This window comes from Castor canadensis, chromosome 2 (assembly GCF_047511655.1).
Source record: "Castor canadensis chromosome 2, mCasCan1.hap1v2, whole genome shotgun sequence".
NCBI classification, from domain to species: domain Eukaryota; kingdom Metazoa; phylum Chordata; class Mammalia; order Rodentia; family Castoridae; genus Castor; species Castor canadensis.
The window spans coordinates 117858142-117930230 of NC_133387.1; the positions used below are offsets into that span (position 1 = coordinate 117858142).

General features: G+C 35.4%; 1 long non-coding RNA gene across 1 annotated transcript; it reads left to right on the forward strand.

The window, feature by feature from the left end:
* Positions 1–1480: 1480 nt before the first annotated feature.
* LOC141417402 (uncharacterized) lies at positions 1481–40361 on the forward strand. The gene is made up of 3 exons (XR_012441945.1): positions 1481–1625; positions 28006–28080; positions 40241–40361. It is a non-coding gene; the product is annotated as an uncharacterized lncRNA (long non-coding RNA).
* Positions 40362–72089: the final 31728 nt, after the last annotated feature.

Here is a 72089-nt window from a genome sequence, read left to right on the forward strand (position 1 = left end):
TTTAGTTGGACTGTTCAACAGCTATCAGTAGGGAAAAATAGTTGGCTGTGTTTTTCAAGAGTGTAATACCTTTGTTGACTTCTATGCCTGCCTGTTGTGTGAATTACTTAAAGCGAGTTTTTGAATTACACGACTACAACTATGGATGTGTTGATTTTTCCTTACAACAATTTTTGCTCATGAAATTGTATTATTAGATATCTTGAATACATAAAAAATACATATCCTGTTAATTAGTTTATCCCATTATCATGAAATGAACTTCTGTATTCCTAGAAATTTATCATATCTAGCATCAAGTGATTCTGTATAACTTCACATAGCGTATGAGCCTTACAATATCTTTCTGAGGCTTTATGTGTTATTATCAATCATTAAAATCTTATATGTGGTACAAGTCTCATAGCAAATCACTATTTTTTTAAAACAATCAATTGGCATTTAAGAAGATTATTCAAATAATGCGATAGGTAGAATAGTGACTTTTAAAAGATTTCCAAATCCTAATTCCCCATTTCTTAGGCAGTACTGGGTTTGAAATCAGGGTCTGGTACATTCTAGGCAGGTAAGCACCCTTTTGTTTTAGATATTTTTGGATAGGGTCTCATGTTTGTGTACCAGTGCATCTGGGCTGAGTTCCTTCTGTTTCTTCTTCCCACTTAGCTAGGATGATAGGTACACTCCACCTCCAGTGCTTGGTTGAGAAGGGATATTGCTAACTTTTTGCTCAGATTGTCCTGGAACTCAGATCTGCTTGAAATCTACCTTCCAAGTAGCTAGGATTAAGGGCATAAGCCACTGTGCTCCACCTCATCCCCAAAATTTATGAATATGTTACTTTGCGTGGTAAAAGGGAAATTGTAGATATTATTAAGTTAAGGATCTCAAAAAAGGAGAAATTATCCTAAGTATCCTAAGTTATCTAGGTGGCCCCAGTGTAAAAACAAGAATCGTGATGAAACACGCTAGAGTACCTAAGTGAGTACAGACGAAGGAAGATGCTATTTTGTTGACTTTCAGCATGGATGCACTCTACCTGCATAACAGAGAGTAACTCTATCCATTCTCAATGAATATGATGGTGCTCATTTGTATTGGTGAACAAGAAGATTTTCACAAGCAAGGCCTTAGGACATGAGAAATTGCTAGTTAAAGCTATAAAAGAAAGTTTGGGCAGAGACAAAGGGCACCATGTAGAGATAATCACCCATTCCCACCTTCCTTTGTCTCCTCTTGTAAAGAAACTTTCCAAAGCAAGTCTCCTGAGCTGTTCTTATCTAAACAACCCCAGGTCTCTAACCCAGCACTGGCTCACCTATTAACCCCAGCACATTCCTTGTAACCTGGTGCCCTGCACTGCCTTTTAAATATCCTATGATCCTTTGTTCAGGGCCAGATCATGAGTGTGAACTCATCTGGGACTGCTAGGGTAAAATAAAATCTGAGTTCTCCACTTCTCCCAGTGTCGCTTGATTTCTCATCTGACAATATTTCTACAACACTGGCAAATACAAATATCTTTGCTCAGTTCACTAAATCAAATGTTAATCTCTTGGTTTGGGCAGGTATCTGAGCTGAGTCAAGTTGACATGTGAAACTACCATTCATTATTATGAGGTCTACAGGTAGGAGTGATTTTCTATTTACACATTTAAAGTTTAATGAGATACTTTTTGTCTGTAATTTGAGTTTTTTTCAACAGGTTTTGAACTTATCTGCCATAATTACCTTAACTATTTTTCTTGTTATTTTTCTTTCTGAGACTTCAGTTATTATTACATGCATCTTGGATCATTTGATCACTTGATATTCTCACCCAGGTCTCTGAGTCTCTGTTCACCTTCATTTTGGTTAATTTCTATGAACATTTCTTTAGGTTTTCTTCTTCCATTTTCAATATGATATTGTCTGTCTAGTAAAGTTCCAATGTGACATTCAGGTTATTTTACAGTCTATATTTATCTTCTGATTTCCCTAGATGTTCATTCACTCCACTCATACTTTCTTACATTAACTATACTTTCAGTGGTTTTTAAATTTTTGTTTTCAACATCTGAATCATCTGGCATTTGGTCTGTATTAACTGCTTATTTTTTTGGCAATTAGTCATATTTTCTAGGTTCTTCACGGCTCTATGATATTTATTATATGCTGAAAATTTTATAGAGACTATGAATTATACCATTTTCTACTGAAAAGTGTTGGGTATTTTTCTAGCAGGGAATAAAGCTGATCCAACTGCAACTCCAAAATCTTTATTTCTGTGATAATCAGTAGCTAAAGTAGCTGAGTCACTTCAGTTTGTTTTTTAATCCTTCAGTTTGGGACTTTATTCCCATGTTGGTGCTATATGGTCATCCACATGTTTGATGGCGTTTATGAACACTTGGGCTCCCCTGTGACAACATTCTTTCAGGAATTTATGATGTCATTTTTCTACCATTCTGACAGTCCTAATATATTTGCTCTCTGACTCTTCATGCCAGTAAGACTGAGGCTGTATAAAACATTGTTTGTTGACCCAACAGGGAAAACTGAGTTGAACACAATTCTCAGAGCCACTTCTTTAAGTTTCTCCTTTTTAGTTTCTACATATATTGGTAGTTTTCCAGTCATCATATGTTCTTTTTCCAGAATGTGTAATTGCTATCTATTAGAGAGAGTTAATCTTCCACCACCAAAACTAAAACCCCATTCTAACAAAATTGAGAAATCCAGGTTCAATTTATAGTGTGTCGATTCTTCGTGGTTTTCTACTGAGTATGTATGAGAGCCATGTCCATGGATTCTTTGGTGCCGTTTATCCTTACCAACCTTGTAGATATCCTGAACTATGCTTCCAATTTTTTAAGACACTGCTTATTTGCTGACTGTTTTTCTTTCCTGAGTGCTGACACTCAAGTGAACAATATAGTCTCAGTAATTTACAAGCCACATTTACAAATAGGATAACTGCTCAGAATTTTATGCATTATATATAAGACTGATAATGCTCATTTTACTCTACTGAATCTAAACTCCCCCATCCTCTACAAACTGCTTTGCACTTTCCAGCAGCCATGTCCAATGTGCAGACCTTCTCACATTAACCCCTCTTAATTAACCCTAATTAACGAAATTGGAACAAGCCTACTACAATAAAAATACATTAAATGCTGTATCGTTCATTTTTTCTAGTATTAATAGTCCATGATGTTTATTGATATATAAATTAATTTCAGGCAGTTTTCATGAGATACAATCTACTACAGGTAGAATGAGTGTAAAATCAATAGTTATTTTTATACCAACAAAATTCATGGCTGTACTATACTTTGTTACAGACGCAGCATATTGACTCAATTATAATTCCAATAATTTAACAGCTCTATGACAACTGTTAATACAGCACCATAAACTTGTCAAGGTGTAGCATGCTCCATTTCATCTTGTAGCATATACCTTATCCTTGTAGGCACTTGAAACTTGGTGTTGACTGTGTTACACTGAACTAACCACCTCCCTGTGTCTTTGCTTCTCATTGTAGGATAAAAACCCTCAGGAATGGGAATCCATTCTGCACTCTGATGGTATCTGAGAAGGTGTTTGACATCAGAGTTATTTCTTTTTTTTGTTCTCTAAGGTAGATTCAGTCATTACCCAAACAAAGTTTTCAGATGCTTTTTCTTCTCTGGAGTTATTTGGAAGTAGTCAATAAGTATGGAAAGAATACATGAGTTCCTCAATGTTAGGACCTTTGCCTCTGTTTCCTGATGCTGTCACACACCCACCAAAGCCTGACTGCACTGTGTGTGGTTACTGCAAAGTCTCAGCTAACAACATCTCCTTCATGTAGTGAAATTGGAAAGTGACCAGACTGTGAAAAATTATAAACCAGCTGTCCATTTATGCTTATGAATTTTATTTCAGCCTTTATGAAAATGGTTAATCTGCTCTGTTTACAAAATGAAGCTTAGAGCATTTAATCCACCCAAAGGCTGAAGCCAGACACCTACCTCCTCCTACCCATAGAAATATAAAGAAACAGTTGGTTATCTTTAATGGCCTTATTTTCTCCAGTCTAGCATAACTAATAACCTTGGTGATTGTTTTTATTCTGGGAAAAATAGTTAATAGTACACAAACACAGTGGGGAACAAGGATTAGTCAGGCAAACCCATCTTCTCAGAGGCTCTTAAGGGAATGAGTTTTCCAGTATCTCTCTAGATATTCCAAAGGTCAAAGTTTTATGTGCACCAACACTTCTGTTAAAATTTCTCTTACTAAAATACTTCTGTTCAGTGTCTGTACTGGTTCTGACCACAGTACAATTGACTACATATTTGTGTATAAACTTTTCAATATGATACTTTAAAGTACAGACATGAATGCTGTGATAACACCTAAGTGTAGTTACTAAAATGTACTGAAATTGTACATGACAAGGTATTCATTTTGAAGGATAATTGTAAATTCTTGTTTATATGGAAAACATCCTTAGATTTTTGTCTTTCGTGATCTTACAGCTTGTAAAATAAATGAACAGACAAAATATGTTTATTTTCCATTTTAATCACCTTCAATTTTTCTTCCTCTTTTTGAACATGTAATACACTATGCCTCAATATGAACCTTAATCTTCACATCTAGGCTAGAATTAAGTCATTCCTTGACTTCTATAAGGTTAGCTGTATTCTGTCTCCTCTTGTTCTCCATTTATTCCCTAGGAAGCCAAATCTGATTCTTTAATTTTCCTGTTGGGGACATTTTAAATCAACTCCTCCTCTATAACTTAGTCTGACTTTCCTCCCTCCTTCCTTCTTTCCCTCCCTCCCTCCTTCTTTCCTCTTTCCTTCCTTTCTTCCTCCCACTCTCTCTTTCTCCTTCCCTTCCTTCTCCCTCTCTCTATTCCTTCATTCCTTTTTTCTGTCTCTCTTTATTTCATGATTCAGGCTATATTTTCTTTTAGAAAAACTATAAATTTAAAGAAAGAATGAAAGCCACCTTCATAGGAATCAAAATAGAAATCATCCCTTTATTCTCTACTTTTATGATAATTTAGATGGTGTGTATTACATATCTGGGCATAATACTGTTTGGTGAGTTTTGAAATTTCATGCAGATGATATGGCACAATGTATTGTGCTAGCACTTTGGAACTTGACAAAGAAAAGTCTATTGTTTGAGATTTCTTCAGCATGAGTCTTGTAACTCCAGGTTTGTCATTTTAGAACCTTTCTGCAGCAGAGGTATTTAAACTGTAGTTCATAGATATTCTTGAAGGAGTATGTTTCCAGGTTATCAGAATCCTACTGTGTTGTCATCCCTAAAAGCAATTCTTCTGGGATAAGACTCTGTTTAAAGGCAGGTGTGCCTTTTTCAATCATATTGCTCCTGTTTTACAAAAGAATCACAAATGATGGTGTAGAAAAGTCATTTACATTTATTTCTTTCTTGAAATGACTTTGAAGAAGAAACTAAGAAAGCCAACAGCTATTACATCACTAAAAGTAATGATTGATAATAAACCACTATGTCATTTTTGGTCATTTTTGACCTAAGACTCAGAAGGAATTCAGAGTTGATGGCACTGGATGGAAATACTCCTGTGTGCTCATGGTTAATGTGTGTGAACACATGTCCTCTGCCTGGCTCTGGAGAAGCTCTGCTGCCGCATCCAAGCAGCAAGTCGTTCTTATTCAGAGGCACAAGGTCATAACTTAAAATAAATCTTGATGCTGTTTATTAGGATATGTAGATAATATGAAATAATGTTTCATTTTTAATGTTTAAAGTTTATTGAAATTGATAATGTGCTTCTATATTTTGGTCAAGTTTTAACACTAATCATCGTAATAAAAAAAATCCAGGCTACTTCTTCACTTAGAAAAAATATAATTATAGAGAATTTTTAAAAATTGAATTTCATACATAACTTTGTAGTAGGTATGATGGAATGCTTAATAAAATAATTTTGAGCACAAAATAAATTAGGATAAAATTCTATAGGAGAAATGAAGTGGAATCACATTAAAGCAAACAAGTAGAACATACAATTTTGGGTGTCTATGTTTTAAAATTTTTGATTTTTTTTTTTTTTGAGAAATAGTCTCACTTTGTGACCCAGGCTGGACTGGAACTGGAGATCCTCCTGCCTCGGTCTCCCGAGTGCTAGGATTATAGGCATGCACCATCATGCTCAGCTCAATTTCTGCTTTAAAAAATACTAACACATCATGGAAAAAAGGAAATCACAATAATATTTAAATCCTTTTGGAAAGATTTCAAAGAACAATGTTACAGTATTTTTGTGTTTGGTTATGATGGAAATTTAATCCTTTGTGACTCAACTTCTTATGAAGTATTTGTCAACTGAAAAACATTCAAAGTTAGTGCATATATTTTCAAGATCTTTTTAATATAAAACAAAAAATTGGAGAAAATGTCTTCTAAAATATTACTTTGTAAATTTTAAATACACTTTGATTACATTTTAATATCTCTTAGAAGGAAATTAACTCTGATGTAAATACAGTTTTTCCTCAGCTCAAATCATTTGCTACACATTTAGCTAATTTATATTTATTAGACTTAGCCTTCAAAATCTTAGTTGTTGGTGGTCATTATAAAAAAGGCATAAAAAATTCAAATTGCCTTCTTAATTTTTATTGATTATTAGAATGTGAATTACTTAATTCTGACTATTTTGAATTATTTTCATTTGAATTATTTTCATTTTAATAGCTTACCATGTTCTTTCTCTAAACAAAAACAGTCTCATTTATAAAAGAAAATTTAATATTTTTACATTCAGACATTTAGAAAAGACTTCAGAGGGTCAGGTCTCTAATTCATTGCTTTCATACTCAAGTTGTCGTATGATACTTGGTCCTATTTTATGAGTTTAAGTAAGCCACATGTAGTTTTCTATATATAGTCTATAGCTGGATTGTAGTAATCAAAATAGAACCCCTTTCAAATACCTAAACCTTGAAGATTTTACAGATATGTGACATGCAGAAGCACAGTAGAGGGTTATTACTCTGAAATTTTCAAATTCTGAATCATTTTCCTATCTAATCCCTATCCCAACCCTTGGGTTTATTTTCATCCAGACACATGGAAGTGTTAACAGCAATTGTGCAGTCTGTGATCAGATTTCCAAAGTTCTTCTGTCCCCTGTGGAAGAATCCATAGCAGGACACATGGGTGTCCTAATAACTTTTATTAAAAGTTAGGGAAGGGAAATACAGTGGAAGCTGGGAAGCAGAGAGCGTGCTTTTCTTCTACAGGCTTTAAAAACCTATGCTAACCTATGGGAAGGGAGGAACAAGGTGATTCCCATTCAAGAATCTATGAATGGGGAAGGCACAGGCAGTCCCTTGGCCAGGTAAAGACGTTCTGAGCCATCCCTGAGCCAAGCTTGGGCAACCTACGCACACATACAGTATTAAGTCATATATTTTCTATGAATCCTTTGCTTTACCTAACACTAGCTGCCTCAGAAGGATCCTTCCATATGTGTACATGCCTGTGATTAGGATTTTAGCTGCCTGGAATGGCTTGTCAAGCTGCAGAGGTGCACAGTGACCACTCTGCTCCAGCTCGCAGACACCGTGGAAAAGTGTGCCATCAGCTAGCTTTCCCAGTTCATTGTACAGTCTGTCTTCAAATCCTGGGCACTTCTCACTAGGTTATGAGGTAGAAGACACCAGAAACTTGGTGATCTAGATGTGACACATTCTTGATGGAAAACTTGACCACCAAATACCAAGACAAAACAAGACCTCTAAGTAAAAGCACGTTAGGAGCCTCTACAGTCTTAGCTAAGATGTCAGACCTCTGAGTTGTACACAACTCTATGTGTACTGCACAAAAGATATAATGTGGCATCAAGAATTTATGCAAAGACCAACTTTATGATTTTCTCAGATAGAGTTAAAGGGTAGAACACTTGAGAGTCACAAAAAGGATGAGTACTAAACCCTGACGATCCCAGAGCATGTAAATAGCATCTAGAAAGCAAAAAAAGAGGAGCATAGAAAAATAATGATCAAAGGATGATTTCACAGTTGGCATAAAAACTTAATTGTGTGATTCACAGGGGTCTACTAACTTGTGGACAAACTGACTGAAAAGGAAAACAGACAGCATACATACATGAAAGTTCTGATTAACACTAATTTAAAAAAAAGTCTTCTTAAGTTTCCTTCCAGAAAAAGGAAAGTATACATCTAAGGAGAGCTGAATCAGATTCACAACAGTCTTTTCATATAAAACAGAATAATTAATACTAAAATTCAATAGGGTAACATTTACAGAAAATAGAATCAGATTCAAAAACTGGAATTATAAAGGTACTTCTATGTTTGAGAGAGAAGAAAATGCATTTTCTCATATGCAAAAACTAAGGGTTGTATCAAATACCTATCATTCCAGCACTTGGGAGGCTGCAGCAGGAGGATCATGAGTTCAAGGTCAGTCGGTGCTACATAGTGAGATCCTGTCTCAGGAAACCAAAGCCAAAATCATACAACTATGACAACCTAAGACTTATCATCATTGTTGTAGCACTTTTTGTAAGTAAACAAATAAAAGGAAAGCAACATTTAAAATTTTAAATAAAAGAGTATACTTAATAATTAATGAGCCATTAAAAGAAATATGCTTAACATCACTACTTAGATTCAGAATTGTTATAGAAGTTTGGTGAGTAAATAAAGCAAGAAAAGAAAGAAGGAAGGAAGGAAAGGAGAAAGAGAAACTTGAGAGATGATGAAAGGTTATTACAAAAAATACATGAAGCTAAATAAAAATGAAATGTGATATAAGATATGTAGGTGTTGTTAAAATAATTCTGAGTAAAAAATTTGTAATATGGAATGCTTACATTAGCAGGTGGAAATACCACAAATACATCATCTGAATTAATACTGCAAGAAACTAGAAAAATATTCAATTCATAATATAAAGTGATATAAGAATAAAAAGAACAGAATCTATATCTGGAACCTAATGGAAAATTAGGAAACAAAATATGAACATTTGAACATATTTTCAAAATTTCATAAGCTTCCACCAAAACTGATAAAAATAAGAAGAAATAAATATTCATCAAAATCTAGAATGAAAGAATGAATAATGAAAATTTAAAGCTAATAAAATTTGTGATCACTACAAAGAATATGAAATATGCAGCTATAACCCTAAGAAAATATATACAGGGTCTGAGTGCTGAGAATTTCAAAAAGTGGATTGAAAAAACAAAAAGATACATGGGAGATGCACTGTGTGTCCATGGATTGGAAGAATCAAAAGAGGAAAGATGGAATTTCTCTCTGAATTGATATTTAGGTTTATTACAGCATCTACAAAAAATGGTTTTCATATGTATTAAGAGGAATGTTCTAAGTCTTTTATGGGAAGCAAAATAGCTACAATAATAAAGCAACTTCTGAAAAATTAAAACAAAGTGAGAGAAGTAAATCTACATGATTTCAGTAACAATGAAATCTATGGAGCTGTAAGCACCGTAGGTAAATAGGCACTGGGCTAGATTCACAGATAAATAGAACAAATAGAAGGAGCCACAGGAGACGCACAAGAACCTTCCAGCTCTTCCACAAAGAGCAAAAGCAACTCAGTTATAAAACCAACCTATGTGCCACAAACAATGCTGGACTTGATGCCTAACTCACATATGTTCGAAAGATTAATTCAGGTGCATTGTGGACTGTGATGCTCCCAGATATTTGATCAAGTATATATTCTAGTTGCTTTTGTGAGGGTATTTTTGAATGAGATTTACATTTAAATTGGTGGAAAAGCAACTTGCTGCCAGTAACTGTGGGTGGGTTTCATTCAATCAGTTGAAGGACCTAATAGAACAAAACTGTGGGTGGGCTTCATTCAATCAGTTGAAGGACCTAATAGAACAAAACTAGCAGACTGTCTTCATTAATGTAACTTTTTAAATTGAAGTTTTTATTTTTGCATAATTGTGACTTCACATGCAGTCATAAAAAATAAGAAAGTGTACCATTCACTTAGCCAGTTCCTCCAAAGATAGCATCTTGCTGCACTGTATCACAACAGTGATCTGGAACACAGAAGATCGAAAACATTTCTATTGCACATGTTCACTTCTAAGGAGCAAAGATTTCACCACATCAATTGTCACCTGTGTTTCTCAGCTAAATATAGCATGAACTTATGGAAAATTTGTTTCATTTTTCTGTTGGCTACTACTTATTTTGCTGTTACGATTTTTTATGCTCTCCCCAATTTTAAGATGATATTAGTAGAAAATTAAGAAAAAAACAAATCAAGGACTATGCTACATTTCTTAAACTGGAATGTATATTTAGTTCAAAATGCAAGGATGAATATAAAAAAGAATCCATTAAATTTATAGTATATTGTTAAATATTTTCAATAGTTTTAATTCAAGAAGGACTTGAAATTATCTTATGTATTACGCTATTAATTTTGTAAAGCATTACAGGCATTTAAAAACCCTCTAAGATAATTATCAGATAGCCATTATTTTTCTTCCCAATGAATGTAACATCTTTGTCTTACTTTTGTGTAAACAACTGAGAGTTAATTACATAGTGGCCCTCATTAAATGCCATCATTATTATCTTTTTATTAATGTATGGCAAAGTGCTCAATTTGCTTATAACAAGGAGTTGAAGTCACAGAGAATTGAACAGTTGGAAGTCCTAAGCTAAACGACTGTGGGGAAAAATAATTCATGTTGCTTAACTAGGTCATGTTGCAAGGTACCCCCATATACAGAGATAAATACCACGCAGATTTGTTTAATTTTCTACAAGTCAGATTTCTGAAGAGAAATGTTTTAAAATGCTCCAGCAGCACCATAGCTGGTGAAGCACAAATTGGATCCCAGAAAACAAGCATATTGTATTAACTGGGAAATTTGCCCAAGCCCACTGCAGGCCAATGGCAATGAGGCAACAGGATTCTGAAAGAGGATCTGTCAAGGCTGGAGGAGGTCATGGTGTGCTCACAAAAGAAATGCATTACATAAACAGCTATCTAATTGAGTAAAGTATCTACAATGGTTTTAACCTTTTCAGTCTTAGAAAAATTCAAATTCTCAGGTAGTTGTAATAAACAGTAGAGAGAGATGCCAAGTCCCATTTTCTTGGTATCTCACAAAGCATCTTATGGTAATGCTTTACAGGAACACATCTAGGATGTTGCTTTTGATGCAGTGAAAATACCAAACACTTCCATCACCCCACATGTCTCATGTTGCTTGTTTACTCCTACTCTGCTCACTATCTACGTTCTATCTCGGACCCCACTAATAGTCTCTATAGTTTGAACACGTTAAGAACATTACATAAATGGAATCATCCCAGTGTGTGACATTTTGTGGTAGGTTTTTTTCCTCCATTGAGCATGACAAAAGGGTGATGTATTTAAATGATGGATGTCAATAATTTTTTCCTTTTATAGCTAATTAGTATTTCATTACATGAATGCACCACAGTCTGTTTAACCATTTTCCAGTTGATGGACACTGTGATTGTTTCTGCTTTTTGGCTAAAAAAAAGTTTCTATGAACAGCTCTGGACAAATTTTTCTGTGAACATGTTTTCATTTCTTTGTAATACTTGCCTATGAGTGCAGTTGCTGGGACATATGGCTATTAGATGTTTAGTTTTTATAAGAAACTGTCAAAATAATTCCCAGAAATGCCAGTGTCATTTTATATTCCTACCAGCAATGAATGAGCCATCCAGTTTCTCCCTGCCAGCATTTTGGTGGTACTGGGTTTTAAACTCAGGGACTTTACCTTGAGTCACATCACCAGCCCTTTTTTGTGAAGGGTTTTTCAAGATAGGGGCTTGTGAACTATTTGCCTGAGGCTGGCTTTGAACCGCGATCCTCCTGAGCAGCTGGATTACAGGTGTGGGCCACTGGCATGAGCCACTAGCGCCCGGCTCTTACGAGCTTTATTAACACCATGATTCTTCATTTCAGCTATCCCAATGGGTGTGTTGCCATGTTGCTTGATGGTTTTAATTTGTATTTTTCTAATAGGAGGATATTGGACAGCTTTCCACGTGTTTTTTGGTCATGCCTATGGCTTCTTTTTCTTTTCAGGGGGCAGCATTGGGAATTGAACTCAGCTTCTACTTTCTAAGCAAGTGTTTTACCAATTAAGCCATGTCACCTGCCGTTTTATTTTTAGTTTGTTTTTGGATAGCTTTTGTCCTGACCAGACTGCGACTGAAATCCTCTTGAATAAGATTGCAGACATGAGCCACCATGCCTGGCTTGTTTTTGAAATAGGGTCTTGTTAAATTTATGCCTGTGCTAGCCTTGAGCCATGATCCTTCTGTCTCTACCTCCTGAGTAGCTGGGATTTTAGGGACGAACCACTACACCTGGCCATCTGTTGTTTCTTTAATAATCCATTCACAGGTCTTACTCTTTTGAAATTTTAATTTCATTTTATTGATAAAATGTTGAGAGTTCTTCATGCATTCTCCTTACTAGTCACGGGAAGTTTGTACTAGTCAAATAGGGAGTTTGTAAATATATTCTCCCAGACAACAGTTTGCCTTTCCATCTTCAAAAGGTATTTCGCAGAGCTAAGGTTTAAAATTTTGATAAGATCCCATTTGCCAGTTTTCCTTTTGTCATTCATATTTTAGTTGAACTCATTGCAGACTCATAGAATCAGAAGATTTTTCTCTAGCATATTTTGTTCCAAGTGTTTTGCAAATTAATATTTCCCTTTAACTGTGTGATACATCTTGAGTTAACTTTTGGACACAATGTGATGTGTAGGTCAAGAGTCTTTCTTCACTATGGCTGTCTAGTTAGTCACTTAGCACCACTGCTGGAAAGGATCCCTCCTTCATCCAACTGCTTTTGTTCTTCAGGCAAAATCAAGATGGGCACAGTTGCATATTTCTTCTTATGGGATCACTGGTCTCTTTAATTTTCCTCTGAATAGCAAGGGTCTTGGTTACATAGTAAATTTAAACCTGGTAGATTGATCCCTCCTACTTTGGTCTTCATTTTCAAAAACAGTCCTAGCTGTTCCTCCTGTGCATTTCCACATGTAGTTTGGAAAGTTTTGTCTATAGGGAAAAATGTTTCTCAGATTATAAAAGGAACTTTTAAAAGCAGTTTATCAATTTAGGGTGAATTGACATCTTGCATATGCTGAATTCCAATACATGAACATGATGTATTTTTATATTTACTTAGATCATCTTTGATTTCTTTCATTTTTTCATAGTTTTCTTTTTTGTTGTTGTTGAGATAGGGTCTTGCTATGTATCTCAGGCTGGCCTCAAAGTTGTGATCATCCTGTTCAGCTTCCCAAGTGCTAGGATTATAGGCATGCACCATCTCACCTGGCTCATGTTTTTAGTTTTCAGTGCGTAAGGCTGAAAACATTTTCTTAGATTTATACCCAAGTGTTTTATTTATTGAGTGATTTGGAAACATATTTTTAAAATTTTTGTGTTCATTGGTTATGTGTAGAAAAGTGATTGATTCTCCTGTGTTTATCATGGATTCTACAAACTTGAATCCAACTTGTTAGTTCTCAGACACCTTATTTTTTATTTGTAGATTCTTTCATTTTCTAAATGGACAAACATGGTAGCTGCCAATTTGCATAAATTTGTTTCTTCCTTTCTAATCTGTGGTTTTTATTTATTTATTTTTCTTCATTGCACTGACTAGAATGTGCTGAGCATAACTGGTAGGGCAGATATACAGCTTTGAGTTTTGTAGATATTCTTTATCAAAATAGGAAAGCTCCCCTTTCTCCCTGATCTTCCAAGGGTTCTTTTTAAAAATTGTGGTATTCTTGCATCAAATTATATGATTACGTGATTTTTCTTCTACAGCTTGCCAGTATGGTGTAAGATTCTAATTAATTGTCCAATGTGATCCAATCTTGCATCCTTGTTTTTGGAAATGAGGTAATTTCTTTTTGTGTGTGTGATTGTTGAATATTTATTTTTTTCCTTTATTGTTGTTCTGGGTTGTGCTTTATTGTGGCATTTACAAAGGTTCTTACAGTGTATCAACTATATCATACTGGAATTCACCCCCTCCTCCACTCCCCTGATTTTTGGAACAGTTTCAACAGGTATAATTTTTGCATTTACATGCATATATACAGAGTTTTTGCACAGTATTCATTTTCCTACACCTTTTCCTTGTCACCTCCCTTCTCCTACTGATGCCAGCCCTCTTCACTTTCTCATCTTGCATCTAAAAGTATACATAATTCATTAAATTCTATTCAGCAATGTTTGTTTAGGATTTTTGCATCTATATTGATGAATGCTGCTAGGAGTTTTACTTTGGGATTGCCTTTCTTTGATTTGCGTATCTGGGTAATCCTTAAGTGAGTTTGCATGTAGTCCCTCCTCTTCTATTTTTGCAGAAGAAATTGTACAGAAGTGGTGTTAATCTTTTTTCAGATAAACTGATGCCAGAATTTATGCCAGAATGCCAGAATAGATTTTAAATTTAAATCTGTTTCCTTAATATTTATAGGTTTACACAAATTATTCCTATTGGGTAAGCTGTTGTAGGTTCCAGTTTTTTGAGGAACTAATCAAGGTTGTGAAAGCCATGTGTATAAGAGTTTTTAGGGTAATATTATCTTATTATTTTTATGTTTGCAAGACTGGGATTGGTATCTTTTCTTTCATCTTGAATTTCACAATTTTGAAATTGTGTTTTTCTGTTTTCTTCATTGACATATTTAAATATTTGACAATTTTTATTGTTCTCAAAGAAATCTCTGTGTTTCACTGACTTTTTTCTAATATTTTACTTGGTTAAACTTCATTGATTAGTGCTCTTTTTTGGCATTGCTATGGTTTTGAACTCAGGACAATGTGCTTGCTAGGCATACACTCTACTGCTTGAGCCATGCCTACAGTCCTTTTTTCTCTGGTTGATTTGAGGTAGGGTTTCTCGTTTTGCCTAGGCCAGCCTCGACTGTGATAAGATGACAGATATGCCCAGTTTTTGCCATTGAAATAAGATCTCCCAAATTGTTTTGCCAAGGCAGGCCTCACCTCTTGATCCTACTGATTTCAGCCTCCTGTGTAGCTAGGATTGCAAGCGGCACCCGAGTGGTTTATACTGTTATTTTTTGTTATTTTCATCCTTCTTGGATTGGGTTTATTTTTTCTTTTTTCTAGCAAGTTTAGGTGAGATCTTAAATTATTGATTACATACTTTCCTTCTATCCTAATGTATGCATCTATTAGTGCTAAAAATTACCCTGCCCAACTTATTTAGCTGTATTCATAAATTTTGGGATATTTCATTTTCATTTTTCATCAGTAGGTATAGTATGGTTTCCCTTGAAACTCTTTGACCCATGCATTATGTGGGAGATCATTGTTTAGTTTCTAAGTGTTAAAATTTTCTCTTTTATATTTCTGCTACTAATTTCTAACCTGAGTTAATTGTGATTAGAGAGCACATTCTCTATTACTTCAATTTTTAAAACTTCGTCCAGGTTTGTTTTATGGCCCAGGACATGTTATAACTTTTTATATTTTCTGAGAGTCCAATGACTTGACTTGTATCCTTTATAACCCCACAGGTCTACTTCTTCTCTCAAGTTCACATTGAATAATTTCAATTCATCTTCTGAGCCACCAATTCTTCATTCTGTCCACTCTGTTTCTGAGCCCATCCATTGAAGTTTTAGTGCAGTTATTACAGCTCCACTAAAATGTCTGTTCTGTTCTTTATGTCTTCTATTTTTTTCTGAAACTTTTTATTTTCTTGTTTATTTAAAAAGCTTCCATAATTTCTTAATGAAGTTTTAATAATGTCCATTTTAAAATATTGAGAAATATTTTCAGCATTTTTATAATTCACCAAAATTATGAAAAGTCTGTGCTTTATTGGCTGTCTGAAATAAGATCTTCTATTCTTGATATGATGTTAAGACTATGCACTTAATACCTTGGTCCTTTCTTGTCAAATACATGAGTGGTGTGAAATTGGCTGGTTATTGCTGTTTGTGCTGGACAAAGCTGAGGGAGAAAAGGATGAGCTCAGAGGAGCACATTCTTAACAATAAGTAACCTGAAAGTTACTGTATAACCCTGAAAGAGAACTTTATCTCCGGTACAACTGACATTGCTGAAAAACAAAGCCAGTTTCTCATCTTAGGAGTAGAAGAATTATAATGGAATAGAACTTCCAGCTTCTCAGGGTATCTTCCCTATAAAATGAGAAGGAATGAGGAGACATTCAGGCAGATCCTAATAGCAGTAGGACTATGATCCTCTAAAGTTTACTGAATCATTTTTGCCAGTGTAATCAACCACACTCCCACTCATGTCTGATAGCCCAAAGGGTTGACTCTCCTCATCACCGACCTCCACCACCTTCTTTTCTTAATGGACCATTAGCAAGACTTAGTTCCCAGTGAAGTCTAAAATATGCCTCATGAAGTATAAGCCAGGAAAAGAGCTATGACCCTCAAGAATGACTGCATTCTTTGTCCAATTCACCCAAGCAGAAATCTAGGAGATCAGTGTGGGAATGGATATGAAGGGTGTGGGATAATGCTGGAAAGAACATAGTGTTCTACCAGATAAAATTTATTAACATATGACCACTAGGCCAAAATTCAGGATTTAATGTTGAGAAGTTAGAAATGCCTCTATCACTTTGTCTGCTTGGTGGACTGAAACATAGGTCAAATGGTGGCCAACGCTAAATGACACCGAGACGCCAGAACTGTCTTGACATAGTATAGAGGAAGACATCTAAAGTCTTAAGGAGACTGAAATGTTGGTTATGACAGTGGGAAGGTCCAGAGAAATGCTGTTTATGTGCTGTGAGGAATGAGGATGTGAAGGCAGCTTTGCGTCCTTAGAGCATTCTGTGGTTGCCATTCTCTGTGTATCAGAATTTTCATTGAACTGCTGTTCACGGAACTGGGATTCATGAATACAATTGGAGTATGGAGTGGCGAGAACAAAGAGGTGACCATAATGGGGAAAGATATGGAGAAGGTGGTTACTGTAGTGGACCTGAGAGTCAAAGCAGTAACCAGAAAAATTGGATTTATAGAAACCTATCGTTTTGGCACAGATGGGAAGTCTACTGAATTCATACTTGATCTATATAAGCAGAAGAGTTATAGATCATGTGGACAGATGTCTAATTTGAATTTTCAAAATAGGGAGTTTGGCCCTTCAGTAAATCCTCATATTTTAGGCAGATTACAGTCACAGAACACCATGAATGAAACAAAGACTGGGTCCTTTCTGAAGACAGTTTCCACTGCACTACCCAAAACTTAATCTTTCTTTCTACTTTCCCTGTAGAGACTTATGCTTTTCTACCATGGTAACTGTGAATTGGGGGAAACTTTAAAAAAAAATGAGTCTTTTTAGGAACCTACAGAGTGACTGACTGACAGTAATTTCAAGAGACCTAAAACATCACTGTGGCCCTCCAGTTAAAGTAGGGTTTATGGAGGTCAAGTGATCAATGGAGAGATTTAGGTCAGAGCTGACTCACTGTGGGACCCTGTGGTCATTTCCTTAGTTTCAGATTGCATAGACTCAGCAGGTGGCTGAATCTACTTACTTATTCCCTGGCCTGTGGAGTGAGGCCTGTTGTGTTGGGAAAAGTGATATGGAACCCATTTGAACTACCTAGAAAACAGTAAACCAAAAACCATCCCAGAGGGCTTGTACTTTCAACATTGTAACTCAGAAATCTATCATATCTAATACTGTTAAGTTTTGCTTTCATGCTTTTCTGAAAGAGTATCATCATTTCAGCTCTTAGGTGCTTGGTTCATTTTGAGTATGTGACTGCTTTTAACAATTGATTTGCAAAATTAACCTGAAAACTTTCAATGACCACAAGTGTGTATAATTGTCTCTCACGGATTATTCAATTTAAAGTCTTGTTAAACATGTGATGATATTTTCAATGAACTAAATGTCAACAGTTATCAAAAGTTTAATTGTGAAAGAACACTTGTAAATTAACTGTTAAAGAAACAATTTATAAAAAGATTATGTAAACATTCAGTAAGCCCATGAATAAGTTGAGTTGAATAAAGAGAGAATGAAAGCAATAAAGCAGGAATGCCACCATATTAATTCACTGATTGTCAAATGTTATACAGTGTCAGTCCAAATGATTCATGGTGGTCATCAAATGGAACAATGTACAATGCACCATGAAGAGTTGTGCCAGTCCTGGCAAGAAATCCTACAGCTGCCTTGCATCTGTGCATGTATGGAATCTAAACCGAGCATTTACAAAATGGCATGGCAAGAGTAGGAATCCAAGATGGCTGAAGGAACGTTAGTGATCGATGCCATTGGCGAAAGGAACAAAAATCCACAGGGCTCTGCAAGAGAGCCTTTGTTTAATTTTGAGTGCCCAGTGGAATATTTTGCAAGATGAAGGAAATAAAGACTTTTAAAAATAAAATTCATCATTGCTTAATATATGAAAAGAGTTTGAGAGCAGTGTCAAGATATAGGGTGATATAATCCCATCTTAGAATGGCATATGGAAAGAAGATATGACCCAGGAAAACATCAGCTCAAATCTTGGAAAAAAACAAACTCAGGATATATTTTTTTGAAATCAGAGTCTCGTTCATGCTTTAAGGCAATCTCCAGCACTGAGCTATACCCCCAGCTCAAGTTAAAGTCTTCTTAAACTCTCTGCATTTAATCACTTACATGATTATGTTTGGTATAGAAAACTAGATTTAGTTCTTAGGTTAAGGGCTGGCTCAGCTATTCAAATAAACCTTTCATTATCTTTATAATATCCAGTATGAGTCATATAAGTAGTTCAGGTAATTCCATAAATAACAAAGATCATTACATTTCATCTTATCCTTACATACATTCTCTACCCTTTCCTCTCCCATTTCCCTTACCTGGATTTTTTTATACACATTGTTTAATCACCAAGTTTCCTAGAAAAAAAGTACAGCTCATGTTCCAGAACAAAATCTCTCACCATATGGTGGTTCATAACACCTGTAATGAAAGGACTTGTAATATTCTAACATCTGACATCTTTGACCTATTTCATTTACATGACCGAAAATCTAATTTAGGTTATGATGGGCTTTCATGAGCACACCTTTTATCATTTCCTCCTAGTAATTGCCTTCACCCAGAAAAGTAATTCCAAAATGTTCACAACTTTTGATATTATTTCTCCTTTTTTCCAGTCTCTTACCCTGATCTTCCTATTTCATGAACACAAATGTTTCTTTTTGTTCACTAAGTACAGTCCTCCAATAGTGACTGTATTTTTACTCTTAAAAACTGTGAACTAATGGCACAATGATCCAAGTGATATCTTTGGGGAAAATGTGATGGCTATACAGCTGTAATCCCAGTAATTTCGAAGTTAGAGGTAGGAGAATCCCTGGTCAAGGCCAACTGGGGCAAAAAATTTTTAGGGAGACCCTATCTCAAGAAATAAGCTAAGTGTGGTGATGCATGTCTATAATATCAGCTAGGTGAATGTTATAGGTTGAAGCCTGAGATTGGCCTGGGTAAAAGCCCTAGACTCAATCTGAAAAACAAACTAACTCAAAAAGGGAACAGGCACAAGGATCAAGTGGTAGAATGTCTGCCTAGCAAGAATGGGAACTTGAGTTCAAACCCATTACCATAAAAAAAAGAAGAAAGAAAGAGAAAAAGAAAAAAAAATCCACCACTCATAGTTGGATACATGTTACCCTACCTTTTTTATTTCTACACCTGGAGTTCTGAGCACTGACAGAGAAAACCACACACCTTACAGCAAGACTCTTTCAAATTCATGCCATTTGGTGTTAGCTGGGATCCAATCCTGAGCTGAAACATTACCATGTCTGCCTAGAAACCCCTTTCCCACACTGCAGAAGCTCATCTTATCCTCCCACTCTCTTCAAATGCACTCCATTCCCACACTTTTTTACTTAGTAAATCACTGAAAAAAGAAAAGAATAAAGAAGCCTCACATACAATCTACTCAAAATAAGTATAAATCTAGGGAAATTAACCTGCATTCAATAGCATAGAAATAGTCGGATAAATTGAGTGTTCACTACAAAGTCCAAACTACAGCACCAAATACATAAAACTGGAAGTTCAAAATACAGGTGGCATTTCCTGCCGTGGGGACAACTAGAGACTCTACAACACGTGCTGTGACCTTGACCAGCTAAACGATTCCATGCCACTTGTGTTCACACCCAAATAAATTTGCTAGAATTTAGATATTTGGATCTACTAACTACATGACCCAGTTCTCTTGGAAAACTGTTCCCCACGTCATCCTCCCAGCCTGCTGAACACTCAGTGCTGTTGCCTCAGCCTCTCTACCTTGAGACAGTGCAAGTCCTTCCTCCTGTGATTTCTTGGATTATTCCTTTAATAAACATGACTGTCCATATCTGAAATCCCTCAGCTGTAAAGACCTTGTTAAAACATATTTACCTTTCTCAGTACACAACTGGGACTAAGCAATGTGCTAATTTTGACTTGGAAAAGGCTCATGCTGTGAACATTTCTTTAGTGTCTACTATAAATGTAGATGGTGGTATGAGTTACGAGGGACAGCAATGGAAAACAAGACCAAGTCTCTGTCCTGGAACCGTTCCATGGCCCAGTGGTTGAGGTGATGTGACCTGCAGGAAAAATTGATTATGAAAAAAAGATCTGTATGCACTTAGCCTGCAAAACAGATCCATTAGGATGAGTTAATAACAGAGTGTGATCACAGAGGTTAGAAAAGGCGAGGCATTAAATGGCTCTCAATCTTCCTGAAGACCTACAAAAGCCATTAAATACCGCACAAAGGATACGATTCTATAAATAGTTGTTAGTAAAAATATAGGTTAACATGAGGTGCACAGTTATTATTTCTGGAGCTATTTCAAAACAATGATAAATCAGCTTGTATATAATTATTTTCCTACCAGGAATTGTAAGGAAAAACTCTTTTCCTCTGCACATTATTTTATGCATGTTTTGTCATTTAAATTTTATTACTGCTTGACAATAAATTCCGAGTGATATTTATCTAGCTTAATCTTGATATTTATGACATCAACTTGAAAGTGAACGATAATACATATTGTAAGGGTTTCTTGTATAAAACATGTGTGGAACTGTAAAGTAGATCTTATGTATTTATAAGTATTCAAATATTCCTGTTCAGTTATTATACGAAAGATAACTGTAAAAAGTCACCCCTCTTCCAGGGGATTATATGCATACTATCTGTGATGCAAAGTCACACTTCAACAAACCAGATGTATTCAGACCTTTAGAAATTGTGACATTTGCATATAAATTTAAATTCTGCCTCTGAGCTGTAAGAATAAATTAACAATTCAATTTAAATATTTGAAAGATGTCTTAAAAGAAATATGGTATTGAAAGATGTAGTAGGAATAAAGTAGGAAAGATGTTATTCCTAATAATTCATTTACTTTCACAAAAATAGGGTGTGTGGAGTCCATTCAATTTGAATAATATGTGTAACATCTGTCTCTAATAAGGAAACCACCCAAGGCAGAAGCCATACTTCATGACAATTAAGGTTAATTTGTGAGTTTAGTGGTAGGGAAGGAGAATTATACTGTTTTTAAAAGGAAAAATCCACAAATAAGCCAAATTAAAAGAAAAAATACTAGTAACAATGTCTCTTTAGGCAGAAAAGTTTAAACATGAACACTTGTCAGTGGAATTTAAATTTGGTAGAGACTTTGATAGATGAGTAAGTTAAAGATGAATTTGAAATTGACTCATTTAGGACAAGAGAGGTACCAAACTTCCAGAATGCAAGTTTTCTGGAGTGTGGCTGGGCCTAGGAAAATAGGATGTTCCTTGTTGCTAGATTCAGACTTATGTCCAGGACTGTGTTGGCGCCACACATTCCAGCACATAGCTCATGCATCATGATGGTGGCAAACCAATCTCTGTGTCAATAAACTGACCCACATTGAATCTTAGTTCACCCAGTTAATGAACCATGGAGGCACCTCAGTTGTATTATTATAATGAAATATAATTGTAATTTATTAGTTTAGTGAGATTTGATTCATATTAAAGTGACAAATCACTGTCCAGCACAAATCCATTACACCTAATTGAGAACAGCAAAGGAAAGGAAAAATTTGCATAAAATGTTTACACGAAATGCTAGAAGATTGTCTGAAATCCTCCTGCATTTTTACATTTATAATTCCTTTATACACCTGCCCTCATGTTTAACTGTGTGCTTTCTCAGCATGACACAACAGAACTTTCCACATTGTTGGGAGGAGGAGACCTGTGTGAAGGTACAGCTGATACTTGGCTGCAGTGTTTGCTCCACGTTTATCTGTGTCTAGGCACACTAGCTGGGAACTTCAAGGCAGGTTTATTGACAGATTCATCCCAGACTGAAGGAAATTAGTAACCACGTGGCTTCTATTCCAGACCTGGGTTAAGACTTTCTTATAAGCAAAGTGAAAGAATAGAACTCACTTTTGCGTTACACATTCTTTTCTACGGAGGAAATCACCCTGAGCATAGTTCATAGCACTTGGTGGATCTCCCAGTGGGAGGTGCAGCTGCAGTGGAATCAGCAGTGACTGTGGCTGAGTCATAGAATTCACAGAGCAGCATGACAGATGCAAGGATGTCATGGGCTGATTTAACACAGCAGGTATTAAAGATTTAATGAAAGAAACACAAACAATTGTATTAAATTTCAGTTAATGTTTACACTTTCTCTTCCTAGTTCTGTTTATATTTTACTGTTATCTATGCATTTGTGGTTTATCTGCTTATCAAACCCAAGTGCTGAAAGTAATGTGTGATAGCAGGCTATCACCTGTCACATTGATAGCCTGAAATTAGTTGCGGCACAGCCGGGAAAACAATCAGCAGAATAAAGAGACACCCACAAAATGAGAGAAAATATTTGCCTACTATTCATCTGATAGAACATTAATATCTAAGAACATATAAGAACTTAAGGATCTAATTTAAAAAGCAATCCAATTAAAAATGGGCAAATATCTGAAGAGATACTTCTCAAAAGAAGAAACAAAAATGGCCAAGAAATTTATGAAAAAATGAACAGTACCCTCAGCCCTCAGGGAAATACAAATCAAAACTATAATGAGATGGCATCTTCACTTCATTGTAACGGCCATCATTATCTTTAAGAAGCTGGTGAGGATGTGGAGAGAAAGAAATCCTTATGTACTGTGAGTGGGAATGTAAATTAGTGTAGCCACGATGGAGAACAGTATGGAGTTTCCGCACAAAAGTAAAAACAGCACTAGATATGATCGTGCTATACCACTTCTGGGCATATATCCAAAGGAAATTAAATCATCATACTGAATAAATACCTGCATGCCATGCTTATCATATCACTGTTCACAATTGTTAAGTTATAGAATTAAACCAGGTGTCCATCAACAGATGAATAGATAAGGAAAATGTGAAGGTTTTATGGAATGGAGTATTATTCAGTCATAAAGAAGAATGAATTTTTGCATTTTCAGCAACATGGGAGGAAATGGAGGCTATTTTGTTAAATGAACAAAGCCATACACACAAAGAGAAGAATTCTATGCTCTCTTTGTGGAAGCTAAAGGAAGTTGAGCTGAAAGTAGAATAGTGATCACTAGAGATTGGGATGGGTATGGAGAAGGTAAGGCCTGGTAAAGGGAGGATGCATGTGTGCATATATGGAAATACCGCACTGAACCCCATTAATGCACTTAATTAATGCACGCTAATACATTAACAAATAAAATAACTATTTGTTATTTACCTCATAGAAAATAAAATAAAAATCAGAGCTTGGCATGTATTATTTTTCAATTCTAAATTTAAGACAGTGATGGAGAACTGTCATAATGCAGATTAAGTTTAAAAGTGCGGTATGTCTTTAGACAATGCATCATGAATAACACAAAAATCTTCATGGAATTATTTAGTATTAGAAAAACAGAATCCAGTTCATTAAAGTCATTCCCATTGATGACCACTTTTGAGCAAAGTGCCTGTGAATATGTCTTTTTTGGTTTAAGTTTACCTTTCTCATTAGTGTATTAAGAAGCTAATGTTTATTTTGACGCTACACTCATGTCAATTTCAGCCGTGATTGAGCTACAAATACAGGAGCTTGGCAAAAATCACTGAAAACAACCTGTGAGAATTAAATAATTAATTCAATTATGAAAAAATATTTTTGTTACTTATAAATTCTGAAATAATTCCTCACTAGTAAAATTTATAATTAATTAAAATAAATGTATAGATCCAATAAGCAATTGTTAAATATTCGCCAGTACGTCATTATATAAAAAGCCACATTTTAGCTATATAACAGTTAAGAAAAGTTATACCCAATATTATTTGCTCAGGCTTCTATCTCCTTGATCCATCCAAGATCTTTCTCAAATATTAATATAGCATTCAATATAGTATTTATCATAAATGCTAATAAAATACTTACCTCAAAGCTCACAAATGAACTACCTAGACAATACCTAGAATACAATTTGAGTTAATTACATGCCTCTGATACATCTTCACAAATCACTCTACTGAAATTCACACATTCAATATAAGAAAAAGAGCATCTGTTGAACTAGCATTGCCATTGCCCAAGGATGTTCAAAATCTCATGAAAAATTACCCAAAATTGCAGAAGATTGGATCCTAAAAATTGATTATTTGTATCCAACTCACACAAAAATGTTTGGGAAAAAAAAGAAATTTGTATAAATGTCTACTATGCCCACCTTTAGGTCTGGTATCAGGGGATCAGGCCTGGTGATAAATCAGAAAGCATGGTGTTGAGTCCATACTGAGTTCCTTGTAAAGAGAATCTAATGGTGTGCCTCGTTTTGTACACCCACTCAGCAAATTGTAGCTCCTGGTAACACAGTAGTGTTGAAGGGGAAAGGAAGCAGGAAGCTCTACATTAAATAGCGTTGAATACAGTGAGATCAGAACCACCAGAAACACATTTTTGCCACTGTTGGCAAAAATGGGCACGCAGTTTATTTAAGGTCAACCCATCATAAACAAATATAACTCTTGATATTTGCTGTACAAATTCTGGTAAAATGGAAAAATAGAGTTCAACGAATGACTTATAAAAGAAATAATTATAACACAAATGGATCTCATTTTGATTTATTCATTTATTTATTTACTTACTTATTTTTGGTACTGGGGTTTGAACTCAGGGCCTACACCATGAGCCACTTATCAGCCCTTTTTTTTTTTTGTGAAGGGTTTTTCTAGATAAGATCTTGTAAAGGAAGGAAGGAAGGAAGGAAGGAAGGAAGGAAGGAAATTTTACTTCTGTAATAGGGTATGTTGTCAATCACAAGCATCATATGAACACTGAAACATTCCAGGTTTTACCAGTAAAAGCTTTAGGAAGACAAAGTTATTCATTTTTACTACTACTCATCAACATTTTTCTAGATGCTAGACATTGAAGAATGTGAACAAAGTAATTAGGCAGAGAAATTGAATAAACACCATTATCATTATTTGCCAGTGGAAAGATTTTGTAACTAAAAATACAGACAAATCTATTGAAACATAATTGAACTCAAAAGAGAATTATGTTGGAAAATAACCAAATGAAATGTGAATGACAATTCATATTCCTTGTAATATATGTGGAAAAACAGTTTAGAGTATTAAGAATTTGTAATGTACAATATTCAAAAAATTGGGACAAGCTATTACTCTGCAGGATTTTCATGACAATGTAACTGAATGCCAGTAGGGAGCATAAGTGACTACTGAACAGAGACTGCCTTGTCTGTGGGAAGAATGGACGTTGAGAATAAGGAAATGCTCCCCAACTAGTGTTTCAATAGAGCAGATTTTCAACCAGAGCACTGGGGGTACTTGTAAGTGATTGAATGATTTTTAAAACTCTTCAAGTAGCATACCCACCATCATTACAGGAGGGCTAAGGAGAAGCTCTTGTCAAAACAAGTGTTGTAAGAGTGTCTAAGTTTACCTTTACCAGAGTTTCCTCAATTTTTCTAGCTATTTTAATGACATTCTGCTGACTGTCAAATAATCCAGTGCATTCTGGTGTGTTTTGGAAGATTTCAAGGGAGCGGTCATGTATTTCTATTATTGTGTGTGACCTTTGGTTTACCCCTTGACTTTTGACTGCTGCCATTTCAGCTGCTTCACTCTTTGGGTATACTTTTTATTATTATTATCCAAGACAGAAATAATAAAAGGCTACTATAGAGTCAATATTGTATTGTATAACACACTTACTTGAAAGAAGGGAGAACATAACAGGGATCTATAACATGGAGCCTACTTCCCACTACCACCCAAATAGCGTGGTGACTTCAGTGAGTACAACACTGGCCAGCCATTGGCTTCCCACAGACCCCTCCTGCCTGCTCCCTTCCTGCTGGGATCCATCTTTCAGCTTGAGTGGATTCTGCACCTTCACCTCTTGTCTGCCTGGTCATTATGGGGCACAAATGCCCTGCCCACTGGAACCAAATTCCAATACCATACAGAGAGAGAGAGCTCTTTTGTTTCATTAAAAATCATTTCTCAGATGACTATGTCTTCCTCAAAGTACTTTTCCAGGCTAGAAGAGCAGTATTACATAAGCAGCAGCTTTCATCCCTTGTCATGTAGCAAAGGTAAAAACAGCATGATGCTTTCCAAATGAATCAAGAAGTAAATGTGTTAAAAATATCCTAGAATAAAACATACATAATATTTTTATAATTTAACAAGTTTAAGGACTTTCTTTTCTCAAAAGTTGAAATATATAAATTAAAATGTTAATAATTTAACAATTTAATATAGTGCACCTCTAGGAAAAAGAAATACAAGGAAAGAAACAAAGAAAAGTTGAGAAAAGGAATTAAAAGGAGTAAGGGAAGGGAACAAGGGAAGAAAGATAAACATATATAAGAAAAAGAAAAAAGAATAGTAACTGTAATAAAAAAATTAAATAAAAACTCTGAAAAATATATAAAATACTTAATATTGTTATCCTGTGCACATAAAGAGACCTTAGAATTTTATTTGAAAAATATAATTTGCATGATGTGAAAACAATTGACAAAAAAGAGCTATGCACCCAAAGAGTATAAAGGAAATTGTGAGAAATACCCAAGACATAAAGATTTTCCCTTTGATCAGATGGATAAGATAAAAAAAAAATGAGTGATAATCCAAGTATTGATTTATGTCTTACTCAAATATTCTAGAAAAAATGTAAATTTTATACTTGTCATGCGAAGCAGTTTTCAGCAAAAAACTTAGATATTTGTGTTAGCTTTGATACACATACCTTATGGAAATAATCTAAAATAATTTTATTTTATCACAAAAATTTCACAACTGTTCAAAAAAGACAAATACAACATAAGCTAAATTTCTTACAATAATAAATAAATAAGTAAATCTCCAATGTAATATCTGAGTTGTGAAGAATTAAATTGTTAATTTATATAGATGTAATTGCAATAGATTTTAAATAAAAAAATCTTTTATAAATATATATGCACAATAATTTATTTGTCCATGTAGATATTTTTGCTTTTTTATTAAAATTTTTATTATTCATTTATTCACATGTGTGTACATTGTTTGGGTCATTTCTCCCCGCCTGCTAAAATTTTTCTATAATTAAAATTATTTTTGAAATTAAAAGTCACTTAAATTATTTTCACTGTGGTCTCTCTATGTCTAATATGTCTATGTTTGATTTATTTGTATATGTTTGAGACTGTTATATATATGTAACAGTCTCATAGTAGCTTATTGCTACTACCTCTGACCTGATTAGTGTTTGTAGATACATGGCACTTTACTTAACAGTCTACGCACAATGCATTTAAGCTGAATCTTCCTTTAGATTCAGACAACCATGTGTATCCTTGATAATGTTGGCTGCAGCTGACTATATGTAATCGCATTCCTCTAGGACATCCTTGTCTGACACAAGATCTTTCAAATGTTACCTAGAAGCCTGAAGAATGAAATATTCCCTTGTAATTTGGTAAGTAACATTGACATGTTTGCTGTCATTTTTACCTACAAAGTTCAGAATATCTTTAAACTTAGCCCAGTATAAATATCATAGCTTTCTGTAAGAAGATTCTGAGACAAAGATTCAAGTGTCAGTAATTTGTGTGGGAGGTGAAGCTAGGAAGAAAGCCAGACAAAGGAAGGCAGCCAACACAGTTGGGTTTACAAGGCAGTTACACTGGAGGCAAAATTTTCTCTCTCTGAGTCAACCCTGGGACCCAGTGTACACATGCTCTTCAGCAATGCCAACTTATGTGAAAGGTGTTTTGGTATTTATATACTGCTGCCAGTAAGGCTCTTGAGGAGATACTGATGTTACCAGATTGAAGTGTGCCAACTCACGAGTACTAGGGACAAGACTTATATATGTAATGGTTTTATATTTTGTGAAGCACAAATAGTCTACACTGTCAAAAGATGTCATCTCCAACCTGGCCTTCTGATGGTCCTCACACACCACAAGGGCAGAACAGCTGCCTTTTGCCCAGTGAAGAAAATGACATGTGAGGAAATTTAATTTTGGGTGTCCCATGTCATAGAAGCTTAAGGACTCCACTTTATTTTGGTTAATAGATTTATTCATCTGTGTTTAATATAACAACTGCAAAAATTTTATCATTGCTTTAAAATGTTGGCTAGAAGACCATTGCACTTGTTTCTTATGTACATGGAGGAGTAGACATTAGTATAGACAAATAGATAAACATGTATGTATATATGCATACATTGTAGACAAACAGGTGGATTATCTGGACTGCATTAGCCCTCTGTGATACTCGCAGTCATGATAGTTCTATACAAAAGAGAAAAAAATCACATAACTAATGTATTTTAGAGAGATGATTTAAATTGTTAAAATATCTAATATTCATACATAATAAGCATCATTAAAACCAAAGGTTTTTTAAATGTAACAATTTTAATAAAATCAAACAAAACTCACACTTTCTCTTAAATCAGCTTAATGCAAGACAGGAATTCCTAGTCCTGCCCTGACTCTGAATGTGTATGTTACTGCACAACTCAGACAACAGCCAAGGTGTCAGTGCTTACCCCACGACACACAGCAGGTCACCGATAAGGGGGAAAGTCATGTGTTTAATGTGCATTCCTGCTCAAAAAGCTTGTTAATGGGATTTTCTCAAAAGGATAGAGAAAAAAAACAAATAACATCTTTCTTTGTAATAAACTCCATTTTCTAGATTTTCAGAAAATTGAGGAAATAGTACAAAGAATCCTCATATTTTTCCCTATTATAAATCCTTGCTCAAGATTCATACATTGTAATAACTAATGAGCCAACACTGGTACGTTATTATTAACTAAGGCCCATAGTTTTTTTTTCCTTTTTGTTTCTTGGCAGCACTAGGATTTGAACTCAGGGTTTCATGCTTGCCAGGCAAACACTCTACCTCTTGAGCCACACACCCCCCAACCTTTTGTTGCTTTAGTTATTTTTTAGATAGAATCTCATGTTTTTGGCTTGGTCCAGCTTTGAATCATGGTCCCCTCTATCTCTGCCTCCCTAGTAGCTGGGATGAAAGTTGTGAGCCAGTGTGTCTGACCCCCCTAGCTGTTTTTCTTAGTCACTTTATGGAAGTATGATTGACAAACAAAAAAGCTGTAGATATTTAATGTATATAAATTGATATGTTTGGAGTTAAAATATATCTCCATGAAACCATCAAGTCATGAACACTACCAGTTTCTTAAGCTTCAATGTTTCTTCAGGCCCCTTGTGGGTCTACGTCAGTGCATATGTCTTTGGGTTGAACATATTTGGGGTCCTTTGGTTTTCTTGGACTTTGATAACCATTTTTCTTTCTATATTTGGTATATTTTTAGCTAATAGACTTCTATAAGGAACACTTTGGTCCATTTGATGATATTCCATAAACTCCACAGGCTTTCTTCAGACTTCCTTCTCCTCCTCCAGCCCTGTTTTGGGTTGGGTGGTTTTTGAGATAGGATCTCATGAACTGTCTGTCTGGGCTGGTTTCAAACTGAGATCCTCCTGATCTCTGCCTCCCAAGCAGATAGGATTACAGGTGGGAGCCACTGGCACCCAGCCTCTCCTCTTCTTGCTTCTCTTCCTCCTCTTCAGACTCCTCCTCCTTCTTTCAATAGTTGAGTCTTTAGGCTTCCCTTGGTTGTGAGTTTCTTAGACTTTCCTTGTATGATCTTGACGATTTTGAAGACAGGTTCATTTTAAGGAGTATCTCTGTTGGAATTTGTCTTCTTTTCTTGTGATAAAATTGGGATTGTGTGATGGTATTTGGAAGGTCACAGAGGAACCATGAGATTGTTTCAAGCATACATATGATCAACATAATTTATGGTTATTGATGGTGGGCTAAGGAAGTGTTTGTCAGGTTTTTGTATTGCCCAATGGCCTTTTCTTCTCTCCTGTGCACTTTGGAAGGAAGTCATGATATGCAGTTATGCAGCACTTGGGGGCAGTGAATAATTTATGTAAAATTATTCTGCATATTTACCATTGCTTCTCTCCTCTATTTATTAAGCCATTCTGTCATTTATGTTGGGATGGATTCATGGGTAGTTTATTATATGTTAGATTTTAATTCAACTGTACTTAATTTTTGAGTCAAATCATTTCAATTTTGGCCATTGAGGCCTTGTCCCTGGACTCCTGGGCTCTTTTGAGGAGTGGTAGAGGACTTGCCTAGCAAGTGCAAAGTTCTGAGTTCAAATCCCGGTAACACCAGAAAGAAAATTCTGTGCTTCAATGACACATACCCAACTGTATGTGTGTGTGTGTGAGTGTGTGTGTGTGTGTGTGTGTGTGTGTGTGTGTGAGAGTGAGAGAGTGAGAGAGAGAGATTCCTTATCCTCTGACATTACAAGAAGTCCTAGGCTTATCTTGCATGTTTCTGGGCTCTGTCCCCAAATCAGCCATTTGTTTAAGAAATCATTTCTTTTATATCATTAAATTTTATTAAAAATGAGATCTGGATTTGTTTGAGTTATGCACTCACCACTAGGATGTCATTTATTTTAGTTCCTCTCAGCTGACAGAGCAATGAATATATATGTGTATAATAATGAACTCGTGCGTATACATATGCCTAAATATTTCTGTATGTTACCATATGTAACATATTAAATAGGAGCTTCCTGATGTTCCAACTCTAATTCATTTTCACAGGGATCATTCTACCTTCCTTCTCTTACCAAAGATTTGCACTTCTTCAGTGACAAATGAAGCTCTACCGTCTGTCATCAATTTATTTATTTGTTCCGTTTTAGTCCACATTCACAGCAGTAATAGAACTGTTAAAGTACATCCTTGTGGAAAACTACTTTAACAACCAGTGTCTAGTGCCTACATACCGTTCCTTTCACCTAAGGGCTTATATGCTTTTCCAAAGAGATTCAGGTGAGTAGCTTCCCCCATATCATTTAGTGTGGCTCTTTCATGTCTGTATATATACAGGCATGTATATATATACACAGCTTACATATATATATAAACTATAACTACATATATATATACAGTTAGATTTTCTCAGTTTACTTCTTTTAAAACTTCCTCCAACATTTAAGATTTGAAAACAAAGTTAACTCTTTGTGTCACATGATCCTGTATGCTTTGAAAAATCCCAAATATCTTAGACTGATAAGTACAATATCAAACAGAATAATTGTACTGTCCTAAAAATTCCTTCTGCTTTATATATTCATCCCCAATCCCTGTTCACCTAGCAATCAATGACCTTTTCAAATTCTCTGTAGTTTTGTCTCTTCCAGACTGTCATATAACTGGAATCATATAAGTAAACCTTTCCATACTGAGTTTTGCCATTTAGCAATACATATTTAAGATCCCTCCATTCCTTGTCATAGCTTGATTGCTCATTTACTTTTATCATTGAATAAAATTATGTAGTATGGGTAAACCAAAGTTTGTTTATACCTCCAGATATTGAAGAACAATTTGGTTTCTTCTAAGTTTAGACATTTGTACATACAGATAAGTCAAACATTTGTGTGCAAGTTTCTGAGAACACAAGGAGATTCAATATTGTATTGACTATTTTTGCTTCCTGTATTTCCATATTTTTAGGAAAGCTATCCTACCACACACATATACATACACAGTCACTCATATACCACATAATACCACAAACATTCCTACAAAGATTTTGCTTGAGATTACACTGGCACTATATTCATTAGGGAAGAATTGCTTCCTACAATATGGAGTCTTCCAAACTGTGACCAACCATATCTCTCCCACAGTATTCATAGTGTATCCCATGGTCTGTCTATAATGTATTGTACTAGTTATAATGTTACCATTATAACAGACACCCCAGGCAGCGGTAGAAGACTGTTTTATTTAACTTGCAGGTTTGCAAGTTCAAGGTCATAGCACTGGCAATGGCTGGGTTTCAGTGCAGTCCTCTCTGCTATGTTATCTCATGACAGGACAGATGGCAATGGTGGAAATGCATATTAGAGCAGTGACCATATCTCATCACAGGAAGCCAGGGAGAAACTGGGTTGGGACAGAGTCATGCTTCCATATCAACTCTCTCATGATGAGAGTCCCATGAAAAATACTATAATTCCTTTAAGGGAAAGCTCACAATTGAGCTAATGTCCTCCGCTCCTAAAAGCGTGTGACATTTTTCAACACCTCCTCCAAAGAATCGAAGACTCCAACACATGAACATTTGAGATACATTCAAACCATATCCAAACCATAGTATCACCTTTCTTAAAAATGTTCTTTTCAGGCTTTGATATCAAGGGTATGGTTATCTCTTATAGGATTTAGAAAATATTTCTTTCTGCTTTTACTCATTTTAGTTTTTTCTTTGTTTTTTAAAATTAGAATATATCCTTTGTACTGGGAGGGTTCATAGTGACAATTCCAAATAATGTTATATTGTACATTGGTTACATCACCCCCACCCTCTCTACCCCTTAACCTCCTCTCTGCCTCACTTAAAGCAATTGCAACAGGTTTCATTGTTCTATTTCATATAAGTATTTTAAGTCCACCAACCATATTCCCTCACCTTAATCTCCTTTATTCACCCTCTCCCTCCCATAAATACCTCCTCACACTACCATTTTATACTCCAGTCTTTTGTTATTAATATTTAACTTGATGTTCAAAGGGGTTTCTCAATGTATGCCAGCTGTGAGTACACATTCCTTTGATCTATTCATATATAATTCACATTTTCTTGATCCACTCATCAGTTGTAGGTTATCTGGGTTATTTTCAAAGCTTGGCTACTGTGACTAGTGCTGTGATGAACATCGGCGTACAGGTGTTACTATTATATCCTGGCTTAAATTCCTTTGGGTAGATGCCCACGTGTGGTATCACCTGATCATACGGCAGTTCTATCTCTAGTTTTCTGAGGACTCTCCATACTGCTTTTCATAGTGGTTGTACTAATTTGCATTCCCACCAAAGCATATAAGGGTTCCTGTTTCACCACATCCTCACCAGCACTGGTTGTTTTTATTAGCCTTGATTATGGCCATGCTAACTGGGGTGAGATGAAATCTAAGTGTTGTTTTGATTTGCATCTTTTTTATAACCAGGGAAGTTGAACACTTCTTCATGTATTTACTGGCCATTTGTACCTCTTCTTTTGAGAATTCCATGTTTATTTTATGTGCCCACTTCTTCATTGGGGTGTTGATTCTTTGGGTGTTGAGGTTTTCTTCAGCTCCCTATAGATTCTGGACATTATTCCCTTATCAGATGAATAGCTGGCAAAGATTTTCTCCCATTCTGTGGACTGTTTCTTGAGACTAATGGCTGTTTCTTTTGTGGTGCAGAAGCATTTTAGTTTGATGAAGTCCCATTAGTTCATTCTAATTTTACTAATTTAGTAAGAATTATTATAAGATTTGTACTTTTATTATTGGGAGAACTAACCATTCAAGTAATCTAAAGCCATAGGTTTATTTGTGAGAAGCCTTTTAAAACTGAAATTAATTTTATAAATTGATATTAAAGTGTATGGAAATTTATTTCATGTTTTATATTCATATTTACTTTTAACTAAATCTACCTTACCATGTTAATTGCTGTAAAGATGTTCATTATATGCTCTTATTGTCTTATTAAAATAATAAAATCACTGGTGATTTATATTCTGTATTCATGATATAATATTAACCACATTTTTTCATTTACTTTTCCATAAATACTTTTACTACAGGTCCATTATTATTATTAATCCTTTCACAAGTTGAGCTTTTCTCATACTGTTATTTTTATGTTTAAAATTTGTTTTGTATCATTAAAGAGATTGCCTATAATTCCCTTTTGGTTGTTATGTCCTTGTCTGGTTTTGGAATGAGTGTAATACTGGCTGCATACAATGAGTTTGGCAGTGTTCCTTCCCTTTCTATTTTATGGAAAAGTCTGAGGAGTATTGGTTTTAGTTCTTCTTTAATAGTCTGGTAGGATTCAGCAGTCAGTTCATCAGGTCCAGGACTTTTTTCTTTGGAAAACTCTTTATTGCTACTTTAATTTCATTGCTTGTTATAGATCTGTTTAGATGAGTCATATCATCTTGCTTCAATTTTAGATGTTTATATGTGTCTAGAAATTTTCCCATTCCTTTTAGATTTTCCAATTTATTTGAATATAGGTTTTCCTTTTTAATTTTTTTTATTGTTGTACTTGATGGGGGTACATTGTGCCATTTACAAAAGTACACAATATATCATACTTGAGTTCACCTCCTCCACTATTCTCCTTCATCCCCCCCACCTCCTAAAATAGTTTCAACAGATATCACTTTTCCATTTACATACATGTGTACACAGTATTTATACCATATTCATTCTCTTTGACCATTTCCACACCTCTTTTCTCTTTGCACTGATACCAACAACCCCAGGCATGACCTGTTTCATCTTCCTTTCTCCAATTTTGTATAAGAAAAGAAGAAGAAAAAAAGTGACATTTTTTGGTTGTTTAGTATAACTACCTGAGTTTTCTTGTTGTAGTTACATGTTTATATGTATTATAGCCCAATTTGGTTCATCTCCTCTACATTTCTTCTTTCTACCTTAGTCCCTTTCTTATGGTGGTTGTATTGTGGTCAGACAGTATGCAGTATTCTTGTATTTGTTATATTTGTTAAGACTTGCTTTGTGACTGAAAATATGGCCTATTATCACTGAAAATATGTCTGTTTTCAGGTCCATTTGATATATGGTGTTATTAAATTCTAGGGTTTCTTTGTTGATTTTTTATCTGGATGACCTATCTATTGGTGATAGAGGAGTATTGCAATTTCCCACCACCCCTGTGCACCCCTGTGTTGGGTCTATCTGTATTTTTAAGTCCAGTAGTGTATGTTTGATGAAATTGGATGCACCAACATTGGAGGCATGTAAGTTAACAATTATTATTTCCTCTTGATGTGTTGCTCCTCTTATTAGTATGAAATGACCTTTGTTTCTTCTAATTTAGATTCGAAGTCTACTTTATTTGATATAAGTATTGCTATTCCTGCCTGATTTCGGGGACCATTAGCTTGGTAAATCTTTTTCCACCCTTTCACCCTGAGACAATGTTTGTTTCTGTCTGTAAGTGAATTTCTTGTACACAAATTGGTTCTTCCTTTTAAATCCAGTTTACCAATAAATGCCTGTTTTACAAAATTTTTCTTATAGTATACAGAAGGGGATTCACAATGATAATTCCAATTAGGCTTTTATTGTACATTAGTTTCACTGTTCCTATCATTTGTCCCACCACACCCATCCCCACCCCATTTACAGTAACTGCAAGAGGTTTTTTGTTCTGTTTCATACAGGTATATGCAACCCGTCAACCCTCCCCTTAAATCTCCTTCATTTACCTTCCTCCCTCCCATTTGTACCCCCCACACTGTACCTATTTCACAGTCCTGTTTTTCATCATTAATATTTAAGTTAATGTTCAAAGGGGTTTCTCAGTGTATCTCCACTGTGGGTTTACTTTAAATTGGTCCATTCAGCCCCTTCCATTCCTCTCCTTACTCCTCTACCACTAACATTCAGTGATGATATGGAGAGGTATGTGGGATTTCCTGACATTTAGTTGTTTTTGTTGTATAAAGATTTATCTGTGTGCAACTAATTCTATGCTACTATCTAATTAGTTGTATGCTTTTCTCTTGAGATTTAATAATTCCCATCCTTTCATGGCTATGTTTGTTTTAATCTTCTGTGTGTAGGATTCATTTCAGAATCTTCTGTAGTGGCTGTTTAGTGGTCATGGTAACTTTAATTTCTGTTTATCATGGAAGGTTTTTATCCCTCCTTCAATTTTGATTGATAGCTTTGCTTGGTAGAATTTCTTGGGACTGAAATTGTTTTCTTTCAATATTTTAAAAAGCTCACTCTATGCCTTTCTTGCCATTAAGGTTTCTGTTGAGAAATTTGCTATTATTTTGATGGGTTTACTTAGATGCAAAAGTCCCCAATAAAATACTGGCAAATTGAATTCAGTAGCTTATAAAAAAGATCATACACCATCATTAAGTCTGTTTGATCCCATGGATGTAGGAATAGTTCAACATATGTAAATCATTAAATGTAATATAACACATTAACAAAAGCAAAGACAAAAACCACATGATCATCTCAACAGATGCAGAAAAGCCTTCAACAAATTAGCATGCTTTCATGGTAAAAGCTCTGATGAAACTAGGAATAGAAAGACTGTATCTCAACATAATAAAGGCTATGTATGACAAGCTGATAGCCAACATTCTATTAAATGGGGAAAATTGAAATCATTTCCTTTAAAGTCATGAATGAGTCAAGGGTGTCCACTCTCTCTACTCTTACTCAACATAGTCTTGGAATTCCTAGCCAGAGCAATAGGAGAAAAAGAAGAAATAAAAGGAATACAAATTGGAAAGGAAGAAGTAAAACTTTCTCTATTTGGAGATAACATGTTCTTATGCCTAAAAGACCTGAAAAACTCCACCAAAAAACTCCTAGACATCATAGAGCTTCAGCAAAGTAGCAGAATATAAAATCAATTTACAAAATTCAGTAGCCTTTCTATACACCAACAATGAATAGACTGAGAAAGAATATAGGAAAACAATTCCATTTATAATAGGCTCAATAAAAATAAAATACCTATAAGTAAACTTAGCAAAGCATGTGAAAAACCTCTACAAGGAAAACTTTAAATCTTTGCAAAAAGACATTGAAGAAGACTATAGAAAGATCTCCCATGCTCATAGATTGGCAGAATCAATATTGTGAAAATGGCTATATTACCAAAAGCAATCTACATGTTTAAGGCAATATCCTCAAAATCATTACAGAGCCTGAAAAATCAACTCTAAAGTTTATTTTGAAGCACAAGTCTGCTAATAGCCAAGGCAATATTGAGCAGAAAGAGCAATGCTGGAGGTGTCACAATACCAACTTCAAACTATGCTACAGAGCCATGGCAATACAAATAACATGATAGCAGCACAGACTTGAAGACCAGTAGGACAGAATAGAAGACCCAGATGTGAATCCACACAGCTATGCCCACCTGGTTTTTGACAAAGGCACAAAACCATATGGCGGCGAAAAGACAGCCTCTTTAACAAATGTTGCTGGGAAAACTGGATATCTGAATGCAGAAAACTGAAACTAGATCCATGTCTTTCACCCTGTACAAGTATCAATTCAAAGTGGATTAAGAACGTGAGTATAAGATCTGAAACTTGGAAGCTAGTTCAAGAAAGAGCAGGGAACATACTGGAATTAACAGGCTAACTTCCAAAAAATCAATAACCCATTGAAGAAATGGGCCAATGAACTGAACAGAATTTTTTCAAAGGAAGAAATCCAAATGGCCAAAAAGCACATGAAGAAATGCTCAAAAACCCAGGCCATAAAGGAAATGCAAGTCAAAACCATGTTAAGACTCCACTTCACTCTTATTAGAAGGGCTATCGTCAAGAACTCAAACACAAATAAATGTTGGTGAGGATGTGGAGAAAAATGAACCCTTTGTATACTGTTGGTGGGAATATAAATTAGTACAACCACTATGGGAAACAACGTGCAGACTCCTCAAAAAGTGAAAACTAGGACTATCATATGATTCAGCAACACCACTCCTAGGGATATACTGGAAGGAATGTAGGTCAGGTTGCTATAAAAGCACCTGCACACCAATGTTAATTGCAACACTATTCACAATAGCTGAGCTATGGAAATAGCCAAGATGTCCCACAACTAATGAATGGATTTAGAAAATGTGGCATCTTATATACAATGGAATTTTATTCAGCCATAAAAAAAGAATGAAATTTGTCATTTACAGGTAAATGGATGGAACTGGAGAACATCATCTTAGGTGCAATTAGCCAGGTTTAGAAAACCAAAGGCCACGTGTTTTCTTTCACATGTGGAATACCTAACACAAATACAGGCAACATTATGAAAAGCAGGTCCCACTAAGGGGAGGTCAGTAACAGGAGAGAGAGGGTAAAAGAAGGATGGTAAGAAGGTGAATATTGTTGATGTACTTTCTACACAAGAGTGAATATAGAATTTTTAAACCTACTGAACTCACCATAAGAAAGGGGAAAAGGTAGAAAGGAGAAAAATAGAAGATATGAGCCAATTTGTGTTACAATAAATATATACATTTAAATATCACAAGGAAACCCCTGTATAGTTATCTTAAACAAACCACGTCAACATTTTTTCTTTTTCAAAATTAGAAAACAGGAGGGAGAACAGGTCCTGTCTGGTGGTTGGTACCAGTGGGAGGGGGAAGGAGATGGGGAAAGGCTGTAGGAGGGTTAATATGGTGCAAATACTGTGTACACATGTATGTAAATGGAAAGATGATACCTGTTGAAACTATTCCAGGAATGAGGGAAGGGGAGTAAAGGAGAAGGATGGAGAGGGTTGAATTTAAGTATGATATATTGTAAGAACTTTTGTAAATGCCACTATGTACCTCCAGAACAATAAAAAAGTTAGAAAATAATTGTTTTTATGTAATTAGTTTATTTTCTTATATTTATAATTTCTTTTGAAATAGATGATTTTATAAATACAAAAACTGATCACTACTTTTGTTATTTCCATAAGATTAGATAGATTTAAATTTTCTTATCTTTCAGTTGGAAATATATTTTTTGCTTGGGTATTGATTTCTTTCTTGAACTATGGTTTATTTGAAATCTCTTACTTTAGATATATATATAGTTTAGTATTTTTCTACTTGTTTATTTTATTTTAATGCTTAATATCATTGAATTCATATCTATCATCTTATGTCATGTTTATGTCATCAAGTAACATCTGTTGGTGTAAGTTCCCAGACATTAGCTTTTCCCTGAATTGGTGAATGCCTCTAGAGATTACTGCAAATCCTCAAAATGCCTATAGATGATTCTGTACTTCTTTAATATCTTCTAAACTTCTGATGTCTTTAAATGTATGATTCCATAACTTACCCATAACATTCTTACTTATTTGAGTGAGAGCATTGACCTGCCATAGACAACTCCATTGTTCCCGTTTGCAGAAGCTTAATGTCATGTTAATTTGGAAATAAGGTTTGTCTTCTAATTTTATATGACAAGGAATACTGCAATTATATCCATTTATCTTTTTCGTAGATCCATCCTTAGCTAGTCTAACCATGCTTATTCAATTTGGGATGAGAGGTTGAGTGCATTCATTTGTAAATAGTTATAATAGCGATATTAAGTAGATTTGTACAGCATGTTTGCTTCTTTTTCTAGCAATCTTATCAAGTTACTGAATCTTTATATCTAAAATAAAGCAATTTAAAGTACATTATCCCACTTCTTCATAGCTGTGCACCATTGATTGCCAGCTGTATCTCTCGGTGCATATTGCTGATTAAGGAATGCTCAGCATTGTTTTTACTACTTCACCTTAAAGGATTTTACATTAGCCAAAGCAATAGCATGCCATGGGCCATTACGTGAAGGCTTTTATCTGTCTTCCAATACCTGGATCTGTACACTTTATAGTGACAAATGTGGCTTCACATTTAAAATATGCAGCTATCTGTAACCACTCATGCCTTCATATTAGAAACCCCTTCCTTGACAAAGTCTGACCTTTCTTTTCTTCTCTTTTAGAAACAAGTCTTGCTGGACATGGTGGTGTACTTGGGAGGCTGAGGCAGGAGTACCACAAGTTCCAGGCCTGTCTGGGCTATACAGCATGACCCTGTCTCAAAATAAACAATGTAGAAACATGTTTCAAAGTCTCTCTTTTTTCCAACCATATGTTTTCAGTTCATGCTATGCACTTTTCTGAAATATCTCTTATAAACTGTTTATCCTCTATCAGTTCAAAAGTGTTCCCCCCTTGATTTTGCATAGCAATAATTATTTTACCACCATAGGGAGAGGTGACTGTTAACAGTTATCAAGGGTGTGGGAATATGAACTTTTACACTATGTAGAAGCTAACAAGATACTCTGCCATGCATAGTTCCATAGAGACATGATTCCTGAAGCAGGCACAAGGCCTTTTTTATTCATAGGGAGCCCTGTAGTTGAAACACAGGCAAAATACTCACACAGGTCTTCATTCCCCAGCTGTGACACATGGTCCACCTTGGACACACAAAGGACAGTTCCAGGAGAGGAACTTGAGCTGAAGATATCCCACTTTTGTAATGAATTAAAAGTGCCTAATCCTTCGAGTTTGTTTGGTGAAAGCACAATCTTGAGGAACGGTCCAGGGGAAAGACTGTCAGGTCTGTTTCTTTGAAACACAGAGAATGAATGTGCAGGAATACATGGATCATGGCAGATGGCCCCTACCAGTGGTTTCCTTCTGGTCCTATACAATGTAAACTTGGAAAGTAGACAGAAATGTCTCCATGTGTTAAAGTTTGATTTTCTCCTGTGCTTGGAAGGAGAGTAATTGAATGCTAAAGGAGAACTCCATAGCATAAAGGCAGATTAAGTAATTTACATATGATTAGAAAGTTGTAAGTTGTCAGGAGGATCTAAATAAAAGCATTTGTTAACCTTTATCCTCTACTCTGTCCAAAAATAATTCTATATGACAAAATAAAATATAGAAATAAGAATCAGAGAGACCATATTAAATCCTTTCTTTTAGCCTTGATTTTTCCTGCAACATGACTTTAACTTTTCACATCTTCTGGAGTTTCTGACAACTTTTGAGACCTTGACTCACTCCACTCCCAAAAGAAAAAAAAATGTGTCAGGACTCTAGAACACATCCTAAAGACATCAAAAATCCAATTATTAACATTTATGAAAGACTGGTGACTTACTGTGGTGGAGCTGTGGATTGACAGAGACATATCTTCAGTTATGCTTTCTGGCAGGTTCAAGGTCTTGCTATTGGCAAGCTCAGTGTACTAGCCTTACTGCTGAGCAGCTTAGCAACATTAAAAGAAGCTATTTTACTCAAAATCTTATCTACTTATAACTCTTAAAGCAATGTTTCTGGTATTTATTAAGGAAATCTTGGGAGAAACAACCAGTTATTCAGTTCGATTACCATCAATGTCAGCACAAGTTTCCATTAGCACATGATAATTACCAAGTTTATTATAATTTCCTAAGTAAGCAAAGGATAATTCAATACATTTAGAGATATATTGACATTTAAGTTTTAACATAATGTATATTGATGCACAATTTTAGAAATGTGATAGCACAGCAGTTTGATAACTCAACATTTATTTGGCCATTGGCACATGTTTTATGGAAAATGTAATACTCTCCTTCATTTCAGAAATAGCCCTGCTTGCAGTTAAGCATTGTGATTATGAATCAAATGATTGCATTTTGAGTTTGTAGTTGTTGCTATAGAGGATCCTAGAAGTTGCATCCGCTGTGCTTCTGTGAAGTGAGAAGGATTTACTCCATTTCTATATACAAGGTAATGTGGCAGCTAGCCTCTTCCACAGATGGCTAGGCTTATGACTTCCCTTCTCACATTCTTAGTGTTTCATATTCCTTCTATCAATAGCCTTAATGTTATAGTTTAAAACTTCATTACCTCAAAATAAAAATGTAAAATTCACAAGCTTCATGTGAATTTTTTGGCAAAAAGAAGGAATTTATAAATATTTTGAAGAAAATAGAAGTTTTCTGGTTGTTCAGTGGAAAACTACACTTATAAGTTAATTGAACAGAATTATTTAGGAGAAAGAAGGGCACAATTTTGTGAAGAAGACTTTGAAATGTTAAGACAATAACATTCTCTTCAATAAACAATTTTAATTGACCAAATATCACAGACAAGATTAGATTCATGGAAGTAAGTAGAAGGTGCATCATGGAGAGAGAGGTAGCAACTGAACACTCTTGTCATTTACCCACTCCTGTAAAACTAGGAGAATTGGGTCACCTAGATGTCAATGGGAATCTGTGCTTCTACAATCACTCTTAGTGTAGCCACAAGGCAACTCTGTCCTGGAATCTATATTTATTAATAGCTTTAATAGGTGAACCAAGAATTCCCACTGGGATTTGTTTTACTCAAGATTTCTTGAGAGACGAGGTACTTTAAAATATCTAATTAAATATATTTCAGGACAGTTTTCCTATTGCCTGCTTGACATGTTGGCACTACCACAATTGTGGTACAATTAAGGACACATTTTAACCTGTCATAAATCTATGGACATGCCTCAGATCTGTTAGTGACCTGCTATTACTAAGATAGAAAGCCTGTCCATCTAAAAGTTTAAACAGAGGTAAGAATACTTTCATCTTCTACTTAAAGTTGAAACAACAAAACATTTTTCTTTCTCTTATAATCTAACCCCAAATAAAAAGTATGAAAAATAAATAATTGGCTTTAGTGAATTTAGGAAACAAAGTCCCATATCAAAGATAGTGAAACAAACCACATTAAATACCTATTAATTTAGATCTGAGTCCAAAGGAACCTTGAACTGATGCATAGTATTTTCAACATCAAGAAAATAGCATGTCTTCAAAATGAATGTCATTTTATTAAATGTTCCACCAAATTATTTATTAATTAAAACCATGAAATAAATACCAAATGCAAAGAAGAGAATGCCAATAAGATAGAGCCAAAAGAAAGGTAACACTTGACTAGAAATAAGTCCAATACCTACTTTTTAAAATAGCTTAAGTAGCCTAAAGAGGGCGGAATAACAATTGTCACACCTTCACACAAAGCAGTTCGCTTCAAGGACCTTATTAGATAAAGGGAAACTAATCTGGGAAAAAACAAAGCAAAACAAACAATTGCTACTACAGCAGAGGATACAGAGTATGTGGTGGGAAACTTAGTTGGGTTCATGTTGCCTTAGATCACAGTTTGTCCTGCCCATAACACTCTTCTTCACCAGCTGGTTGGTTTTATTCAAATGTGATAAATAGTAATAACAATATCTAGAAGTATTAAGCAAAGGAATGTCTGTTCCTTCTTCCCAAATAAGGATACTTGCTATGAGTCAGTGACCACTGTGAGTTTTTCACTTATCCATTTTCCAAATGAAGCTAGTATAGTGTTCATATGGCTTATTCTTTACCACTACATACTGGATGTGTTGGAGGAAAATAAATCGCAAACGTATTAGCTCCTAAAACATGAGGGTTTCCAACTGTACATAATAGAGAGGTCTTTATGTCTACAGATATTTGGATTATCTCTCAAAGATGAATGTAACAATCAGATGAGGCTTTGGAGATGGGGAATTTGCATTCCATATGAATTATGATTTTCAGGCTGTGCATGAAATCTTGGAAGCCTCAATAGAAAGGGTCTGTAAGAGACTAATGTTTGCTTCACAAAATCCATTTATCTCTTTAAAAACCAAACCAAAACAAAACAAACACAAACCAACCAAACAAAAAACAACAACAAAAAAACATAGTCAGGTGCTCATGGCTCATTCCTATAATCCAAGTTACTCTGGAGGTAGAGATCAGTAGGATCATGGTTCAAAGCCTGCCCAGGCAAAAAGTTCTCAACATCCTATATAGCTGGGTACAGCTGGGCAGGTAGGAAGATAGGAAGATTGGTCTAGGCCAGCCCCAGGCAAAAAACGAGATTCTATCTCAAGAATAACTAGAATAAAAAGGGCGAAGGTGTGGCTCAAGTAGTAGGGCTCTTGTGTGACTCAAGTGTGACATCCTGAGTTCAAACCCCAGTACCACCAAAAAAAAAAAAAAAAAAGGGAAGAAAGATTTAGCTTCTACTTTGTTAGCAGTGGCACTGAACCTAGATTTTTCAAATTATATTTGCTCACCTCACTTGTAGATGAGAATATTTGTGACAGTTACTGATTGAAACATGTAGGAAAATCTTAAAAGTTGTGTTTATATTCTGAATGTCATTGTTTGAGCCATTCTCTTTACTCTGTATTTTTAACTTCAACCAGCCTGTGGTATCTGAAGTTCCAAGGGCCATCAGCTGACCATTAGGAACACTTGACAGTGGATGCCCATGTGAGGGTTAGGATGCTGAGGAGAGGGAGGAGCTCTAATATAGGAAGTAGCAAAGACTCCCATGTCAGTTTCAGACTGTATATTTTCAATCATGAAATGTGTTAGAAAAATAACCTTCATATTATGTATTTTATGTAGAGTCTATACAGGGAGAAACACATACCTAAGTGTACAATATAATGAAATGTGATAAATAAATGTGTACACTCATGAAACAATCAATCACAGTCAAGGTGTAGAATATTTAGATCACCCAGAAAGTCTCTTCATGTTCTTTTCTAGTTACCCTGTTATGGTTTGAATATGAAATATCCATCACAGGGTCTTCTTGTGTTTAGCACTTGGTATTGTTTTGGAAGGTGGTGGAAACTTTGGGGGAGGGTGGGTAGAACCAGCTAAGGAAGGTAGGTTCCTGGTGGCATAACTTTTCAGGTTATACATGGTCCTCAAGCCCTTGCTCTCTCTGTTTCCTATCTACCATGAGATGAAGAAGTTCCTCTGCCACATGCTCCTTTATCATGATATTCTGTGAAAGCAACATGGGACCGAGCAACCATGGACTAAACCGTATGAAACCATGAACCAAAACAAATCCTTCCTCCTTTAAGTTATTCCTGTCAGATATGTGGTCACAGCAATGCAAAAGTAACTAACAACTGGCACTAGTGGCTCACACCTATAATCCTAGCTAGTCAGGAGGTAGAGATTAGGAGGATCATAGTTCAAAGCCAACCCCAGCAAATAGTTCACAAGACCCTGTTTCAAAAAAAACCCAACACAAAAAGGGCTGATGGAGTACCTCAATTGGTATAGTGCTTGTCTAGCAAGTGTGAGACCCTTGAGTTCAAACCCTAGGATGGCAAAAATAACTGACATATCCATCTTGTGGATTGCTTAGAAATTTTACACTGTAGATTGGATATGTACCTAATTGAACTTCATACATATAAGATCATAAAGTAAGGACTTTTTGAGTCTAACTTTTTCAAATTGCTGTGATTTTTTGGACTAGCTTATTATTGCATTTATCAATTATTTAAAGTTTGTTATACTGATTTAACACAGTATATGACTATACCACAATTTGTTTATTTGTTCTCTCCCTGATAAACATTTAGGCTATTTCCAGTGTTTGACTGTTATGCTTACTATAAAATAAAACTTTTATGAATAAATAAATGTTTAGAAATCTTTATATGGATCTATGACTTCATTTCTCTGAAATCTATGAGTGGGACACTTAGGAAAATAATCATTTATATATAATTTCAACTTGAATCTATCAATATGAGGAACCCTCAAAGATTTCTACAAATTGATGGCTACATTTTATAGAAACATAAATAATAAAAGAGACATTAATTTGATACAGTCATAAAAATTTACATTTCTCATAATTTGCAATTTTATCCACTTTAGTGGGGTTGTAGAATATTCGTGTGAATGTTTGATGAATCATGATACTGAGGTGTCTTTTCATGTGTCTATTAGCCACATTAAGGAAGATCCTTTGTGAATTATCTCTAGTTGTGTGTCCATTATTAATAGATTATTCACTTCTTGTTACTGAGTTATAATATTTCTGTGTATATTTTTGACAAAAGATCTTTGTTCTAACATCTATATCAAATCTGTCCATCTGCATGTTTGTGTATATAGAATATAAATTGAATATACACCTTATTTTCCTTTTTCCAGTAATTACTTTTCTATTGAAAATTAAAGGGACTGGAAGTGTGGCTCAAGTATTAGAGCACCTGCTTTGCAAGTGCAAAGCCCTGAGTTCAAACCGCAGTCCCACCAAAAAAGAAAAAAAAAGAGAATTAAAGGTTTTACTTTTGATTAAGTGAAGTTTATCATTTTATTTTATGCTATGCTCTAAAAAATATTTGCATTCACTATTTTGATCACATTTTTCATGCTGTCTTCCAACAGATTTAGTTTTAATTTCCTATATTTAGGATTATAAGTATCTTAAATTAGATTTTTGGGTATGGGAGGAGGAAGTAGTGAATATTACCTTATTCTATATCATATTTGGAAGTTTCAAGATTATTTGTTACAGAAGTGAGTTTTTAAATAAGTAACATATTATTAGGTAATTTTTAAGTACCTCTGCCATTCTTTGTCTTTATTTGCTGTGTTTATGCCATTTATATTTAATGTAATTGTTGCTGTATTAAGATTTAAGCCTGCCACTTGTTTTTTATTTTCACTTTTTAAAATTTTTTCTTTCTTCATTCACCTTTTACTGTTGATCAGAAAAGCTTCAAGATTGAATTTTCATTTTAGGAAAAATTTTCCTGGTTTTTTTTTTTTTTTTGATACTTTATGTTTTAGAGAAAGAAATTGTGAAGACCAATTAGAAAGATATACTGTTTTAGTGAGAAAAGGTGTGGATGATAGCAATGCACATGGTGAAAAGTGTGTGAAATCAAGATAATAGTCAAATAGAAAAGATAAGATTTACTGATGAATAAAACAGACTGAAAGGATAAATCATAAATAAGTCTAAATAAGTCTTTATGGAAAGTCCAAATCCTAGCCTGAGAAAATCAACCTAGGTTAGATTTGATATTTTCTGAAATGAAGACTAGAAATGATTGTTTTAGGAAGAGAAAGTTTCAAAATCTGGGAATATTTAGTTGAAATTCCTAAGGTATTTAGTATAAACATAATGAGTCATCTGTATATTCCAAAACAAGAAAATGAGAGAGAGAGAGAGAAAAACTGTGTGTGTGTGTGTGTGTGTGTGTGTGTGTGTGTGTGTGTATGTGGTGTATGGCAATTAAAACTATAAGACTGCTTAAAAAAGGTAGAATTATCTCATGTAGAAGTCAAAAATAAGTATAATTGAGAAGAGATAGATGTGCTGCACCAGTTGCTACTGATTATCACGAGAATATGAAAGCTGTTGAGTTAGTTAACTCATAAATCCCAGAGAAGTGATAGTGGATGGATGCCGGTTGAAGTGGTGAAGAATCAATGAACCACTTCAGGTTTGGGAAAAATGGGACAAGGTTGAATAGAATTTTTCCTCTACCAATCTTTAGAAATCTTTCTGATGTACTTTGGAGCATGTAAAAACAAAGGGACATTTCTTGTTATCAAAAGGAAGGTCATTGTGAACCAAATGGGAAAGCACAGACTATCAGCCATTGTAATGGCTTTAAATACTGTTAAAAACAGAACATGTGACCTGAGGGTAGAATTGAGATGACTGCACTAAAGACAGTACTGATAAAGAAATTGAGCCAAAATTATGCTTGGTGACTGGAAAAGACAATACAATTCCTACTACTCTCAAGGCTCACCATAGCAAAATTTAAAACATATAATCTAAATCAGAGCCTTGTGCAATAAATTGACATGAAGTTTGAATTTATTTTATTTACTTGGAGAGAATAATTGTAAGCCAAATAATTTATATAAAATGTAAAGCCTAAAAATGATGAAGCTGAAGATGCTCCTATACCAAGATACAAAGAATCTCCCAACTCTTCACTCCAAAACACATCATTGAATAAGATTACAGAGCCTAAAATTACAAATGAGAAGTCATGAGAAAATATAAAGAGAAAAAAAGGAAGAATTAATATACCATGTATTTGGACATATTAGAATTGAAAGAACAGTTAGAGAAAAATTATGCCACTAATATACTATCAATGAAAACTTTAAACAAATTAACATGAAAAGGAAAGTTAGGAGAAAATGGCAGAGTGAGACTCACATAATTGGAAACTCTTCTAGCTACCCATAAGCTGGCCAAGACTGTAGTACCAACTTTTGTAGGACTCAGGAATTTAATCCAAAACTTACAGGGATCAGAGAACTAGTCAATAGGGATGAGGACACTGACCAGAGAGTTTTGTGCCATTTTCAACCACGTGCTCATTATCTCTCTTTCCTAAGGCAGTGCCACAATCTTGGGAGTGACATCCTGCATTTCTCTTGCAGCTTGCTGGTATCAGGATACTAATAAGGGATTCGCTTGTAAAATACGGTGACTATACATTTTAACCTATCTGATGTTTCCCAGAAGGACTGGGGCAGAGGTTGACCTTTGTTCCATGGCTTTCCCCATCCCCTAGTACTTTCAGCTGGAGTGGCTTTCTGGGCAATGACAATGTCTGTCAAAGCACTTAAAGGCATGCACTTCATGTGCCCATTGGGGTCAAAGGATGGCTGCAAGTGAAGTGGTGTCTGTGACCCAGACCTAAGCAGAAGGTAAAGAGATAAGTCTCTTATGGGATTAAGGGTTCTAAAATGAGAATGCAAGTCAGTCTCAGGACTGGATGCCTGTTCAGAGTAGATCTGAGAAGGCCCTGACTTTGACCTCTGGCATATCTGTGGGCTCTGTGTATGCAGCAGGAGAAGGTAAAGAAAGAGTTCTAGGCAGCCTGCTCTCTCTCTCTTTCTCTCTCTCTCTCCTCTATCTGGGACAAAGATTTCAGTGAACATACCCGACAGAGGCAAAAAGACAGTCTGGAAAAGTCTTAAAACAACCCAAAACAGAAATACCTTGGAAAACAGAGAATCTGACTTCCAGAGTTTTCACATTGCAATACTCAAGTATGCAGTTTTCAACAACCAAAACATAAAAGCTATACAAATAAACCAGTATGCATGACCATTAAAAGGAAAAAATAGAAATTGGCAGAAATTGACTCTGAAAATAACTAAGTAACTAGGCATTGAACATACTAGATAAACTTTAAAAATAACTGTTTTAAACCTGGTTAAAGAATTAATGAATATCATGGACCAGGAACTGAAAGAAACTAATTAAATTTTGTATGAACAATAAGAATAATAATTAGAGACAAAAGTAATAAAAATGAATCAGCAAGAAATTATGGATTTTAAAAGTACAATAACTAGATTGTGAAAGTTCACCCGAGATATTGTAACTATTGTAGCTATATCTAAGAAGATGAAAAAAGTCGAATTCTCATAAATCCAAAAAAATACACACAAACATATTATAATCAAACTGCTTAGAGGTAGACAGATAACATTCTGAAAGAAGCAAGAGAGAAGTTACTTGTCAGATATAAGAGAATCTCAATGAAATCAACAATTCCTCGTAAAAAGGTCATGGTGACCAGAGGTAATGAAATACCATATTTAAAGGACTCTATTAAGAAAAAACAGCTGTCAACCAAGAATTCTTCATCCAGCCAAACTTATACGTTAAAAATGAAAGCAAAAGCAAGACATTCCAAGAGAGACAAACCCCAATCCCACCAAAAATAAAAAATATAATAATAAAGGAAAATAATATGGTATTCACATTTACACAGAGGATTTCCATTTATCCAATCCTAACTGGAAGGCAGGTGCCAAAATAGCTCAAAACTTAAAAGAGAAAAAGGTAAAATGACTATGTAAGATTTGATTCAAGACTGGTAAGTATTGCAAATCTTAAAATTGAGCTATATAACCAAGTGGCTTCATCTAATTTCAATTGTTCATAAATATAATTTGGATTTAATCATCTGTTTATAGACTATGTGAGTTTATATTACCATGCTGCTTTGTCTTATGAGTTCAAGTACTCTTGACTTCTTAAAATCTATAAAAAGATACTATATTTGGGACTATTAGATGTTTTTCATAGTATGTAAAAACATTTTGGGGCACCACTAAGACATATTTGATCTTCTAATAATTTTAAGAACAAGTATTTTAGAGGCACAATAAGTATCTGAAAATACAGGTTTGAATTAGAGTACATTTTCATCTGAAATAGGCCAATAATTTGGAGGGAATAAGCTTAAACAATAGAGCTAAATGATTAAGAATCATATGTTCATCAATTTAAAATACCCTAGTCTGAAATTCATATAATTGTTACTGCTTTAAACTTTTAATATTTGACTTATAATGGTTGACTCACATAGCATGTGTGCATATACAAGTTTATAAACACACATATACATGTTTATGAATGTTTACAGAAAAGAGCATTCATTAAGTCATAGGACAGAAATTTTGTAAGTTGCTGGAAGTGTTTGTTGGTCTGGGAACCTAAAGGACAGATGAGTGAGTCAATATCCCATCCCCCATGGAGAGCACTATGAGACCTGCACCCTGAGGAGGAGATACAGGGTCTCATAAATCTGCCACAGGGCTGATAAACAGAGTGCTCCAAGGTTGTTTCCCCGCCCCCAATAAGGGGCAAACAGACCAGCACATGGAAGAGAGCGCCATGCGCAAATCCACAGTCAATGGAAAGAACCCACCTAACCCTTACCCTAACCCAGAGTTAGTGTCCACAGAAAGCCCCAGCCTTCACCTGAGCAGGGAGCCATCGGTTTCCAGGCTCCTCTGCACTGCCCTAGCTATAGCCTTGCCTTTTTTCTGATAAATCCTACTTTGTGTACTGGCCTTGCCTCAGGAGTCAGTCAGCTGCCTCACGAGCCGGTTCTCTGGCCTGTGAAGGCAAGAACCCTGGACAACAGCCCACAACACTTTACTCTGGCATGTAACATGTTTGGTTGCTAAGATAACATGGTAGAATAATATCACTTTTTGCTTTTTAACATTTGCATCCCATATTACTTTTAATGTATTTTATCTTTCTTGATTTAATCTCTTAAAAATCTAGCAAAAGAAAAAACTCTTACAAATGCCTAGATTTTGAACATAGATCTAATAAAAATGGTTGCTGTGATACAATAGCTAATGTATTCAGAAAATTTCTAAAAATAAATTTCATAAAATTTTCCTTATAAAATAGATGATAGAAAGGAATTTGATTTTGAATTCATTTCTTTGAATAATTAAGGGTAATAGAAAACATTGGATATAGGAAATGTCTCATATGTTAATCCAAAAGGCATTATTTTGAGTGTGTTTGAAAAGCTAAATATGAAATATTCAAATCTAATGGCTTTATGGCATTTTCTTGAATATGGAGGTTGCTAACTATGAGTTTAGTAAACGTGTAGAAATTTCTTAATGCACGATTGTAGAAATTGAATTAGAATATTTCTGAATTATCTACATTTAAAATCTTTTATTAGATTATTGCTTTGGTTTTCTTTTCCAGGGGTAGTTTATATGTACAACTGATGAATATAGCAGTTCATTAAAGTTAATATATGTATATAAAAATCATGAATATTTGTCAAAAACCTTTGTGTTAAATTTGTATAGCATAAGATTTCCTTTTCATGATGAAATTGCAGAAGTTGTCAGCTTCTATAAACAATAACATGTTCAGAATTGGGTAGCCTTTTGTATTATTCTGTATCTACAATAAACAAAAAGATATGCTATTAAATCTTTCCAAGAAGAGAGATAGCTAATACTTTGCATTTGAGAGGTGATTACATTACTAAAGGATGACTTTGTTGATTTCTCAGAAGGATTTTTAAATAGCTTTGTATTAGACAAATTTAAGATGTCTACTTGGTAGCTAAGAGTATGAAATTTGGGAGAATTGACCTATATGTACAGACAATTTTTACACAGTTTCTAGGATTTACTCCATGAAAAAATGTTATTGTAGATGCTAAAGCAGGATATTTTTCTGTCATTTGGATGATAAAATCGCTATTCACCACTGACTCATTAAATTGCTTCTCAACATTAACCCATTGCTGGTGGGTATTGTTGTATATTTTATCATAAGCAATGTCAAGAGGTTAAATATTTTGATAGATATAACTATAAATACCTATAAAGATATAATTATACAGAGAGACACGATTATAAGTACCTATGAAATTAAGGTAAAACTAATATTATTTGCAAAAAGCAATATTAGATTTATATTCTGTATGGTCACCAGAGCCTTAGACTCAGTTTTTACATGGTGACATATATAATAGGAACTATTCTTATACACATAGTGTAATACTACACATCCATCCGTATACAGATACTATACGCATACATAGTGTAAAATATGTCAGTGGGTCTCTAATTGATGCAATATGGTGAATATGTCATTAGATGTTTTTGTTCACAGTTTTAAATAATTTTCAGTTATGTTTTATACAAATATACACAGTTCTTTGTATGACTAAAAAGCATCCACATTGTAGAAGAGGATTGGTTTAAAAAAGATTTAGAAACAAAACCCTAGGCTTTCACACCCTGGGTATGTTATAATTTTAGTGAATATGCAGGGCATATATGCACTACAAATACCACTCGTGGTTTGTATGGAGTGGAGATATGATGAAATATGAATATTAATTGGATTGAGAAATCTGCAAATAAGGCACTACACCAAGTTTAGAAATAAACTGAATTCTTAAGAGTTTATAATTAAATATTGTCTAAGGCTTATTACCAGAATTCTTAAACTTTAGAAATCTAAATTTTATTTGGTCTTTTTTTTTTTTTTACTCTCAAGCCAAAAGAAAAAAGAAAGAGGAAAGACAAAGCAAATGATTTTAAAAGTATGTGTTATCTCATTTTTAGAATGGTGTGATCCTGTAACAATCTAAGGATTGTGTTTTTATGTAACTGAAGATCTAAATGAGTTATAAATGTCCTATACCATCATAGAAGATCTATAAAAGGTAAATCTTTTATAAGAGTTATATGTCAATTTGTCACTGCCTTGCTCATAGAAATGATGAAACAAAAACCAGGGAATATGCACCTGGAGACACTCTCTCTTCTGGCTTTGGAGCTCCTGGACCCATCCTCACCCCCAAAGCATAATTCCCTGGGGGAATTCTCATTCTCAAGCCTACTACCCTTGAGGCAGAAGATCTTTGACGCAGGTATGTCAGGATTGCTGTTACTGTGAACAGGTAATACTGAGTCTTTGAGATGAATCTCTTCTGGGTATCAGAGGTTGTTATTGATGTTTTGTTGGGGTTAATGTATAAAAGTCATGCCTTATAAATAAAGAATCAAATGTCAAATTGAAGTTCATAATAGCCATACTTTATTGCACTGCTCTGGATACCCATGCTGCTTTTAGGACTATTTCACAGGTCTCTGTTACTCATAACTGAGAGACATATCCTTTTCCTAATACTTTAGACTGAAAGTATCATGGATTGTTTTCTGTTTTAAAACTTGCTATATAGTTGAAATGATCTGTGTTTCTCACAGATCATATACACAAAATCTAAAAATTCTCTCTTCCTCAATTGCATGACAACAAAAATGGCCCTTGTACTCTAAAAGGAAAGCTCACTTAGATTTTAAAATGATAAAATCAGATTAACAGAAGAAAAAGTTATTTTTATGTACATAAAAGGGAAGGGAAGAGGTATCTTTAACTAAACTTTGGGGGAAGCAAGGTGGCAGGGGATGGGGAAGGAAAATCCATGGGAAGAAAACAGGTTTCTCTAAGAAAAAAATGTGGATTTTAGGAGAACAAGAGGGAGAGAAGAAAGTTTGTAGTAATATTTGTTTATATAGGTGTAACTGGTCTTTCCTTCTTCATGGCCATGAAAATTTTCCAGAAAGAATTAATGGTAGATTCATTTTTGGTTTTCTGTTCCACATAGTCTTGTCATAAATAGGGAATTTGCAAGAGTAATTTTTCAGAAGTTGATGAATGGGATCAAATAAGGGAAACTCTAAGAAGGCCTCTTTCTGCTGAATATCAAATGTCTTCATTGTAAAATAATCACATCAGTTTTGGGGTTCTAAGGGGTCCCCCATGCTGTCAAATGTTGACATAGATTAACATAGTACTTCAGAAAACAAAAATAATTAAAACACAGCAATATAATGAGGCACCAGTAATCAGCCCCTCAAACTCCATCTCCATGTCTCTGCTGTCTCAAAACTATCATTGTTACTGCAGTCTAAGCTTCCCACAGCTTCCTACTCTACTGAGCACCAGAAGACAGAATTTAGTGGAAGGAAGATTTTTTTTTTTAAGGCTGTCCCTAAGGCAAAAAAATGAGACTTATCTGTCTCAAATCTCCATCTTGGGAGGGAGTAAGGGACTCAGGAGCTTTTATAGAACATTTGCTTGCTCACTCCACTTTGTGATAGGATTGCAGTATGTAACTGGAGTTCCTATTTGTCCTCCTGTATAGTCTGAGGGCACACACCCATTCATCTAACTTTTCTGAGTTCACTTATTACATTGCTAGCATTAATGCCAATGACTCCCTCCCCAACATTAGGTCCTCTCTCTTTGATCAATACTGCCAATGCACAGTGACTTCTCTTACCCAGTGCTCCCCCAACAAAGGCAGGGAATGGTTCGCATTCTTGAGGTAGACTGACATCCTGAGAATAAGGTATAATTTGCTTACACTTTCCCCACCTCCTCTCCCCTCCCACTTGTACCACCCCCCCACCCAGACAGGACCTATTCTGCCCTCCTGTTCTCCAGTTTTATAAAAGGAAAACAACTGGCATTTTTGTTTAAAATAGCTACATGGGGAGTTTCCTTTTGACATTTCCATGTATATGTGTATTATAACCCAAATTGGTTCATCTCCTCTATTTTTGTTCTTTCTAACTTAGTCCCCTTCTTATGGCAGTTTCAACAGGTTTAAAAATTCTAGATTCTTTTTTGCATATAGAGCACATCAACCATAATCATTGTTATAACTTCCTTCTTTTACCATCCCTCTCTTATATGTGACCTTCCCTTAGCATGACCTGTTTTTCATTATTGCTATATTTGTATTAGGTGTATATTCCACATACGAGGGAAAACATGCACCTTTGGCTTTCTGAACATGATTAACTTCACCTAAGATGATGTTCTCCAGTCCTATCCATTTAACCTGCAAATGAAAAAATTTCACTCTTCTTTATTGCTGAATAAAGTTCCATTATATATAAATATCACATTTTCTTAATCCATTCATCAGTACTGGGGCATCTTGGCTGTTCCCATAGCATAGCTATTGTGAACAATGCTGCAATAAACATGGATGTGTAGGTACCTTTATTGTAACCTGACTCACATTCCTTTGGGTCAATCCCTAGGAGTGGAATTGATGACCCGTGGAACAGAATGGAGAGGCCCAACTTTTTGAAAGCGAGAATGTGAAGTCTGAGTATGGATTCTGCTACCATTTTCTTCAGATAAACTTCCATGATTCTGGTGTTTCTGCAAGCTTTCTGAGCAAGAACAAAATTATCTGCAGAATGACAGCCTTTGCAGAATGGAAGCTAGGGATCTGGTCCTTTTGAAATTCTAGCACAGTAAAAATCTCTTTCCTTTATCCCAGAAACATTTACATTCCAGGGTGATTCACCTACTCTGTCTCCTTTAGGTGGTGAGGTGAGCAGGTCTACATTAAAACATTTACTGTAACAATCCTTATCTTAGCCTCTTCTATAAAATTCAATTCCCTTTTACATTGAACAGATGGCTAATCTTGGCTTTCTTAGGCTGTGACAGACCTCAGTGTGTGGTGTCCATGTGGCAGCATCCACCTGGCCTGCTGCATGTGACTTGCTGGGAACTTGGGTGTGCAAAGAACTGAAGGGAATGAGGTAGAAGTTGTGTAAATTCAGTTTGGCTCATTGTTTTCTTTTTGATTGAATTTATCAGTTAAATCAATGGAGCTGCTACCATGGTGGGCACAGAAATCACAGAACACCAGGTAGGCCTGAAGACAGGGTATGAAGCCAAAGAGGATTATTCTTAAGGACCAAAACCAGTTAGAATTTTCCCTACTTGCTTGGAACCTGTGCTGCTTCTCGTTTTTAACTTCTCCCTTTTGGAATTCAAATGTATTAACATTTACCTGTCCCACCACTGTATTTTGGTAGGACAAATGTCTGGTTTTGTTTCACAGTTTCTTGGCTAGAAAAACATTTGCCTCTGGATGGCTATTACCTTGAGTCAAATTCCTCTGTGATTTAGAAGATACTTAGAAGAGACTTAGAGTTGATGTTGGAATAGGCTGAAGTCTTTTTTTTGTCTGATGGCATGGGTGAATGTATTTTGTCTGTGAAAGATACATGAAATTTGGAGGACCACAGGATAGAGTAGTGAACCGCTGGACTACTGTGCTTTCTTGAACAATATGAATTTAAGTTCCTTCCACTTGCTGAAATAAGAGAAATGGTGGGATAACTCACCATAAGGGTGTTCCAGTCAGAATACATTGGCTAGAATTCCACCTCTACTGGTCCTAAGAGAGCATTGGGTAAATTATTTGTAAATTCTCAGGATTCGTTTCTTCATCTCTGTAATGGAGTTCTCCTTCACATAACTGTTGTCACAGGTGGCATGATGCATGGAACACCCAGCAGGATAGCTGCCATTACAGTAAGTGCTTTATAAAATGCAGTTATTTATATAAACTTAAACTGACTTTAGTTGAAGTGTTGACTGGATTGTCAAAATGCTTACTGTAACAACACTTACTTTATCCTCTTCTGTAAAACTCAATACTGTGATGAAAGGAGAAGCTTTTACTTTAGGGACAATGACAATAACCTGGTCCTTGACACCAGGTTCTGCACTGTAAAACCCATTATATTTAATTGTCAGTGGCTTCTTACTTCTCAAAAAAGATTTTCTTTCCTACTCCATAAGCATAGATCTCAAAAATCAATTTTACTTACAGTTTAAGGCATGCTTTATTACTATGTCAACAAACAAAGTGTGCCAATACATGACTTAATAGTGTTCTTCAATTTTTATTACCTAATAAATTTCAGAACCTCACAGTTCACTTTATATTCATAGACAGATTTATATGGATGGATGGATGTGCTCATTTTTTGATTTTGCAATGTCACATTTTCTATTAATTAGAAGATTAAATCAGAGAAGGGAAGCAAATAGTTTGTAAGACCAGATTTGAATGTTCAGTAAGTTAAAACCGATTAAAATTGTTAATTTGTAGGTACTTCATTTCTATGATATTATGGTTAGTGCTTAACTTTTTCTCAGTGACTCAATTTGCAGAGCCTCTCCTCACACCAGCATTGTCTTGTTTCCATCTGGCCCAGCATTGAGCCTTCCCTCCTCTCTCTGAGCCCTCCTCTTTCCACTTGTCACTTCTGCTCCTTATCATGACTTTCTCCCACTCCTTCCTTTTCTAAACCACAACCTCTATTATCAATGCATGACTCAAATAGATTGGAAAATATCAAGGACAGAGGAATCCATCAAGCTTTAGAAGGGAAGGGCGTGTGTGATTCACAAATGACATAGAATCTGAAAAGAATCTGGGGCTTGTTGGTGGCAGGTGGTGAGGTCCTGGTGGGTCAGTGAGTTTGGCCACGGTTGCATTCAAGTAGCAGATCTGCACCAGCCTCACCTGGGCTGTTGCATGTGTCCCATAGCTATGGGAATTCCTGTAACTACACACATTTTCCTGCAGACATGAGGGAGCTAGATGCAAGGGAAGAGCACGGGTACCAAGGCGCCAGTTTGAGTTTCAGCTCCTATCTGTTGGGGTGACCGTGGGCTTGGCCAGGAAGGGAAAACCTACAGAAAGTACAGTATCACAGGTAAAGTGTTGGGGAATCCTTCATCTCTGACAAGGCAGATGGCTGTGCTTACTGCCTTGCCATGAATGGGAGGGGACCAGGTGATCTGCGAATTCTCCCACTGGTGACATCAGTGAGACATGACCTGGAGATCAGATCTGGTCCTGCATGTCATGAATCCCTTGGCTGAAGAACTCTTAGGGACACAGGTGCAGAAGCTGTGAGGTCCTCTCTAGGGCTGTGAAGTTACAGCCACATTAATCTCCAGCAGTGGGAATTTGCCTTGCATTTACGTGACACTTCTGCACTGACTTGATACTAAGGTTGGAAAAACTGTATTTTCTATAAAAGACACATTTTTTCTGGTTCTATGTAGACAATTTGAGAATTAATGCAAAGAAACTGAAGGTTTTAGGATATTTTGTTAAGCGATAATATCAAATTTGTACAACATCCTTGAAAAGATTGTGACCTTCCATATTCACTGTTGCCAGTTTATACAGTATGCAGAGGTAAGTCCAAATGCTGGAATAATTATGGTTAGTAGTTTTAAATTATCTCTCCCAAATACAGAGAAATATTACTACTTAAGCAATGCCATTTTATGCATGTTTAGGGATACAAATTAAAAACAGTAAAGTGAAAAGTATTAATTCTAACCACAAAAATTTAAGCCAATTCTCCCACTCTTACACTGTGTCCCACATTTATCTACTCTTCTTGTACAGTTAAGGCACTTCACCTTCTTCCTGTCACTCACTGGGCGCTTGTTTTTACAATAATCCTCTCACTCCAGCAGTGCTATCTTCAGTGACACCAGCTGACTCCTCCTCACACACTATTTTCCTCTGATTCGTTCATTTCTCCATCTTATTTGATGCTGTTCAGATACTACTTTGACAATGGATTCATCCTTCCTTTCAGCAAATTTCTCTTGGCATATGTTGCTCAGGGCCCTATAGTTGTGTGACTTCAGTTGACAACCATGGGAGACTCTGTGTTGCCACGTGAACAGAATTCCAACAGCTCTATTGAAAATTTTACATATATAAAAAAGCAAAAACCAATAAGAAAACAACAAACGATCTGAGAGCTGTGCCCAATGACATAAAATGAACCTAAACAGTGTCTTGATTGTAAAATAGAAATCAATTTAGCAAGTATTGACTTAGAAGCACTTAATTGCTCATAAAATTAATTTATGGCTGATGTTATTTGATGTTTGAAAACAGGAATACAAATGAACCAACACTGATGTTTATGAATTTGCATGGCTAAAGAAGGAAAGGTAAGTGACAGAAATAGAAAACTGAAACAGACTAGAAGGTGAAGGCTGTTCTCTGTCCCCAAGAAACATCCCTTATTTGGTTATAAGTAGTGGGCAGTTACAACACTATTTGACAATAGGCGTTGTAGACAAGTTTAACATTTAAAAATACCCATCTAAATTGACTCAACTTATTAAACTTTTCAGTGACAAAATTGATATAAGTACATGTGATTTTTTTAAAACAAAACAAAAGGAAATAATGTCTTCTGAAGAAATTATAGGATGAGTAATTTGAAATCTTTTAAGTCCCCAAGAGCCATCAAAGCAGAAGTTTACCATGAGATAACAGAATTTTATTGTTAAATTATCATGTAGGCAGAGAGGCAAAGCTATAGCAACAAAGGTTGCAGAATCAGTGTAGTATGCTTTGTGTGTGTGTCCATTTTCGGTGGAGGCAACAAAAGGATTCTAAAATGACAGATTTGTAGGAACAAAAAGGAAAAGGAAAGCATTATATCATATATATAGATTATTTTATTATTTAAATTTTTAAATAATTTTCAAGGTAGTTTGATGTGTTAGTCATTTAACCTAAGTGAAGCAATAGTTTTAAATATTTTGGAAGTTTAGAGTCAGGTCTAATTTATCTTTGTAGAAAAATGAATGTAATTACTCTTTAGATGGAATCTCAACAACTCAGTTATGTATAAGTTATAGTTCCATTAGTAAATCATATAGAACCTGTGATTTTCAGGGGGAAAATATCCCATGTTATAATGCAATTCACATATAAAATTAAGAAAAACATTGCATTACGCATGTGATTAAAATTACTCTAAAATTTTTTTGAGTAGGGAAACAGCATTTATCCCACACCTACCAGGTGGAAATCTTGCTCTAGACATTCCTATGTAGGTGGCAAAAGTAAGTCCTTATAGCAATCCTAAACTAGAGCTTGGGAAGTTAACTTACTTCACGTGGGCAGCAGAGCCAGGCTTTGCAGATGTACCTGAGCGCACCACTCTGCAGTGCGCATGTGCCGCTGCCAGTTTCTCAGGGGCCCTTCTAGCTCAGGGAACTCTTCTTCCCCATGTGACGCGGGGCTCTAGTTGAGCAAATCCTCTTATTCTTTAAATTTGTCTCTTCAGGTTGCAACGTTTGCCTGATAAGCTGAGACATATCATCACATGAAACAAATCAATGAGGAGCTACATGAGTAGGCGTGGGTGAGTGTGGGATGCGCACACACTCGTGCGCAGCGTAGGAAAATCTGGGTAGGCTGCAAGAGAAGGTAGAAGGTCGCATTCATTTAAATTGCTTTAAAAGAAGATGGTTATCCATTAGAATACTCCAACTAGACATACTTGAAGATTCCAGATAGTTTTTTTTTTTTTTTTTACCATGAAAGCCTTGATATTTACATTTTGTTTGAAATCTATACAGCCTTTAAAATGATGTTCAGCAGCAGGACATACTCTGTTTTCCAAAACAATGAAACAAGAAACCTGATATCTGTCACTTACTGTGTTAGAGGTTTTAACACTGCTCAGTAAACAGAAAAAATTACAAAACATGCTATATACAGACTTCCCAAATGAACTAAGGTGGTTTAACATACAGTAAATAGCTAATATAAGTAATAATTGTAAACTTAAGAATTAAATGGAAAGAGACAAATAGTAAAGAAGAACTCGTGGGATTATATATTTGAAACCTGGAACACTTGTATAATTCAGTGGAATTCATGTCGTTTAACCCTTCTAGTCTGTATTTTGTATAGCAGCCCAACCTGACAACAGTATTGAACTTTCAAAAAGTAAGTTATTTCATGCAGCCAGTGATTTCACAAATTATTTATTTCTCTACTTTTCAGAAATATAGTTTTTAAATATCCTGAATTTGCTCAACTTGACTGAAAATACAAACTCTGTTCCTGACCACCTCTGTGAATTTGGACAGGCAAGGACAAGCTGACCACTCAAATCTACAGATTTCTCTGTATATTAAGAAATAATAATTGGAGATAGAAGATACAAGGATGTGTTTTGAAAGTTGTTGAAAAATGGAGGTGAGAGGCAAAGGGGTAAGGGAGAACAGTGGAAGGAGTTGAATGGAACAAAGTAAAGCACACCCACAGTGGGCATACATTGAGACACCCCTTTGATCATCAACTGAAATATTAATAATGAAAAACAGCGCTGTAAAATAGGTACAGTGTGTGGGGGAGGGCACTAGTTGGAGGAGGGTGAATGAAGGAGATTAATTTGAGGGAATATGGTTGATGGATTTCATCTATCTATATGAAACAGAACAAAGAAACCTCTTGCAATTGCTGTAAGTGGGGTAGGGAAAGGGTTGACAGGGAGAGAGAATGGGGGCGATGTAACTTATATGCAATATAAGTCTAACCAAAGTTGTCACTATGAAGCTCCCCCCAAAATAATGATTATATCCTAATAAAAAAATTTGTTAAGCTGAGTGCCAGGAGTTCACACCTATAATCCTAGCTGCTAAGGAGGCAGAGATCAGGAAGATGGAGGTTGGAAGGCAGCTGGGGGTAAAAAAAAACCCTTCATAAAAATGGCTAGTAGAGTGGCTCAAGGTGAAGGCCCTGAGTTCAAACCCCTGTACTGCGAAAGGGAGGGAGGGAGGTAGGAAGGAAGGAAGGAAGATAAATTATTAAAAAACCAAAACATAAAACTTTTCTCACATTTTTTTATTGTTGTGCTGGGTGGGGGTACATTGTGACATTTGCAAAGTTCTTACAATGCATCAAATATATCATACTTGAATTTACCCCCTCCATCATTCTCCTTTACCTCCTCTCCCCCCATTCCTGGAATAGTTCTAACAGGTCTGATTTTTCCATTTACATACATGTATACACAGTATTTGCACCATATTCACCCTCCCACACCCTTTCCCCACCTCCTCCCCTCTTCTACTACTACTAACCCCCCAGACAGGATAACACAGATTGGTTTCATATTCGACCTGTTATTTTTAACAGCTGCTTGTATTTACTAAATATCACTGTTTCATAATTTAATGTTATTGGGGATTCAGTCTGTGCAGTTGGTAGGAATATGTTTGACTTCAAATAGAAAGACAGTAACTACAGAACAGAACAAGTAGACATACATTTGACTGACAGCAACAGACAAACCTCATCATATCGTTTTTGTAGAATGTCCAGAGGTAACTTATCATAGAGGTTCACTGATGGTGCATTCCAGAGACAGGTGCCTCTTTTTTTATGATTTTATTAGCATATAACAGTTTTACATATGTGCTTATAATATATCTTAGTTGGATTTACCCCTCCTTCTTTCCCCCTCCTGACATATGTCTCCTTGGTCCTGTAAGATGGCTCTTCTTTTCTGCCACCTGTGTGCTCACCTGATCATATAGTAAGTCAGTTTATTTTGCAAGCTGGCCATTTCTCAGTGGGTGACCTCAGCAGGAAGCCATTATGGATAACTGAGTAATGTTTTCCTTCACAGGTCTGATGTGGAAGTGAACATTGGGCAGAGCTAAAGCCGCACTTACTTCTGTACTGTCCAGGAGGCTGTCGAGTTTTACCTCCTTGGGAAGCTCAGCCCTAATCTCACCTGTAGCCATCTTTTGTTTTTACTTTTGAACTAAGCCTTAGCACTATTTCTTCCATCTGAAATGCTGGGCAGGGAACATCAAGGCATTGCATCATTATTGATTAACTGAAGATCTAGCTCTGTATTATATCCTGTAGGGAAGTCGGGAATCAGATAAACCCAAAGACTATTTCCTACAAGTGTGAATAGCCTTTATTGCCAGAATTTATTGATGAGAATAAAAGGAAGAATTAAAAATGACACCTAAATTCTTCTTGCATAAAAAGTCCTGTGTTTCTGTCTCTCTCTCTCTCTCTCTCTCTCTCTGACTCTCTCTGTCTCTCTCACTCCTCATTTGGTGGTTGTGGTACTGGAGTTTGAACTCAGGGCCCCTTGTTTGCTAGGCAAATGCTTTATCACTTGAGTCCCACCCCCAGCCTTTTGTCTTTAGTTCCTCTCTACCCCCACCCCTGGGTTGGCCTGGGACCAGAGTCCTCTTCCCTCCACCTATTGAATAGCTGGGATTGCAGGCATGTACCACACCTTCCCCAGCTGTTAGTTTAATGTGTTTTTCTTATTTGCAGAATGTTAGGTGACTTTATGGACATGTTGGGAAGAAATATTAGCAATTTGTGCCTAATCAATTTAGCAGATTAGCAATGTTTATTTCCTTTGAAAAAAATCATACTAACTAATGCCCAGCAAGTGGCTGACTAATAGGATAGCCTATAAATTTCTCACACATCTTCTAGCAACTGAGCTGTCTGCTTACTAAAAGTCAGCTGTATTTATTCCTAAACCTGTTATGCCACTTGTAATTTTTATGATAATTATACAACTAAATTCTACTGCTAAATGATAATGGAAAAATAGGGTGATGATTTTATGAAGACTAAGTAATTTAGAAGGACTTGATAAATGTGACTTACCAAAAGAAGAAAACGTATAATTGTGAGCAAATAAACTGTAACAAATTATTTAAATAATCTAAAAATTTGTTCAATATTTTCATTCAAATTGTATTCAAAAGCATCATTAGGTTCTGGGTAGATTAAAAAACAATTTAAAAGAGATATATTAAGTATTTATAAAACTAAAGAAATAAAATAATAAACTCCTATTTACCCATATTAATTTGTTATAATTTTGCAATTGCAAATAATAATTGTTTCACCTCTGTTTCTACAAATTTCTCTACCCTCCTTGGACTATTTTCAGTTAGACATTAAATTGTTTCATCAGTAAATATTTCAAAATACATCTCAAAATATTACTTACTTCTTCACTGAAATATTTCCATCTTACCTAAAAAAAAAAGTGCTATTTATGTCACATTTTTCTTCACAATGTATTTATTTGAAACAATAATCAATGAAAATAAAGGTGTAAACAAAAGAAATGGTCTCTAAACTGAAGCGACCACCCACAGAGTGGGAGAAAATATTTGCCACCTATACATCAAAGGACTGATAACCAGAATATACAGGGAGCTCAAAAAACTAAACTCCTCTAAATCAAGGAACCAATAAAGAACTGGGCAACTGAACTAAACAGAACTTTTTCAAAGGAAGAAATCCAAATGGCCAAAAAAAACACATGAAAAAAATGCTCACTATCTCTGGCCATAAAGGAAATGCAAATCAAAGCCGCACTAAGATTCCACCTCACTCCTGTTAGAACAGCTATTAGCAAAAACACCACCACCAACAAATATTGGCAAGAATGCAGAAGAAAAGGAACCCTCATACACTGCTGGTGGGAATGCAGGCTAGCACAACCACTTTGGAAAACAATATGGAGGCTTCTTGAAAAATAAAACGTATATCTGCCATGTGATCCAGCAATCCAACTCTTAGGGATATACCCAAAGGAATGCAACTCAAGTTACTCCAGAGGCACCTGCACACCCATGTTTATTGCAACACTATTCACAATAGCCAAGTTATGGAAACAGCCAAGGTGTCCTGTTACTGATGAATGGATTAAGAAGATGTGGTATTTATTCAAAATGGAATTTTATTCAGCCACAAAGAAGAATGAAATTTTGTCATTCTCAAGTAAATGCATGGAACTGAAGAATATCATCTTAAGTGAAGTTAGCCAGGCTCAGAAGGCCAAAAATTGTATATTTGCCCTCATATATGGATTATATGCTCAAAACAAATGCAGTAATATTATTGGACATGGGTCACATGCTAGGGGGAGAGCACATATAGGAGGAATAGGGAAAGGGAAGGAAACCTAAAACATGAAAGTGTTTGATGTGCCCACTGTACAGGAGCAAATAAAGTAATCTTAAACTGACAGAGGTCACTATGGGAAGGTGACCAAGAAATAGTGAAGAGGTCTGGTAGAGATGAACTGACTCGGGTTGTAATACACATGTGCATGAAAGCAACACTAGGAATCCCTCTATATAGCTATCTTTATCTCAAACTAACAAAAATGATGTGTCTTTCATATTACCTCTTATGTTTTCTCTTCAACAAAATCAGAGAAGAGCGCAGAAAAATTCTGCCTGGAAGCGAGGGTAGGGGTGAGGAGAGAGGTGGTACAAACAATGTATACACATGTAAGTAGATGTAAAAATGATAAAATAAAAGCAGAAAAAAAAAAGAAAAGTCAGTGGAAGGACAAGTGGAAAAATCATGGATATGAATGGGTGTATATGAATTCTTGTGAGGTTTATTGTATATGTGTGTATATTTTGTGTCTTTATAAATTAAAATATTTAAACAAGTCTAATAAGTTTCAGTGAATCATAATTATTCATATTGCTCACAAACTGTCCCCAGTCCAGGTCACTGGAAACCTCAAGTTAGCTAATGCATCCTTTGGAAGTTAGTCACCCTGATAACCTCCTTCCTGTGGTTGTAGAATCACAACCTCATGTAGTGCACAGTCCTGGTACAGGATGGACTCTGTCTTTCTTCCACGGAGCCCTCTTGACATTCAGTAAGGAACAGCATCTGGATACTGTGGATGAGCTTTGCTGGGTTAGTCCCATTTTTAAGACATTTTGTAGAATGTTCTAGGCTGATTTATAAAGCAAAAACACAAAAGAGATAGAAGCTACATAATACTTTTATATTATTATGAATTAAACAGACAAAGCACCTGTTCTAAACAAATTTACATATATATGTGTGTGTGTATACACATATAGATTTACCTAAATATCAGTGTAAATTCCTGCCTGTGGTGGCATGCCGCAGTTGAGAGTTTGAGGCAGGAGGATTATAGGTTCCAGTCCAGCCTGGGCTGCATATTGAGACCCTCTCTCAAAAAATAAATACAAGAGGAGTGAATAAAGCAATCTTAAACTGGCAGAGGCCACTACAGAAGAAGACCAGGAAGTAGCGAAGAGGTCTGGTAGAGATGAATCAAAGTGGGTTGCAATACACATGTGCATGAAAGCAACACTAGGAATCTCTCTATATAGCTATCTTTATCGCAAACTAGCAAAAACGATGTGTCTTCCTTATTATCTCTTATGTTTTCTCTTCAACAAAATCAGAGAAGAGGGCAGAACAGTTCTGCCTGGAAGCGAGGGTGGGGGTGAGGGGAGAGGTGGTACAAACAATGTATACACATGTAAGTAAATGTAAAACTTATAAAATAAAAGGAGAAAAAAAAAAGAAAAGTCAGTGGAAGGACAAGCGGAAAAGATAGATGGAGAGCATTGCACAGGAAGTATTCCACCCACTTCTTGTCTCAAAGATGGTGCACTATCAACCACACAAATCCTAAATGGTTGAGGTTGATTCACATAAATAAACCTTCAAAACATTAATTGAACATAAAAATAAATAAATAAAAATTGAAATATATTGTGAGTTCTATGACAGAAGTAGACAAGATGTAAAGTTTGGCATTAATGTGCTTCTTCTTCCAAGACCTTAAGTCTGTATTATTTGTAGTCAGTTCAACATACTTTCATCCACTTAAGCCTTGGGATGGTCCAGCATCCCATAAAGCAAAAGGCAAACCTTAAACCTTATGTTAATTTTATTTTTCATGGAGAGAGTTCTCTCATTCCATGTTAGAGTTCATGACTTGAAAACTTAAGAACCAAATTTCTCTTTTTTATCAGCCAATATTTGAAGCAATTTTATTAGTATTTTACATGCAGAAATGAATTGTGTCTTTTTTTCATCTATTTCTTGCAGACTTTATTTTCTGTATGTTGATGCTATTTATCAGACAGGTATGAATGTTTGCTGTTTTCATCTTTGAATTGTATACATTATGAATGAAAGATAAATTGGTCCAATTTGTATATTCAGTTCTGTTTTTCTGATCCAAGTAGTCTTTCATGATTTAAAAAAGTTTACATTCACCTTATATAGATTAACTATTTCTTTCTCTTTACTTCTATCCCATTTTGCTTAAGGCCTATTTCTTACAAACAGTACATAGTTGAGTTTGTTATATTTTAATTTAATCAAAGAATATTTAATTTTTTAAAAAAATCTATTTTTCTAGTCAGTAACACTATAATTGAAATCATTATATTGCATATTGTTATTTTGTGGGTTAAAAAAATTCCTGTGATCTACATACATTAAAGTAAGGCCTGAAATGGAATGTCCTCATCCAATCCCCACATGAGCTGAGGGGCTCAACCAGAAACATTGGAAATGCATCCAAGTCCTAGGACACCTGGTCCTGAAGACAGGAAGAGACCATCCAGCCATGGCTTCATAAACTCCCTTCCAGTTCCTTCCAAATGAGAAAAGATGTGCCCATTACAGCCAAGATGAAAGAAAGAAACATGATAAAAATAAAGAAACTAGGAAAAGGAGGAAATAAAAATTCCAAAAATGAGTGGAAGTGCAACTATAATTTCAAGTTCTTGAACAATATGTACTTCTTTACCAGGGAAAATTCTAGGTCAAAATTCCCATTAACTCTACCAATTGAGTCAATTATAATGATTCAAAACATTTCAGTTTGTATCATGACTGCCATTTCTTATGACATTCCATATCTGACTCTCAAACAAATACAAACCTAAATAGATTATAATTGGATGAGTATTAAATGTAGAAACTGGAAGTACCAAAAGGTCTGGGCTTTTTATATCTGAACTCTCATTAAGAGTAAATGATGCAGAAATATTTTAAAAATATATCATTTAGGCTTTGGTAAACAATTTATGTGTAAATATTTGTCATTAGATGCTATGCATTTTCTTCAAATGTGTTTAAAGCATTTGTCATAATAAGGTTATCTTATGTTTTGCTAATTCATTTCAGAAAGGAAAGCTTGCAGCATGGAAAAAATAAATACAGAATGCATAGCTTAGTTTTGCTTTGGAGTTGGCAAAGTGCTGCCGTTGGGGTTGCTCTAAATCGTGGCAAAGTCTTTAGAAGAGATGCAGTCTGTGTGAAGGGGAGGAAGAGAGGAGAGTGATCCGACAGAGTTAGAAACCCATGGAAGCCAGGGAATGGCTGTCAGCATACAAGACAGAAGGTAAAAGGAGCCTCCTTTCCATTGTCCTTGGCAGGTGGCCCTGCCTACAGGGGACTGCAGTTTTCTGGCTTCTAGAAGCAAGGGAGAGCAACTTCCTTTTGTTTAAGCTCCACTGTGTGTGCCAATTTGTTTCACAGTCTCCAGAAATTAATCCAGGTTCTGTGATAAGAAACACAATTTTGATCAAGAAATGACAAGGCTCTAACTGTAGTCAGGCTCCTCTAAGTCCTCTTGGCTACCACCTTGTAGGACCTCCACTTTCTTGTCAAGCAAGAATGCTAAGTCAGTTTAGAAAGAACCCACACCTCCATATCTAAGTCCTCATTTCCTGCCAAACCCTCCCATGATGTCTTACCATCCTGGCCGGCTTTCAGCAGAATCCTCCACAACCTGCTGTTTCCTCTGAGTAATTCCCACCCACTAGAAAGGACACCATGGCTCGCTCCCTGCTCTTTGGTCATCATGCCACCTTTCCTTGTTTGCTGAGGAGGCCCAACCTCCATTGTGGTAGATCTAAATAAACTGTCTTACTGCCATGAACAAGGGTCAGAATAATTGTTTCTTAAACTAAAGGTAAGCATCAGGATGGCGATGATGACACAACAGAAAAGTGAATTTCCCTGAGGTTTATATGTGTGACAAATGATGCAATGATGCCCTTTATATTTTGAACACATTTCTCTCAACACAGGCTTTTGAAGTAGGTGGTTGGATTTTCCTTTTTTCAGGTTTCAAAACTAGAAAGACAGAAGTTAGGTAGCTTATGTGGTGAGGGTTGTCCAGCTGAACCAAATTATATTAAGTGAAGTAATGATCTTAATTGTCTAGGAAATAATGGACAATTATTTCTATGATGGAAATAATACTGTAACACTAGGAATACTCCTTATGTTGATGATAATGTTCTTATGATGTGCTTTATTACTTAGAGAAATGCAAAAATATTCCACCTGGTGAAATATTTAGATAAAAACATGGCTTAGCAATTTCTTTTTTGAGGTACTGGGGTTTGAACTCAGGGTATCACACTTGTTATGAGGATGATCTGTCACTTGAGCCACTCTACCTGTTCTTTTTGCTTTACATATTTTTCAAATATGGTCTTGTGTTTGTTCCTGTGCTGGTCCAGGGCTCTTCTTGAAAGTGACTTTAAAAGTGAACCACAGGAGTCCCCAGTTCTTCCTACACCTCCTATTGAGTGTCAACACCCACCCCCAGCTTGACCTGCAAATCAAGAGCAACTAATATTAAGGCCCTAAGCAAGGAACCCAACAAATTATAAAATTCTCCATCTCATAAAGAGAAAACTCATTCTAGTCAAGTTCAGGGGAATTAAAGCAAAATTGAATCATTGTCTGAGTAGGAACTTAGGAAGAGGTAGACATTTCTACATGGTGCTTGGCAATGTCATATCTCAAACACACTCATGGTAATCAAAATTTTCAACCAGAAAAGCCCTTAAAAATGGCAAATTCATGTTTTTGCATTACAGTTCACAGAATCCAAAGCAGAACAAGGTCCTCTACTTACTAGTGCTAGTATTTAAGCACATATATTGGCACCTTCTAAGCAACAAATTATTACTGTATTTTCTGATTTGACCTTGAAGGATGGCCCCCAACTTCACAAGATATGAGTTACAAGAGAAGCTCTCTTAAATGACATCAATATGAATATGCAACTGAGATATCCTACTTGTGTATGTGTATACTTTTGGAACTATGGTGAAAATATGGTCTAGCGAAAAACATTGCATGAAAAGTCTTTTTTGGCAGTACTGGGGCTTGAAGTCAGGGTCCTATGCTTGCTATGAAGGTGCCTCTATCACTGAGCCACATGCACTCAGCCCTAATTATGCTAGCATTAATGTAACCGTTTTCCTGGGGAGTGTTTTAATAATGTTACAGTGAAGTGGTTGAAGGTCTTTGGTACTTGATCCATATAATATTCAGAATTGTAAGTCATTGTTTTTTAAAATTATTCATTTATTCACATGTGCATACATTGTTTGGGTCATTTCTCCCCCTGTCCCCTTCCATTGAAGAGAAAATAGTAATATTTTACACAGCTCTTTCCAAAAAGACCAAGTTAATCTTTATAAACTCCAAAGTGCACATTTTATTTTTTCAGGTTTCTTTAATTAATAAAATTTTTCATTGATTTATGTGAAAGTTTTCCCATATCATCAATATAGACATGTACAGTACATTCGCCAAACATTTGAGAAAGTAACATCAGTTTTATTACCAGAAAAAAAAATTATATCTATATAAAAGTCAATATTTTAGTTCAATTTTTTAACTGCTAAAATAGATTAGAAAGGAAAATTAATCAATCTAAATCTAAAACATTACAAATATATTCTGAGTGTCTAGAAAGAACAACCTATATGTAATATAAAGGTCAAGAATAGGCATTAGCAATGATGAATATTCCCCACATGACATATAAATTCATAAAATGTTGGCATTTTGTAAATGAGGGGTTTTAAGGAGATACTATTTCATTTATGTTTTAGTAATCTGGAAAATATAAACCCATTTACATTTTTCTCTTCAACCCAAAAGAGCTTTCATTCTATAAGGACTTTTGTCATTTTATTACTTAATTAGCATGTAAAAGAAATTATAAAAATTAATTGCAGCATATGAACATTATGAATAAAACTTAACCGGGTAAATCTTCAGTTTGGTCTCTCTGTCTCTCTTAAGCACAGACTTTCTTGTTATTGGCTCCAATTTCATTTCTCATTTTCTCTCCTCCTGAACTGGAATCAGTCATTTCTTCAAGGAACTATCACTTGTGACCATGGAAGAAGTGTCCCAATAACTGTTGTGTGGGACTGTAGAGGGTGTGAAGAAAACAGACATCCATTTAAGGAAAAATAAGCAAATCTAACATTGTGCACAGTTTGCTTTTGAAGAACAAGATGGGGACAGAAGACATGACAAAGTGATGGGAAACCTGTTTTATTATCTGTTCTGTACCCTTTCCCCTTCCTTCTTCAAGTTTTTCTTCTTAATGAGGTATTTCTACTGTAACGCCACTGCAGTCAGATGTGATGTTCTATGTGATTTCAATCTTTGCACATCTGTTGAGGCTTGATTTTTTATCCAGCCTGTGATCAATTGTGCATTCAGCAATAATGTGTTTTTTAAGAGTTTGGGAGAATATTGCATATCATTGAATCTGATTTTTACATCATTTTCTGTAAGTCCTCAATGATCTTGAAATTGTTATTGGGTTGGTCTAGTGAGTAGAAAGACAGATGAAGATCTCTAACTGGGATTACAAAATATTTTATCTTTCCTTTAAATTTCATTATTTCTCTCTCTTTTTCTTCTTTTTTTTTTTTTTTTTTGTGTGGGTGTATGTATTGGGGTTTGGGGTTTGAACTCCCAGCCTACACTTTGAGCCACTCTACCAGCATTTTTGTGATGGTTTTATTTTGAGATAGAGTCTCTAGAACTATTTACCCTAGTTGGTTTTGAACCGCTATCCTTCTGATCTCTGCCTCCTGAGGAGCTGGGATTACAGGTGTGACCCACTGGTGCCCAGCTCTGAAAGGAAGAGTGATGTTGCTGGTTCTGATGCAATGTCCAGTAATGTCTTGAGGAAGTAGTCTAACTAAATTTATAAGCAGGGACCATGAGACCCTCTTTGCAGCAGCAGAAGGGGAAACAGACAGGACAGCAGCCTACAAGCTGACAATAAGAGGAAGCTTGGTGGTTTTTCTCAGAAGTCCCCACCTACAGCAAGAATATACTAAGAGCAGAGG